The sequence below is a fragment of the Zalophus californianus genome, chromosome 4, assembly GCF_009762305.2.
Source record: "Zalophus californianus isolate mZalCal1 chromosome 4, mZalCal1.pri.v2, whole genome shotgun sequence".
Taxonomy (NCBI): domain Eukaryota; kingdom Metazoa; phylum Chordata; class Mammalia; order Carnivora; family Otariidae; genus Zalophus; species Zalophus californianus.
Window position 1 is genome coordinate 17,896,614 of NC_045598.1, and position 71,791 is coordinate 17,968,404.

General features: G+C 48.4%; 1 protein-coding gene across 1 annotated transcript; it reads right to left on the minus strand.

Moving 5' to 3' along the window:
* Positions 1-6,852: 6,852 nt before the first annotated feature.
* On the minus strand, positions 6,853-46,650 carry LOC113926974 (cytochrome c-like). The gene is made up of 2 exons (XM_035726991.1): positions 46,326-46,650; positions 6,853-6,872 (listed from the first exon to the last, which is right to left on the minus strand). The coding sequence occupies exons 1-2, from the start codon at positions 46,648-46,650 to the stop codon at positions 6,853-6,855; spliced, it is 345 nt and encodes a 114-aa protein (XP_035582884.1).
* Between the last annotated feature and the right edge of the window lie 25,141 nt (positions 46,651-71,791).

A 71,791-nucleotide genomic window follows, 5' to 3' on the forward strand; every position in this document is an offset into this window, starting at 1 on the left:
TTTCAATAATTTATATGTATTGCTTTTCCAACAAGATTCTAAAAGCAATCATTGCTCTCCTTTATTAAATGTTATTTTTTCTCTTTCCACCACTCTCCAAGGAGGTATGGCCTCCTCTTTACAGATGAGGATGCTGCCATTCTGAGGCCCAGAAAGCTGATGCAGGTGCTGGATTCTGGGTTCAGGCCCAGGCCAGACTCCATGACCACAGCAACTCTGGGTAACTGCTTTGTCCACTCTCTGGGTATCAGTGACAGATGGGGTAACCGTTGGTCAGCGTGACCATGCCCACGAACTAGGAGTAGACCCAGAGCAGAGAGAATCCTGGGCTCATCTCTGTGGCAGATGCTGGCTCTCAACTTGTAGCCCAGCAGTTCTTGGTCGAGAGAATGCGTTTTCACAGAACTTGGTAGATCTAAAAGTTGCCTTGAGTTTGGTCCTGGGTGAAAACATTCAGAAATTTCTGGATGGTTCTGAGATTTGCCTCATGACTTCGGCTCAATTGGCACGTCTTAACAGGGTCTCACAGGGACCATATTTGGACCTCAAAGGCAAGGAAGATGAAAGGATCCCTACGTATCTTTGAATCTCCTTTTGAGTCAGAGATTCTGTCTTCATCCAACCCACTGCAGCTCTTTCAGGCCCAGAATCCCACTGAACTGGGAGTACCTTGGCAGTGGGGACAGGGTGGTGGGGAAATGTTTTCATCTGCCACCTGTTCCCCCCACTTGGCTTGTCTGAATCTGGCACCTGTTCTTTTTGACGAAATCTGCCACATGCTTGTTCTCCGCTGTTCCCTCTGATAAGGAAAATCTGTGTCCTAAGATGGCCAGCCGAGCCAGCGGGAGAGTCCCAGTCCTTGCTCCGGGGCTCTTCCAGGTTCTTCTCCCTGCTCCGCTTCCCGCGCGCACCAGTCCGGGCTCTTCTCCCTGCCCCGCTTTGTGCACGTGCCAAAAGTGCCAAGTATGTGGAAGTAGAAGTGTATAAATTGCCCCCTTTGTTTGTGCTCCGTGCTCAGACCTTTGGAGACCACTTTCCTCTGAGCCCAGCAGAGTTAAATAAACCTCCTGTCCTCCAAGATCTCCTAGTGCCCCTTGGTTCTTCCGTTGGGGGAGCCAGTCCAGGTTCTGTAACACCCCCCACCCCAATCTCAGGTTAGGAAATCGTGTGTCTGGTTGCCTTGCTGTATCAACGTGAAAGGACATTTTGAGACCACAAAGGTCAGGCTCGTTGCATCTCTCAAAACCTTCAAAGAAGTCATCTTGGTTGTGGGCCAGAAAATCTCAGCCAGTGACCACAACCTAGCCTCTACACAGGTCCTCAAAGTGCTGCTTCAGTTTCTTTCCACTCTCTCAAATACTGAAAATGAGGCCATTCTGGAATAAAATGAGCATATTTCTATTGAGATCTCTTTATCAAAAACAGCATTTGAAGGGCGCCTGGGTGGCTCAGTTGTTAAGCGTCTGCCTTCGGCTCAGGTCATGGTCCCAGGGTCCTGGGATCAAGCCCCGCATCGGGCTCCCTGCTTGGCAAGAAGCCTGCTTCGCCCGCTCCCTCTGCCTCTGCTTGTGTTCCCTCTCTCGCTGTGTCTCTCTCTGTCAAATAAATAAATAAAATCTTTAAAAAAAACCAGCATTTGATAGCATTAAAATTTATTTGAATCCTTGTTACACAGCAGGTACCACAGTTTAAGTATATTTTAGTATTTGATCCTCACAACAACCCCATGAGGTGGGTGTTAGTACCCTTTGAACGGATGAAACTCTGGGAGGTTCCACTGCTTACCCAAGGTCACACAGCTAATTAGTCACAGGGCTGGAATTTGGACCTTGGTCTGGCTGTCCTCAAAGCCTGTGGGTTTGAACTTCTGCTATTCCTCCTCCAGATGGTTAAGGGCAGACAAAAATAAAATTCCCCAAGCTTGATCACTTTCTGATTTGCAAAGATCACAGCATTAAACTCTCATGAGCGCTGGGATGTCGGCTTCCTCCTTGGATTAGATTATCAGGTAGAAGGGGTGGTGGCAAGGTGGAGGTTGGGAAATGTTTCACAACGGGGCTTGGCAGGTGGGAGGAAGCCCTGCTTGGTAGCTTTTGTGGAGGCATGAATACCTCTGCCATAGTCCATTTCAGTGTGAGGTCACTGAACAGAGTTGTGAAGAAATGCTCCCAATTGGTTCTTCTGGGACTATGTAAGCCGGCTTTTCCTCAGGGTGGAAGAACTCTCACAGAGCTTCTCCACGTTTAGAACAAAGCATATCCCAAACCCTAAGTGGCAATGTGGGGCTTATGGTCCACAGCTGGGGGCTCAAGATCTCTTACACAAAGTCTAAGTTTACAACATGGCCTCCATGTCCGCTTTGAACCTCTCCTCTAGTTCTCCAGACTCCAGCCTCACAGACAGTCCTGCTGGTTTTTTTCTCTCTCCTTTTCTCCCTCCCTCCCTACCCCCCCCTTTTCTCTTTCTCTCTCTCCTTCCCTCCCTCCCTCTCTCTCACATCTCCCAGCCTATGCCCTTCCCAGGTTTTTCTCCCCCCCTTACTCTTCCAGCCAACTCCTAATCCTGCTTCCAGTCTCAGCTCCTATGTCACTTTCTCAGGGTGCTTTCCTTACTTCCTGACTTTGATTTGTTCTCAATCCCCATATATGTCTCCTTTGTAGTACTTAATCACCATTTCATAGAAATCATCTTTGCGCCTTTAATCTCTCTCTTCCTGAATCCTCATCCTCAGAGCCTGGCACGTGATAGGTAAGAGCAACAGACCTTCAGCATCTAGGGCTCAAACAAATTCTGTATGCCCCAGACAACTCAGCCTCACTCCTGGCTCTTAGCTGGCACTCGGTAGCCACTCACTAAATGTTTACTAAGCTGAACTTGACATTGACTCAGACTTAAAAGACCTCAGTATCTCTTCTGAAAGTATGACTTCACAGTCATGCCTCCCTTCATAGGTGAGATTTTATAATCACACCTCTTCCACTGACTCTGAGAATAAAGTGTATAAAACCACATTGATGAGGATTCACAACCTCTCCCTCTCCTGTCTGGGCCAGCAAGGGGTCCAGCAAGACTGAATCAATAAATGCTGAAAGAGGCAGGACAGGAAAAAGTTAAGAACCAACTGGGGCTTGGACATTTGGAGAAGAAAGGAGCAAGTTTCGGGGCCAGCTGCTGAGAATATGAGAGGTATGAAGGGAGAGGTGGAGAAAATGGATTTTGGAACTTTTTGCTCTGTGTTAGGACTGGAATCCCTTGTGGCATTTCCCCCCCCAAAAGAATAAAGATTATAAATGTCTTTAAACTACTGGGATTTTTTTGTTAGTTTGTCTTGATCTCTAACCCCAACGTGGGGCTCAAACTGGGGGCCTGAGATCAAGAGTGAAAAGAAAAGAAATAACACTCAGAACAATAGGGGTCGCCTGGCTGCCTTGTTTTGAGTGTTATTTCTTCTCTTTTCTGTTCTTTTCTTTCCTTCTCTTTCTCTTTCTCTCTCTCTCTTTCCCTCCCTCCCTCCCTCCCTCCCTTCAAGATTTTATCTATTTATTCATGAGAGATGGTGAGAGTGTGGCAGAGGCAGAGGGAGAAGCAGGCTCACCCTGGAACAGGGAGCCAGGTGGAACTCCATCCCAGGACCCCAGGATCAAAATTTGAGCCAAAGGCAGACGCTTAACCCACTGAGCCACCCAGGTGCCCTTGAGTGTTGTTTTTCTTATTATTGTTTTAATGCAATGCTGGAGGAAGACATGCTCCAACACCAGAGGGCCCCTTTCTATATGGTATATTTAAGACTTCTATCAGTGGCAAGGACAGAGACCCCAGAATGACCTAAGCAAAAAAGCAAGTCTACAAGCTCACCAGACTGGGAAATTCAAGGGTGGGTGTGGCTATGGGAGGCTCTAGCAAAAAAAAAAAAAAAAAAAAGATTCTGATTGACCTCGTTTGGATCACATGCCCTCCCTGAACCAATCAGTGTGTTCAGGGAGGATGAGATGCTCTAGTTGGCCAGTCTGGGTAATATGCCCTCCCCTGGGGTGGGAGGGATGAATAGAGCATCCTGATTGACAGCTCTTCTTACCAATTCCACAGGAGGGTGGCTCTCCAAAAGTGGATGCGGCAGAGACAAACAGCTCGTGTCTACTACAGCCGGTTACATACCAGGAGACCTTAGAGATCACCCCTGCCAACTTCCTACCCTGAGAGTCTCTCCTGTCCAACATGCTGGAAAGATGGGCATCTAGGTGCTGCTTGGGATCTTCCACCGATGAGCTCTCACTATCCTTTGGAGCTGCGAATGCTGTTTCTGAACCATTTTAGTCAGGAACATCTCGCTTCAATTGACCTACTCCCTTGTAACATCCCGCAATAACCCAGCTCTTCATTTTGGGGCCTCACGGAATAATACAAAACCCTCCTCTCCATGTGACCCTTCCAGATGTTAAGTTTTCTGGATTCTTCTGACCAGGTGGTGTAGGGGTGACCACCAGTTTCCTGGGGATAAAAGACCAGCTTGGAAATCAGGAGGCTTGAGCTCCAGCCCTCATTCTGCCTTTAATGCAGAGTAGGCCACCCTGGGAGTAATTGTACACTGTTCCCATTTTACAGATGAGGCTACTGTAGCCCCGCAAATTCAAATGTTGAAATCCTAACCAACGCCCCAAAAGATAGTATTCTGGGGTGGAGCCTTTGGGAGGCAATAAGGTCATGAGGGTGGGGCCCACATGAATGGGATTAGTGCCTTTATAAGAAGAGACATAAGGGATTATTTTTTTCTCTGACATGGGATACAAGGAGAAGACATCTGCCATCTCTAAACCAGGAAGAGTGCTCTCAGCTGGAACAGAATCGGCTGACACCTTGATATTGGCCTTCCCAGCTTCCAGAACTGTGAGAAATAAATGTTTAAGCCACCCAGTCTATGGTATTCTACTATAGCAGCCCCCACGAAGACAGATACTGTAGTAAAGGGAGGTTAAGAGACATGCCCAAGGTCACACAGCCAGAAATGGGGAAGGTGGAATTTGCATCCCGGACCACATCATTCCAAAGTTTCTGTTCTTTTCACTTTATGTCCTCGAGCAAGTTACCTCATTTTGATAAGGAAAATCTGTGTCCTAAGATGGCCGACCAAGCCAGTGAGAGAGTCCCAGTCCTCGACCCAGGGCTCTTCCGGGTTCTTCTCCCTGCCCCGCTTCGCGCATGTGCCAAAAGTGCCAGTACGCGGAAGTAGAAGTGTATAAATTGCCCCCTTTGTTTGTGCTCGGCGCTCAGACCTTTGGAGATCACTCTCCTCTGAGCCCACCGGAGTTAAATAAACCTCCTATCCTCCAAGATCTCTGATTGCCGCTTGGTTCTTGAACTGGTCGGGCGACCCAGTTCAGGTTTTATAACATTTGGTTCCCTGACCGGGGAAACCCAACCGCGCTGGCCCGTTGTGGCCACTGGTTTGGGGGCAACGGTGGGGCGGTGACAGAACGAGAGATCATAACGGAGAAGGCGTGCCCTGCTTATCTTCGGCAGTCTCCCACCCCGGTCACCTCACTCTGCTCTGCTGTTCCCGCTGGACTCAAGGAGACTTGGCAGGTGAGGACCTGGTCCCGATGTCAGATTCCGGTAAGCCCTGGGGCCCCAGGACCCAGACAGGCCCACCCCCATTGGGGTGGAAGGGGAGACTGATCACCTCCCAGAGACCCCTTAGAGGTCTCCCAGGTAGGGATTCCCAGGGAGGGAATGTAATAACTTCTGGAGTGTGAATGTGTGAGTGAATGTGCAGTCTGACCTGGCCTGCTCAAGTGGACTGATTCTGTGACTCCACGGGCGGGCACCCTTAAGGTCCCGAGAAGCCTACGGAGTCTGAGTGGGCCCGTCTGCGATTCTGTGGTGAATGGCCTACCGTCTATGGCGGCATCGGAATAGTTTCCGATCGTAAGTCACAATGCGGAGACCACTACGGCTAAGCCTCACCTAAGCTCCTTTGGGACCTGGCTAGATGGGCATCTGATTGGTTTCCTCACCTACAGCTCCTGTCAGACTCGGGGTACCGAGTCTCATGGAAGAAGGCACACATCTGCCAACAACAGGTCCGATACCTTGGTTTCCTCCTCACCCAAGGGAACAGAGAACTAGGGCCGGAGAGAAAGAAAGTCATTGTCTCCCTGCCACAGCCCCAGACAAAAAGGGGTCTACAAGAATTCCTGGGGGCTGCAGGATTCTGCCGCATCCGGATCCCTGGGTTCTCAGCAATAGCAAGACCCCTCTATGATCTGTTAGCGGGACCAGATCGAGAACCCCCTGCCTGGACTGAGGAAGCAGAAGCTGCCTTCACAGAGATAAAGACCGCCCTGGGGCAGGCTCCAGCCCTGGGCCTACCAGATATAGAAAAACCCTTCAATCTCTTTGTACATGAAAAAGAAAAGATAGCACTCGGGGTACTCACCCAGACTGTTGGGCCCTGGCAATGGCCAGTTGCATATCTGTCAAAGAAGCTGGACCCCGTGGCAGTGGGATGGCCACCGTGCCTCAGGGTGCTGGCAGCCACAGTCCTACTCATCAAGGAAGCAGACAAGCTTACCCTGGGGCAAGGACTTAACGTCAAGGTCCCTCATGCAGTTGTGTCCCTCATGAACGCACAGGGACACCACTTCCTTTCCAACTCTCAGCTAGCACAATACCAAGGGCTCCTCTGCGAAAACCCATGGGTCACCCTTGAAACAGTAAGGACATTAAATCCAGCAACATTTCTCCCCACGGAAGAGGGGGAACCAGACCATGACTGCTCCGAGGTGACTGATGAAGTCTACGCGAGCCATCCAGATCTGCAGGATCAAGCCATAAAGAATCCAGAGCTCACACTGTTCAGCAACGGCAGCAGTTACCTACAGGAGGGTGCCCGGAAAGCGGGTTATGCAGTAACCACAACCACTAAAGTCCTAGAAGCTAAGGCATTACCAGCTGGATGGTCAGCTCAGTGGGCTGAATTATATGCCTTAGTCCGAGCCCTCACCCTCGGTGAAGGCAAGCGAGTCAACATCTATACTGACTCTCAGTATGCCTTTGCTAGTGTACATATACATGGGGCCATCTACAAGGAAAGGGGCCTCCTAACCGCAGCTGGAAAAGTTATCAAGAACAAGGAGGAGATACTGAGACTCCTTGAAGCCGTCTGGCTTCCAAAGGAAGTAGCAATCCTGTACTGTAAGGGACACCAGAAAGGAGACGACCCCACAGCACGGGGAAATCGTCTGGCAGATGAGGCAGCTAAGACCACAGTCAGTGAGGACGTGGACAGAGCCGCTTCCCTCACCATGGCCCTAACACCCCGGAAGAAGTCCCTCTGCCCAGTTACACTAAAAATGAAAAGGAATCGGCCATGGCTGAGGGGGCCGCCCCAACTGAAAAGGGATGGTGGATGATGCCAGATGGGCGCATCTTTGTTCCAACAGCAACTGGAGGGCATCTAGTCAAGGAACACCACTGACTCACTCATCTGGGAAAAACTGCATTAGAAGCCCTTCTCAAGAAGCACTACTACAGGGGCACCTGGGTGGCTCAGTCGTTAAGCGTTTGCCTTCAGCTCAGGTCATGATCCCGGGGTCCTGGGATCAAGCCCCGCGTTGGGCTCCCTGCTCCGCGGGAAGCCTGCTTCTCCCTCTCCCACTCGCCCTACTTGTGTTCCCTCTCTCGCTGTCTCTCTCTGTCAAATAGATAAAATCTTAAAAAAAAAAACAAAAAACACTACTACATCAGTCAGCTGCTGGCACTATGCCAAGCAATGAGTGACTGGTGCATAACATGTGCTAAAAATAATACTTGGATGGCACCGCGGTCCCCGCCAGGTGTCCAGAGGGTGGGAGCAACCCTCTTCAAGGATCTAGAGGTAGACTTCACAGATGTGCAGCTGAGCAGAGGGTTCAGATATCTCCTAGTAATAGTATGCACATACTCTGGGTGGGTCGAAGCCTTCCCGACTAGGACAGAGCAAAGCCAGAAGGCAGCTAAAGTCCTCTTGCGGGAGATCGTGTCCCAGTTCGGCCTGCCATTAACAATCCATAGTGACAATGGACCCGCATGTGTAGCAGACATTGTACAGGTCTTGACCAAATCTCTCAACATCACCTGGAGACTGCACACTGCTTACTGGTCCCAAAGTTCAGGGAAAGTAGAGTGAATGAATAGCACCCTCAAGGGAACCTTAGCTAAGTTTTGTCAGGAGACTAACTTCCCATGGCGGGATCTGCTACCCCTAGCTCTCCTGCGTGCTTGCTGCACGCCCGGGACATTAGGTTTCTCCCCATTCGAATTAATATATGGATGGCCTCCCCTGTGCTTGGGAAGCCTTCCAGGAAACTTATATAAGGTTGGAGATAAAGGGATAAAGGAGCAGCTTCAGGCCCTGGGGGCCACCCTACATAAATTACAAAAGTACACCATTGAGAGGGCCCCAATCTCCTTAGGGTCTCAGGTACACTCCTTCCAGACAGGGGACTCAGTTTGGGTCAAAGATTGGAAGAAAGACCCCCTCAAACCACAGTGGACAGGGCCCCACACTGTTGTTCTAACCGCCCCTACTGCCCTCAAGGTCTCAGGTGTCACCCCATGAGTCCACCACTCCAGAGTGAAGAAAGCTCATCATCGGATGAGGAGCCGTGCCAGTGGACAGTCCAGCCAGACTTCACGAACCTGCTCTGGCTTCACCTTTGATGAGACCCCACCGACTGATGGACACCTGCTCACCGTGGTCCCTGGCTCTCATCGGCATGATTTCCCTCACCTTGGGAGTCGGACTCTACACTGTTGCCCCTCCTGACTGGACTTTCTCCCAGAGGCTTGCTATTGTCATTGCTTATTGGGTGTTCCTAGGGTGTATTACTGCACTTACTTGTCCACGGGTTTCATCTGCTGATGGGTTAGCCATCATGGCTCCCTCTACCTAAGGTCATAGACCCCACTTTTACTGGCCTTCTGCTGTCTACGCCCGAGCGCATTTCACCACGGTTTTCCTGGGCCCAGTCAGTCCCGGTCTTCTACTACCTGGTGTGCTGTTCCTCCTCACTGCCTCTAGCTTGCCCAGCCCAGCAAGAGGGGCAAACTCTCGTATCACCCTTACTGGCAAATGGACCTTCCAGCTTATCCCTCTTAATCCCACACCAGCACCCTCATTGACTTCTTCCACCTGGGATGGGCGCACACCAAAGGTTGACCTCCATTTTGATGGATGCCAGCTTCTTGATACCTCCTGGGAACCTCATAGATGGTGTTCTTACCATGGCCCTCACTCAGGTTACCAGCTGGTATATATCTACATCTGTGGGGGCCCTACGCCTCAACAGCCAAACACCTGCCCTCAGTTCTGCTCACAAGCCTGGGGATGTGAGTCCTGGGTGGCAACTTGGCCGGGAATGGAACAATGGTCCAATGGGTGGTAGCACCTCAAACAGCGCAGTGATGTCCAGACTTCCTTGTCACACAGTGCCGCCCCATCTTCTTGCCCTGACAATCACTGTATACTGCTCACTCTCTCAGTCTTAGAACCCAATGCCACATCGTGGGCCACAGGAACCACTCTCCTATTGGGCCAATATCACTCTATAGGGACCAACCCCACGGCCAAGTTTATGGTTAAGTCCATGTTTGCCCCAAGCCTTGCAGTCAACCCTCAGAGTCAGACAGAAAATAACTCACCCTGGTGTATCCCTGGGTCCCCCACACCCACACAGCACGCATCTATAGCACAGCTGTTAGGTATGATTAACGCCTCCCACCAAGTGTTTAACTGCTCAAATCCACCCCTACGGTCTGACTGCTGGATCTGTATGAAGCCCAGTCCTGTCCAATACCTAGGTGTCATCCTCAACCAGTCCACCGTGTCACCACTCACCTCAGCACTGGGGACCTCAGACTATCCCTTTCTGGCTCTGGTCCCACTGTATGGCAACTCCTCCTTTCCCATCACGGGCCACAGTTGCGTCTGTGCGCCTAACAACACTTTTCTGGCTTGTGATCAAGGTGTATACATCTGCATCACCCCACGCGATCAATCATGCACTTACCTGATCTTCCAGTCCTCCCCGGGAGTGATGCCCCACTCATATGGGGACCTCCTAGCCGCCCTCGATGCTCCCCTGTGGCCATCCCTCTTATCATGAGCCTGCCAGCCGCATCAGGTGTTGCCCTCAGCGCCACTGGCGTTGGGATGTCTCTGGTTCAGTACCAGGGGTTAACTCAACAACTCATGGTGGATTTTTCCACCCTCACTCAGTTGGCCCTGGCCCTGCAGCACCAACTCAATTCACTGACCTCAGTGGTCCTCCAAAACAGGCACTTGCTCACGGCTGCACAAGGGGGCCTCTGCCTCTTCTTACAGGAGGAATGTTGTTTCTATGCTAATGAGTTGGGGGTGGTCCAAGAAACTCTGACTCAATTACAGGAACGAGTACATCGCCGGTGGGCAACACTCCAGCGGACAACTTGGTGGGATTCCCTCTCACAATGGTTCCCTTGGTTCGCTCCCCTCGTCGGCCCCCTCCTATTGCTTCTCCTCATAGTAGCATTTGGTCCTTACATTCTTAATGCCCTTACTAGGTTTATCACTGCTCAAATTGCTAAAATCAGACTCCAGTTGCTCCTTACTCACTATCGCCCCTTAGAGAATGAAAAGGATGCCCACTAAACTAGGTGTTTAAAGGGGCATCAAAGTGGGGGACGATAAGGAAAATCTGTCCTAAGATGGCCAACTGAGCCAGCGGGAGAGTCCCAGTCCTTGCCCCGGGGCTCTTCCGGGTTCTTCTCCCTGCTCTGTTCCCGCACGCACCAATCCGGGTTTGGCGCATGCGCCCAAAGTGCCAAGTACGTGGACGTAGAAGTGTATAAATTGACCTCTTCATCTGTGCTCGGTGCTCAGACCTTTGGAGACCGCTCTCCTCTGAGCCCGCCCGCGTTAAATAAACCTCCTGTCCTCCAAGATCTCCGGGTGCCGCTTGGTTCTTCGTCGGGTGATCCAGGCCAGGTTCCGTAACAATTTCTCTGTGCCTCAGTTTCCTCCTTCACAATTTGGGAACTTTAGTGTGTATTAGAATCACCACAGGTCGCTGGGGCTCATCCCCAGTGTCCCTGGATTCAGTGTTTCTATAGGTCGGGATCTGAGGATTTGCATTTTAGCAACTTCCCAGGTGCTGCTGGTCTGGGTCCCACACTTTGAGAACCACCGTGGTTATGGATTCCAGCTCTAACATACCATGATGTGGGGTGGGGGAGGGGAGATTTGACCTTTCCATTTAGCTTGAGCTTAGGTCCCTATTAAATGGTGTGCGTGTGTGCATGGTGTGTGTGTGTGTGCACGCGCGCGTGACGGAGAGAGAGCACGTGAGCCCATGCGCAAGTGAGCAGGCACCAGAAATTGTGCTTCGCAGTAGAGTTAGTTCAAGGAAATTTCAAGAAATAAGTAAAATAAGTGGACATAATGAAGAGTAGATGCCGAGTCAGATTTGAAGGGAAGCAGAAGGAACAGGCTCAGAGTCCTATAGGTTTTGTAATTATAATAATTCCACTTATTGAATACCTACTATATGCTAACTGTTTTTGATACTTTAGCTCATCCAATTCTTACAGCCAGTCTGTAAGGTTAAGTATCAATACTGAAGCTTTGCCAATGAGAAACTGAGGTTCAGGGAGGATAAGAAATGGGGCCGGTGGGAATGTAATAGGAGGAAAGGTTGACAGTGTCTCAAAAAGTTAAACCTCGAGTTACCACACGACTCAGCAATTCCACTGGTAGGCATAGCCCTAAGAGAATGGAAAACATGTCTGCTTAAAAACTGTACATGAATGTTCATAACAGCATTATTCATAATAGCCCCAAAGTGGAAGTAACCCCATTGTCCATCAACTAATGAGAGGATAAACAAAATGTGGTAGGTCCATGCAATGGACTACTATTTAGCAGTAAAAGGCATGAAGGACTGACAGAGGCTACCTCATGAATAAACTCTGAAAGCATTATGCTAAGTGAAAGAAGCCAGACACAAAAAGCCACATACTGTACCATTCCATCGATATGAAATGTCCAGAATGGGCAGATCTACAGAGATAGGAAAGTTGAGTCATGGTTGCCAGGGGCCTGGGGAAGAGGAGTGACTGTTGCTATGGTTTTCTCTTCCTGGTGATGAAAATGTTCTGGGATTAGATGGTGGTGATGGTGGCATGATTTTATGACTATATTAAACATTGCATACTTCAAAAAGGTGAATTCTGTGGTAGGTGAATTCTAGCTCGATTAAAGAGAGGGGGTTGCTAAGGGCACAGACGGAGAGGTGGAGCAGGGATTTGAACCTAGGGGCATATGGGAGCCTGGAAAGAGCCTATGATTATGGGCCTTGGCACAGCCCTTCTTCACCTTGGGCAAGCCCCCTCTTTCTTCCTCGCCGGCCTCAGCTCCCCCCCCCCCCCCCCCCCCCCCGCTGCTCCCTCGGGCCCTGATGGGAGGAGTACATGGGCGAGGCGCTGCTACCCCAGCGGGGCGGGGACCCCAGGGAGGGTTGCGGGGTAGGGGGAGGCAGGGCGGCGGGTTCTCCCTTTCCGGTAAGAACAGCCGGGCTCTTTCCAAACCTGCTTCTGTCTGCTCCTTCCAGGCCTGGGAAGGCCCCTGGGCGCTTGACAGCGTTTCCCAGGTGTGCTGACCGCCGGGCGTGCAGGAACCGCCGGGCACCTGCCAGGACCCAGCCCAGCGCCCCAGGCCAGCCCGCCCGCCTGCTCCTTCTGGGAAAGCGGGGGCGGCCCCGGAGCCGCGCACCTCTGCGCCCCAGTCTCTGCTCCCGCCGGATTCTTCTGTCTCAGTGGGGTCTCAGTTCCTGTCGCCTGTCCTTGCGGGCCTGCTGCAAACCGCAACCTCCTGGGGCCTCCTGCCTCCCTCCCTTTCCTCCTTTGGGTCTTTCTCTTATCACTTTCTTTTTAATAATGAATTTTTGATGACACAAGCAGTAGATGGATACACTTTCCTCTTCACACGTTAAAAGAGCACAGATTCACCGTTCTCCCATCTACCGCCAATCACACCCAAACCATAGGTCACTGCTGTTATCAGTTTGGGGGGGAATTTTCCAAGTGTTTTTCTATGGATCCATGGAAAACAGATGATACTGTGCATCTGTCTGTGTGGTTTTATATCAATTGTTAAATACTCTATCATTCTGCGACTTGCTTCTGGCATTTCTCACTCCACAAAACTCCATGGAGAACTTTCCACATTGTACACATTGTACATGGAGACCTTTTTTTTTCACTGTTCAAACTATTCCAACAAGTCAGATGTGTCATATTTTATTTAACCCTTCTCCAGTTGATAGATATTTAGAATGGTTTTAATTTTTCAAGATGACAAAACACCTCAATGATCACCTCTGCATACACTGAGGTGGGTGTTTTTCTGGGGTAGATAATACTGAGGTGTGGATCTGCAGGGTCATACGATGCATTTAAAAATTTCACAGGTACTGCAAATTGCTCCGCACAGTGGCTAAACCAATCTAACTCCTACCAGTAGCATACATGAACATATCCTTTCCCCAACATCCTTATCAACCTTCCATCTCGTCAAACTTAAAATTTGCTGCCTATAGTGTTTTCTCACTGTTGTGCTAATTTGCATCTCTGTGGGAGTTTCCTGAAAGTACCAGGTTGCTGGTGCGTGGAAAGAACTCAGGAATTGGAGGAAGGTGGTCTGAACACCAGACATACCCTGTCCCCATCTGCTGTGTGACCTTGGGCATATCTAGTCACTTCTCTGGTCCTGGGCACACATACGTGATCTCTCTGCAGCCCGTATTCCTCTTTGCCTGAGAATCTTGGTCGTCAACTCTCTCTTGAGTCCTTCTTTCTGAGATCTGAGTTTTCCTGGTCCCCAGGGAATCTCTTCTGTCCCTTCTATCACCATCCCCTCCCCCACTGGGACTCTGACATGCTTGGGTAAGGCACCATGTCCAGAAGCCCCCCACCGGAATGCACACATGTGCCCACATGTGGACAAATCTTCCGCTTGCCCTTTGATTACTGAATAAGTTTCGAAGGGGGCATTCTGACCAGCTCTCAGTAGGCAACAGGGGCAGGATACCAGGTGGAAAGGGCTTTATTTATGAATTTTTTCCTTTATAAAACTTGACTTTAAGAAAAGTGAAACCTGTTGTGCAGAAAATGTAAGAAATTATAACGAAAAGAAAAATAAAACCTAATCCTAATCCAGAGAGAATCATTGGTGTTGTGTGTCTACCTTTCATAGATGTGTACATAGATAGCATTTTTATATGCATTTTTGTACTAATTTTTCATTTAGCAGTATATAAGGGCACATCATTTAAAACCTTTTTTAAAAATCTTGACTTTTTTTTTTTTTTAATAACTGCTTTCGGAAAAGGTGTACCAATTTGGGTTCCTGTGAGGTGTGGATGAGTAAGCTTTAGAAGGAACAGCATGACCCTCACCCATCTGGACACAAACTCTGGCTTTTAAGAGACAAAGACCTCTGCTGGGAGGGAGCATGGTCAGAGTCCCAGGCACCTCCATCGCCTTCAAAGCCTGTCCCCTACCCGAAAGCTTTCTTAGATAATCAACTGCATTTTCTAAGAGTGAAGCCCAGGGGGCATCACACACAAAAGAAAAGTGATTGACCCACATTTCCCCAGCTACTCCAAGGCAGAGAGAAGACAATCTCTCTTGGGCTCCTTGACCTCCGCCTTACCTGACCTCCTGCATCCTCTGGGTGGGGTGGAGTGTGTGTGTGTCTGTGTGTGTGTGTGTGTGTGTGTGTGTGTGTGTAATTCTCAGATGTGCCCATAGGAAATTCTGGGAGTTAGAGGGGTCAAGGAGCGTACAACATCATGGTAAGAGCCCTGGATTGCAGCTTCCCTGGTGTGCATCTTCAGGCTAATTACATCACTGTCCTGGGCCTCCATGTTTCTCATCTGTCAAATGGGAGTGACAATTCCTTGCCCTTTTTTACTGTGTGTGTGTGTATGTGTGTGTAACTTATGCAAAAGTACTTTGAAAACCAAGAAGTCCTAAGAACTCTGCCTGCAGTGTGGAGACCAAGCACAGAGGGTAAGGATGCATGTTGCAAGACTCGGTAGATGGTTGCTATGTGAGTCCAGGGTAGATAATGGTGGGAGCAGCTGGGGAGGTGATGAGCAGTAGTTGGATTCTGGATACATTTTGATGGTAGAATCAGTGAGATTTGTTGGAAGATTGGATGTGGGGTGTGGGAGGTAAGAGGGTCAAGGATGATACCAAGGCTTGTGGCTGAGCAAACACAGCCCAGGAATGCCTTGTGCCTGGATGGGGAAGATGGCAGCAGGCTGGCTCTGGAGGTGCCAAGCAAGGGTTCGTATTTGGACCTGACAAGTCTGAGATGTGTTTTAGTCACTGAGTGAACAAGTAAAGACAGGTCAGAGGCTTGGGCCTTGATCCCTTTCTCAGGGAACCTAAAGCCAGTAGGTTGGACTAGTTCAGAGACGAAGACATACCTGATGTACACGCTGCCACATCCCGCCAGCACCCCTGCCAGACATCATTAATTCATCGGGGCACTCAGAATCCTCAGCAGAGGTCGGGGCCGCCACTACCAACCGAGTGGAGGTGACAGAAAGATGAAAGACCTCCATCATCCTTGGACTTGACAGGAGGCCCAAGAAGGCAGTTAAAACCACGGGCTTTTGAGTCAGAGGGACCTGGGCTGGGAGGCTAATCTTGCTACAAACTAATCTGAGACCTCAGAAGATATAATGTGTCCTTCCTGCTTCAGGTGGTCCCCATCTGACAAATGGGGTTAATAAGAGTTCCTATCTCATACGGTCACTGGGGAGATTAAATGAGACAACCCAGGAAAATTACTTAGCACAGTGACTGGGACACAGTAAGCTCTTAATAAAAGCAGCAGCAGTAGTAGCTGTTGAACTGTGTTATTCCAGCTAGAACATTCCAGAACGTATCTCCCTTCGGTTTCTCACGTCTAAGACAGAGGTGCTGTAATGCAGGGGCTGTCCAGCAGGAGGCACTGTTGACATTTACATCTCTATTGCTCACAGAGATTCAGGAAGTGGAGAGCAATTTTGCCTGGAGTAATGACCTCCCATGATTGTCCTGGCGGACGCCCAGACCCTTTTTTCCTGGTACAGTAAACCCAGCTCCTGGCTCCCCCCAAACTACAGTGCTCAGCTTCTTTCACTGGGCCTGGTCACATCTTCTCAGACACTGTGGCTGGCCTCCTCCTACAAACTCAAGCCAAGCCACTGAACCCGGTGTTCCAGGCCCCCAGCCTCCCACGGTCCAGCCTCCCAGCTGCTACGGATTTCCCAAAGTGACCAGGCATGTGTCTTCTGGACTTGGCATGTTGTGCCCCTTTGGAATTTGGGTTCCCCTCAGCCCTGGGAAGCCCTTGTCCCAATTCCTCATCTTCAGAACAGGAAGAAGATGGAGGTGGGCTCTACTCACCCACTGGGCACACGGAACAAAAGGAAGGCACATGCTCCATAACACACCCCAGCTCGGGGTCACAGGCAAGCTAAAGGGGAAACCAGAACCTGGGTGTCCCCAGCCTCAGGCGTGGGTGAGTCACTCGCCACCCAGACCGCATTCATTGTCAGACTCAGGCATTCATTTGGCATGTGTTGAGCACCTGTGATTTGCCAGGCGCTGTGCCAGTGCTGGGCCAGACCAAAATGGAGTAAGGCCCTGTGCCGGGCCTCCGGAGGGTGACGCAGTGCTCAGATGGGTGATAACAGTGGCGAGCAAAGGTGCCGTAATGGAAGGAGGGGTGCTGGTCAGGGGGCTAATTTCTGGATACCTGTGGTAACCCTTGAAACCACAGCCTCACTTGAGCAAGTGCGTTTTTTAAAGGGTCCATCTTGGGTCCATCTTTCCCCATGCCCAACGTCCAACATGGACTCCTCCTCAGCCTCCACATCCCTTTCTTGGCTAAATATCACCTCTTCCCTGCCTCCCTCGCACCCCCTAGACACACACACACACACACACATCTCTATGCATGAACACACATGTGCATAGACACACACCTCTATACAGGTGCAAGCGCTCACACACACGCACACACGCTGCTGCTCAGAATGAGATGGCGTCACGTGAAGGCCCTGGACAAGGACCAGTCAGCTGGGAAACAGCCTCTGAACAACCTCCTTTCCTTCCCCACCCTTGCTGCACTCCCTTCCACGGAACCCCGCCCCCACTTCGCTCCCCTTCTTGGTCTGACATCAGAGGCCTAGAGAACATCTGTCCCCAACCTTTATCACTTTCCACTCCCAAGCCCAGTTTTGTACACAGGAGATGCCAAGACTTATCAGTTGATAAACTCTGGCATGCCTTGGCCACCCTCCCTCCGTTCTGTATGAGAAATCTGCGATCTTTGGCATGTATTTGTTCCACAAAGAGCTACCAGTAGGTCATCAGCTGTCACTATGAACAAGCAAGAAAACAAAAATCAGGCTGCTTCTTGGGTGCCCCAAGCCACAGTGACACACATGGTAGGTTTCATGGAAGGCAGCGTGGGGTCAGCCCACTCACCAGCCCGGGACGGCACATGGCCAGTTGGGGTGGGTGGTAGTTATTATACAGGTTGATAAAAATAACCTCATTTTTTTTCTGCACAAAAAAACAATACACATTAGCTGTACAAAAATTAGGAACTAGCCGTTTCAGATACAACAAGAAAAGCAAACGTGTCCCTGTCACCCCACCTCCTAGAAACAGTCAATCCCTGGGAATGCCCTGGGACCGTGCCCACAGATAACACAACTTTCTTTTTGCTTTTATAGAATGAGTTCATACCGTGTGTGTGTGTGTGTGTGTATAACATATATAATTGTATATAAATATGTGTGTGTGTATATATGTATTTAGAACCTGTTTTTTTCTTTTCTTTTTTTTTAAGTTTCTTTATTTTTATTTATTTGACAGAGGGAGAGAGAGAGCAAGAGAGGAAACACAAGCAGCGGGGTGGGAGAGGGAGAAGCAGACTCCCCACTGAGCAGGGAGCCGGATGCAGGGCTCCATCCCAGGACCCTGGGATCATGACCTGAGCCGAAGGCAGACGCTTAACCGACTGAGCCACTCAGGGGTCCCAGAACCTGTTTTTTCTTGAACAATATATTTTGAGTAAAAACAGCTCACGTTTATAGAGACTGTATGTCAGGCACAGCACTCAGCCCTTCGCGTGCAGGGTCTCATTCAGTCAACCCCCTGAGGTAGATGTTTGCTGTCCCCATTTTACAGACGGGAGAGCCAAATAGTCAAGGGCCGTCTCTCGCCTAAGGGGCAGCGAGAGACAGAGTGGAGCCCCGGCCTGGGAGGCAACAGCCCAGCCTCCAGCCCAGCCTCTCCCTGGTTCAGGGCATCAGTTTTCCCAGCTGAGGAATCAGGGGGCTGGGTCAGAACCACCTTCCCCACTGGGGCGGGGGCGGCAGACCCCTTTCCCACCTACAGAGCCACCTCCTCCAGGACCTCGCTTGGTCCACCTTCTGAGGCAGACAGGAATCACTGATGCTCACTGAGCTGCCTGCCGGGCTGTTCTAAATGGTTCATTGGACAAGGTAGGGGTTATTTCCATCCCTCTTTCCAGGCGAGGAAACTGAGGCACAGAGCGCTCAAGTCACTTGCCTGACGTCACTCCATTAGTGAGGGGCAGAGTCACCACGCAAACCCAGACTCACTCCGTGCAGAGCCTGTATCCTGTCGCTCTCCAGTGCTATGTTGCACATCCTGACTCAGGAAACGTGCCTAAGTCAATATTTACCGGGAAGAAAAGTTTCATGGGCTGAAGACATACCATGACATATTCTCTAATATGATTTCTTCTAGTCTATTTTGGGAAATTTCTGGCTGCAGCTACTGCATTGCTTTCAAGGCTCATACTAGCTTGTGACCTGCAGTTTGAAAATCGTAGCTCCTGCCCTTTCTCCTCTGCCCCAGGGAAGCCCTTTGTAATGTGAGCAGAGTCTCTCCATTTGATCCTAGGAAGTGGCCAGCATAGTCACTGTGACCCCACTTCAGAGGGGAGAAAACTGAGGACCAGGTCCTGCTGGGGTCACTGAGAGAGCACTGGGATTTGCGTTCTAGAGACCAGCTAAGGACAGACCCAGGAACAGCCGGCCTTCTGTGAAAGAATCGCCAGTCTACACGGTGCTTTGACTGATCGCCATCCCTTGCAGGCTGTCACATACCTCACAGCATGAAAGTTTAGGTCAAACTTCATGGGCATTGGGGAGTTAGGAGCCCTCTTGTTATAGATAAGGCAGCTAAGGCTCAGAGAGGTCGAGTGACTTGGCCAGGGCCACCCAGCCTGTAAGAAGCCAGGTCTGGTTTGGGTCCGCATTGTGTTCCCAGAACCAAACTCAGGGTCTGCAACATAACAGGTGCTCCGTAAACATGTCCGTCTGGTCGACCCCAAAGCCCTCTCCCTCTGCCATTGCTCTGTGGTTTCCTCATTAGCCCCCTTCCTGGGAAGCATGGTCCTGGGGCTGGGCAGGCTCTAGGGTAGTTTGGGGCTTGCTTGGGTCCTGCCTGGGCAAGGGTCCCTGGGGTGGGTACTCTGCTGAGTTTCGGTTCCAGGTCCCTGCATGCTAGCCAGGCCCTGCCCTGTCAGCTGAGAGGGAGGGAGGGAGGGATCCAGACCGCTCCCCTGGGCTGGGGTGGAGGAGTCTGGCCGGCGCCTGTGCTCATACAGCCTCTCCCACCCCTTGCCACTCCTGGCTCAGGCCTCTGGTGGGGCCCGAGATCTCTGGTCCTACCTCCAGCCTGAGTCGGGTTCTCATTCCTGGGGCTCCCTCCCTTGGCAACAGGCACCAGATTCCTGCATCTCTGCTAGGGAAGTGGTTGGCGGTGAGAGAGCTGAGCCTCAGGTGGAAAAGAACAGACACAGAGCCTTACACTCTCTGTTCTTTTTGGAAGGTGCATTATCTTTGACCCAGAGAAAGGAGGTAGTGACCCTGGAGTCTTAATGCTAACCCTCTCTTTCCTGAGCAGAAAAGGATCTGACCCCCAGCAGGAAGCCCAAAGCTGACTCAGGAGATGGTTCTGGACCTGGGAGGGGAGGAGGGGAAGTACGAAGGGCTAGAAGCCAGGGCAGCGAGCCAACAGCTGGCTTTGACAAGGCACCACATGGTTCAGAGGGTGCCAAGTGTTCCAGGGGTGTGGCATTTTCACCTCCACCCTCCTCCCTGCCCATCTGGGCCCCACCCCTCCTAAAGAGCTGGTTCACCACCCCCTTCCTCCAGGAAGCCTTCCCGGATTGATTCTATCCTACCTTGTCGGGCATCACTTTGCATCCTCTGGGAGGGAAGGAGGTGAGACTGAGACCCAGCTTGGTGTAAACACACAGTCCAGGCATGAGCCGCCACATCACAGGAATGAAGATGCACATTGCAGGGGACCCCACCTGTCTTCCGTCTCATGCTCAGATGTTGGGTCCCTCTTTGGAAATGGCCATTAGCACGAATTTGCTGATGAAACACACACACACACACACACACACACACACACACACACACACACACACACACACACACACACACACACTACTTGATCATCCTATCTTGTATTTTGCCAGGAACTGCAGATGTTTCCAAAGTGAATTCTAGTGGATGCCTATTGATGTTAGCCCACCCACCTGACTCTCCCACAGGAACAAGGGAGTCCCGTGGTCAAATAGATTTGAGACTGTGGGATTATGGAGTGGCAGTTTCCCACGGTTTCCCAAATTTACTTGAACTCACAACTTTTTTTTTTTTTTTTTTACGGTGGAGACTCTCATGGGCCTAGACTGCTACTGAGTACCCTTTGGGAAATGCTAGGACAAAGAATATTTTAGAGAGGGCAGACCCAGCTTAGCAATAACTTATCACAACAACACAATGTACTTCCATGGACTGAGGGCTAACTTTATGTGTTAAGCCTTTCTGTGCTAGGTCTCCGCAAATTCTCAAAACAATTGGTGAGATGATTCTGGAAGAAAGGATATCTAGGTCATTTGGTGGGCTAATTCATGAGAAACTCCCAAGCCAGGGGGTTTACATTACCTGGAGTGATGTTCAAAATAGTTATCGACTGGGGCGCCTGGGTGGCTCAGATGGTTAAGCATCTGCCTTCGGCTCAGGTCATGATCCCGAGGTCCTGGGATCGAGTCCCGCATCGGGCTCCCTGCTCCTTGGGAGCCTGCTTCTCCCTCTGCTTCTCTCTCTCTTTCTCTCTCTCTCCACCCCCTCTGTCTCTCACGAATAAATAAATAAAATCTTTAAAAAAAAAAACCAAATAGTTATTGACTCACATGGCACAGGCATACGCGGGCATACCTTGCTTTAGAGCACTTTGCTTTATTACACTTCATAGATATTGCATTTTTAAAATTTTATTTATTTGTTTTCAAATTGAAGGTTTGTGGCAACCCTGCATCAAGCAAGTCTATTTATCGTTGCTATTTTCCTGAAAACTGTTGCTCACTTCGTGCCCCTGTGTCACATTTTGGTAATTCTCACAATATTTCAAACTTTTTCATCATTATTATATTTGTTATGGGGAACTGTGTTCAGTCATTATACCTCGCTGAAGATCAGATGATGGGTAACATTGTTTAGCAATAAGATATTTTTTTAAAGACATGCACATTGTTGTTATAGATATAATGCTATTGCAGCCTTAATAGACTACAGTATAGTATAACCATAACTTTTATATGCACTTGGGAAACCCCCATATTCACTCGACTTGCTTCATTGTGGTGTTTGGAACAGGACCTGCAGTATCCCCGAGGTTGCCTGTGTTAGAGGTCTAGATGTAGTGAGATCCCCTGGTGAGCTGGGCTTGAGTCCTTTACTCGCTGAACTGTGGGGAGACCTGGAAGACTGGAGGGTAGGAGACAGGATCTCTCAGGTGTTGAGTGGGAGTGGCTAGAGGCTTTTGGGGGGTTTGGGACAGCAGCTGTTTATCAACCAGATTGGAAGTGTCTCGCTATTTTGACAATTTTGTGGATTCACTCGAGCTGAGTGTAGGCCCTGACTGGACCACAGTAAACACTCTTCCCATCTGCGGGGAGAAAACAGGACACTGGCCACTGCCCGGGATCACATTTTGGTTTTATTTGCAAATTGAGAAACAGCCTAAGGTAAAGATCAGAACACGGACTTTGAAATCAGGCGGTTCTGAGTGTGAATCCCAACTGACTGTAACTTGCTGCATATCTTTGGCCAAGGCTTTTGCTCTCTCTAAATCTGTTTCTTCATCTGTGAAATGGGGATAACCAGACAGTTCACCTCATAGGGTTGTTAGGAGGATCAAATGAGAAAAATGCGTGTCAGGCACAGCCCCTGGCCTCTGGTAAGTGCCCCAACAAATGGGAGCCCTCATCAATAAGGGCAGTGGTGTTTATTATCAACAAAACTATGGGCTATTTCAGTCTTGTTTTGAGGGAGACAATACAGGTTTGGAACTTTCTATGCACAAAATCCAGCTTTTTTTCTGGATATTGTCAGACATTAATTAGAACAGTGAAACTGGGTACATACCATGAGAAATATAACCGTGAGCGGCTTCAAATTGACCACGGATGGGTTTTCTGCAACGTGCCACCCAGCGCAGGTGTCTCAGGACTCGTACTGGGACATCCCGGCAGAAGTACATTCAGCCAATCGGAATATAGCAATGCACTCTTCCTGGACAGGACATCCAATTAAAAATCAGCGAAGCCCCGATCTCTACTTACCAACCAATCAGAACTCAATAATTACCTACTCCCTAGCTGTTGTTCAATCAGAACTTGGCAGTATCCAGATCCTCAGCTGTTACCCAATGAGGACTCAGCAATGTCCTGATCCCGTGCGGATTGCTCAGTAAGAACCCGGATCTGTCTCAGGCTGGCCAGGCATGCATACAGAGCTCATGGTTTGATCTCCACCAGAGCTGAGTTATTATGGTGAGTTAAGAGAGCTCTTTAAAAGACTTATAGAAAATAAATTAAAATTAACACTAAAATTATGCTGTTTATAACAAATATTATTTGTTTTATTATCTTGTTTAAAAAAGGTGTTCTTAAATGGCTATGCTTGTTGTGGGAAGGTCTCTGGAAAAGACATGCACAGAATAGTAAATTGGAAGCATGATTTCAAGTGACAGAAACAGGCACTACTCCTCATGGGTGACTTTTGCCGAGGTCCTCACCAGCCAGGAACTGCCCCTGTCGCATCGGTGGCTTGACCTAGTACCTTCTCAGTAAAAATGGCCTTGGTCACTGGTGAATGAGCTGGCTACCCACTGCCCACCAGTCCAGGGGAGGCCTGCGTCTCCAGTCCAGAACAGCACCCCCTCAGAGCCAGTCACCTGGAAGTGGGGTCCGGGCTGCCCCAAGTTATGCTTATGGCTGCCCAGATGAGGCCTGGTTAATTACTGACCAGGGAGCGAAGGTGACTGAATCCTTGGTGTAAACGCCTGCCTCTCAACGGTCCGGGGGTCCTTGCAGCCTGGAGGCCAGTTTCTTGGCCCACCCCACAAAGAGGTGCATTCACCCTTACAGCAAGAGGAGTTGGTTCAATTCTCTAGAGGGTTCAGACCTTGGGATGGAAGTTCTGGGGAGCCCCAGGGTTTCTTCTGTGGGGCTAGGACAAGAAGCAGCGCCTGCCCATCTCAGTCGGCTTGAGGTGTGATCCAGCTGCTGAGGCAGAGGGTTGAGTGCTTGGGCAGTGAACGAGGGGCAACATGGGTGGCCCAACCCTGACTGTGCTTGCAAGGCTCCCTGGACAAGTCACTTTTTCTCTTTGACCTCAGTCACATGAAGGTGGTCGGAGATGTGATTGCCTCAGCCTGCTTCTCAGCCCTGCCCTCACTGTCTGGCCCTGTCCAGTTCCTTCCTCTGCCCCTCCACCAACAGTCTCTCCCTCAACCAGACAGATGTCTGCTCTGACTCCCGAACACAGTATGTGCAAGTTCCTACTCCCATCTCAGCTCCAGCCACTTTTGCTAGAATGTGTGCAGTAGACTGTCAACTGTCTTCCCATATTCACCCTGCTACTCCCCAAATTTCTTCTTACAATAGCCAGAGGTGCCTTTTCAAAATACCACTCTCCTTATGTCACTACCCCAACCTCTCCCCAAAAAACCCCTTTGAGGTCACACTGCCCTTAGGATAGAGACAGAATCCTTCCCATGTCCTACAGGTCTCCGAAGGATCTGGCCTCTGCCTACCTTGCTGGCCCCTTCTGTGCATGTTCTCCCCACAATCTCTGCAGCCCTATCAATTCTCTTCGGGTGCCCTGCATTCTCTGTGTTCTTTCTCACCTCAGGACCTTTGCACGAACTGTATCCTCTACCTGGAATGCCCTTTCCAGCACTCATCCCACCCTTCACCTATTTAACTCCTGCTTATTCTTCTTCACAACCCAAATGGCACTTCCTCGGGGAGGCCCTCCCTGACCCACCCCCAGGCTAGGCTCTCAGAGGAAGCCACCCACCCCCCAGTGCACTCCTCACTACTGGTGAGTGCACTTTTATATGATTATCCTTCTCCTTGGGGGCAAGGGCCGCTCCACATGCCCACCACCAGCGCAACGTCCGCAAACCCCAGCGCAATGTCCGGCTCTCAGACACTCAGTAAAGATTTGTTGGAATTTTTTTTATTTAACACATACTTGTTCATAAAGCGTTGACCTATATAACGTGTTCTTGTTTGACCCTCCCTCCCTGTGACCTTGCAAAGTGAGCAGGGCTTGGAGTGTCATAATCTTTTTACAGCGGAGGAAACTGAAGCTTCGAGGAGAAGTGGCTTTGTCTAAGATGACTGAGCAAGGAAATGGCCAGGGTGTAAGACTCGAACCCAGCTCTCTCACTGACACTTCTCACACCTGATCTCTTTCTTCTGGGACCCCAACCCTTCCTTTACCATTTGCAGAAAATTACATTTTTATTATTTGTTCTTTTGCATCCACTGCTAAATCTTCCATCTGGCCTTTTATGGTTCTGGAAGTAACCATAAAATCCTTGGTGTAAACGCCTGCCTGGTCACAGGCAAGGTTAGAGGTAGACAAGGCCTTGCAGGAGAGGGTCAGGTGCCTCAGTTACACAAGAGAGAACCGGGGTACAGAGCATGCCCCCACAAAGCATACTCATCACCGAGTGAACAAAAGTACCCTGAGCACCGGCCGTGTGTTGACCACTGTTCTTAGTGCTGAGGTCACAGCAGGGAATAAGACAGACTCAGTCCCTGATCGCCAGTTGCCAACATTCTCCCAGAGAAAAATAAGAAATAAATCTGACAATTTCAGAATATGATATGTCTTATAAAGAAAAGAAATTTTAACAGAAAAGGGATAGAGAGTGATTGTCCGTGGTGGTCATGGAGGGCCTCTCTGAGGAGGTGACATTTGAACTGAGACCTGGTTGATGGGAAGGAGGGAGTTGCAGGATGTTCTGGCAGAGGAGAACATTCCAGGAAGAGGAGACAGTTAACGCAGAAGGCCCAGACAGCAGGCCCAAGTGCCCAGTGCCCGGCAAGCAAGGGCGACGGTGGGGGCTGGTGCAGAAGGAGAGGGGAGCAGGGACCAATCACAGGGCATCTTGAGGTCATGTTGAGGAAAGTGACTTTTAGTTCTAATGTGACTGGAAGCCAGCTGGAAGTTCTGAGCAGGAGAGTCCTGCAGTCTGATGCACATTCGCAAAATACCGCTCTGTCCACCACGTGCCGATGGACTATGGCAGGGTGGACGGGACAGCTGATGAGAAGTGGCTGGTCATGCGGACCAGGCTGCAGGGTGGGGAGAAGTGATCAGATGGGCTAAATCTCAACAGCAGACCCGGAGGAGGTGCTGACAAATAGGATGTGGGGCGTGCGGGATATAGAGGAAGCCAGGATGACGCCTGGGTTTTGGATCTGAACGATATTTATTTATTCATTCATTCATTCATTCATTCATTCATTCATTTATAGGAGGTGGGGAGTGCCAGTGCTCACGAGGTTGGAGGAGGAGCAGAGGGAGAGGGAGAGAGAGAGAATCTTAAGCAGGCTCCACGCCCAGAGCGGAGCCCCACATGGGGCTTCCCGTGGGGCTCGATCTCACAACCCTGAGATCATGACCTGAACCAAAATCAAGAGTCTGACGCTTAACTGACTGAGCCACCCAGGTGCCCCAGCTTTGAACAACTTTTATTGGGCTGGGGAGTCTGGGGGTGAACAGGGCTGGGGGGGTGATGATCAGGGTTAAGTATGGGGACATATTAAGTTTGAGATGTCAATGAGACATCCCAATGGCCCAGTGGAGTGGGCAGGTGGATTTAGGAAGCCTGGGGTGGGGGTCATCAGTGTAGAAATGTGACCAGGGAGGTCACCCACCTCCTGGCTCGAGTGCTCTTCTTGCCATTTGTCTCTCTGTCCCGCCCTTTCTTGCTGCCTCGGTGGCTCTCTTCTGGGAGCAGGCGGCAGAGGCGGGCCTCTGGGGTGATGCAGAGCCCTGCCCTCTGCTTTCCCCACCTGCCCTGGCCCCGTTCCCTCGGCAAACAGCCCCAGGCCTCCTAGGCCGCTCTATTTCAGCAAAGCGTTCCAGTTTGGCAAAGCAAATATAGCCGAGGAGAAAGGCAACACCTTGCAAAATAGCACCAGGCCCCCAAAGGAGATTTTCTTGGCCTTGCCTTTAACTTTCTCAGCTGGCCACAAGCCAAGAATGTGTCCTGTATTTTCTTCCTTGGTCCCTCCCCACCGCCCACCCCATCCCTGGTGTCTGCAGTTTCCCAGAGTGTTAATCTCCCATCACGGGAGTGGGAGACCTCAGAAATGGCCCGGGGGTGCACAGCTGGCCTGGGCCATTCTCCTCCCTCCCGCCGAGCCCTGGGCTTCCGGCAGAGGGGTGGGAAAGAGTGTGGGCTCTGGAGCAGAACCACCAGGATGGGAGTCCTAGCTTGGCCGCTGTGTGACCTCAGGCAAGTTATTTCCCTTTCTGTGCCTCAGTCTCCTAGGATGATAACAGTACTGCCGACAGGTCTGTGGTGAGGCTGGAACGAGTTATTAATATGTGTAGGGCTTAGAAGGCTGCTTGGACACAGTAAGTGCTCAATAAGTGTTGCTGAGTATTATGATTTTCCTGGGCTTGGTCAAGATAGAGAACACAGGCCCCTGAGGGGCACCGCCTGCATTCGGGTACCAGTGCCACGACTTGTCACCTAACCCCTGGGTGCCTTGGACTTCTCTCTGGCACAATCGTCCTCACTAGCTTGTCGGGCTCATGGAGGGGCTACAGTGCAGCCCTTACCGGTGCCTGGCACAGGGGCCTGCATGCTGTGTGAATGCTGAATGGGGGGAAAGCAGGGCACCTCCATCCCCGGGCTTCCCACGTGCAGCACAGGCCCCTCACCTGCACGGGCCGGGCTGCAAATCACTCCCTGGCAGACTTCCTGCTGCTGCTGGGAATATGCCACCACGATGGCCTCACTTCTGTGGCTTAGCACATTGCATGATTGAAACACAGCTAGCTCAGGAAGGGGTCCCCATGTGGTCTTCGGTCCTGTGAGGACCTCAGTGTGAAGATGTTTATGAGCTGTTTTCCTGAGAGGGATATGGGAAGGGAAAGCGTGCTCTCCCATCATGCCTCTCCACCGGACTCAGACCCGTGGGCCCTCCTGGTGCCTGTTGCAGGGGTTCTGGCCCCTCGACCCGAGCCTGCCAGCCTGGCCCAATGCACCTCTCAACACACATAACCTGCACGATCCCGAGACCCACCTGGACTTCTTGGGCTTTCTGACGCCAGGGCCTTTGCTCATTCTAGTCCCCTTACCAAAATCAGATCCCTCTTCCCTGTCCCCGTTCACACTGCTCGTCGCCTCTCTCCGGTGGTCTCTGTCAGGGTTTCTGAGCCTCGGCACACCTGACACGGGCGGTCGAATGTTTCTTTGTGGTGGAGATTGTCCTGCACATTGTAGGATGTTTATCAGCATCCCCGGCTTCTACTCACTACCCATCTGTGACAGCCAAAAATGCCTCCAGACATCGCCAGATGTCCCCCAGGGTGCGGTGGAGTTGAGAGCTGCTGGTGTATAGTATAAGCAAGGCGTCTGGGGTTGGCTGGACCTTGGCTTTCCACCCTGGCTCTGCCCCTGCTAACTGTGGGGCTGGCTGGGCCAGAGCTGCAGGGGCCTCGGTGTGCTCGGCTATAGAATGGGCACAAGAAAGCCTGTCCTGCAGATGACATTTTAAGACCATCCCGGGAATAGGTGTCTGAAAAACTGAAGCTAAAATGCCGTTGACAACAATGCCATTTGACTCGGGCTACGTTCCTCCTCCCAGGCTCCTCATTTCAGGGGGTTGTGCCCCTGTCCCTCCACCCACTTCAGGCGGGTCCCAAACTCTGGAGTCATCTTTGATTTTGACAGCCCACATTGCCCATCAGCAAATGCTTTTGCTACCTCCCAAACCACCCCGAAGTAGCCTTTCTCCCCACTTCTACTCTGTACCCCAAATCCCCCTGTGGACACTGTAGCAGCCTCCTCCACCCCTGGCCTCCCCTCCCCCCCCCCCCACCCTCCCGGTCTAATCCGCGGTCAACACAGCAGCCTGGGGGTCTCCTTACAACGAACTCAGTCAAACTTGAGTCAGTCACAGACTCGGAAGCAGGGCCTCTACGGCCTGCCCCCCCCCCCCCACCTTGCCCAGCGGCCACCATCCGCCCTGGCCTCTTCCTCAGATGGAATGGTGATCACCCTGCCACGGGCCTCTGGCATCGGCGCTCGCCTGGTGGGTGTCGCCACACTAGTCACACTTCCACTCCCGTGCGGTCCTGGGGGGCGGGGGGGCTGCCTGACTCCCCCCTACAGCACCCTCCCCCACCCCAGTTACTCTCGGCCCCTTTATCCTACTTTATTCTCTTCGTGGCCTTTATCACAATCAAAACTCTGCTCTTTATTTGTTTACAATCTTGCCTATTCATAGCATTCCCCAACCAGCATGGTCAGCTTCTTGGGAGGGGGGCCCTGTCCTGCCTGCTGTGCATCCTCACGGCCACAGACAGCCATCCAGCAAGTGCTCGGTGAATATGGAACTGCAGCTGTAAGGTGTTGTCCATCTTTAAAACACAGTTCAGGGGCACCCGGGTGGCTCAGTCGTTGGGCATCTGCCTTTGGCTCAGGTCACGATCCCAGGGTCCTGGGATCGAGCCCCGCATCGGGGTCCCTGCTCCACGGGAAGCCTGCTTCTCCCTCTCCCACTCCCCCTGCTCTCGATATGTCTCTCTCTGTCAAATGCATAAATAAAATCATTTAAAAATAAAATAAAATAAAACTCAGTTCAAATGTCATCCAGCCCCCCTCCTTTCCCAAATGGAAGCCTTGTGTCCCTCCTCGGGGCCTCCGAAGCATCTGTATTTCTCTCCCTGGTTGAGTCCCTTGGCCCTGATTTTCCCAGCTCCGCAGTGAGCTCCAGGACAGCAGCGACCCAAGCCCACTTACTTCTGTGCTCTGCACAGAGCTTGGCACAAAGAAGTTTCTGCATAAACACAGAGAGGGACAGTGAGTACCTAAGGAGGGCTGAGAAGGACCCTGTGGTTTGCTGATGGTCTCAGACGCTTGGCAGACAAGTTTCACGTCTCCTGCTATAGCAGATTAGAGATGGCTGTGAATTCTGCGACCTTCCTCTTATGGAGAGGCAGGGTTTAAGTCCCCTTGAACCTGGGTGGGCTCACGTCTGCTCTGACCAACAGAATATAGCAAAAGTGATGCCCTTCCAGGTCCTGGGTTGGGCCTTGAGAGACGGCAGCTTCTACGTGCTGTCATGGGGAGCCTGGAGCTGCTGCAGGGGTGGCCCTCATGACCTGGGCTGGTGAAACCCGGCGTGGGGGCCCCAAAGCCACGTGGAGGGGCGGTGCCGCCCACCTGAGCCCTGCCTCACCGCCGCCCGCACAGAACTGCCAGGAATGTGGGTGAAGCTTCAAAGGAGCCCAGCTGCCTGCTGAGCCATGCAACCTCAGGCATGCCATCTAGAGCTAAATCGTTGCCCCGCCGACCCCTGCCTGGATGCCCAGCCCACAGAAGCATGAGATGCAATGAAATGTTTGTTTTTAATCACCAACTTTGTAATAGGTTATCAGGACACATGTCAGCTCCATGGGAGGCAGCTGCCCGGGCAAGAGTCTGAAGCTGTGACCGGTGGGGAAGGTTCTGTGATCTACGAGCGAGGTCAGGATCGGAGGGAAGATGGGGCATTATCCGGGGCTTCCCTTTCCACTTTCCCGGCGAATTGTGCCGAATGCAGTAGGATGTGATTTTATTTAGTCCCCACAGGTAGGGCTTATCCTCTCCATTCAATAAATGAAGAGACTGAGGAACAGAGTGATTGTAAAGCTTGCCCGAGGTTACTCAGCTCACAGGGGGCAGAGTGGGTTCTGTGGCTCCAAAGTCCACACTTTTCCCACTCAACAAGTCAAGAACACAAAGCTCTCCCCCATCAGAGGTTTTCAAACCTCCCCTCTGTCCTGATGGATTGCTGACCCCTTGCTCTGCCCTCTTTTTTTTTTTTTTTTTTAAGATTTTATTTATTTGACAGAGACACAGCGAGAGAGGGAACACAAGCAGGGGGAGTGGGAGAGGGAGAAGCAGGCTTCCTGCAGGGAACCCGATGCGGGGCTCGATCCCAGGACCCCGGGATCATGACCTGAGCCGAAGGCAGACGCTTAATGCCTAAGCCACCCAGGCGCCCCCTTGCCTTCTGTTTTTTTTGCCAGCCCTCAGTCCTCACGGCCAGGCCTTGACTCCGGGGAGGGAGACAGATGGCACGGGGCCAGCATCCCCAGGGCCCCAGATCTGCTGGGTTTCCCCTCTGTCATGGGAGGCTGGCGCTTAGGTATCTCTCAAGGGTGGAACCAGGCAGGTTTGTAAAGGGCTTAACAAAATGCCCGTTTCACAGCTCCGAGAGCCCAGCAAAGCCAAGCACTCCATGCAAGGTTCTTAGAGAGCAGTCGGACCACACTTTCTTGGGGGAGTCGGAAGCCTTGGGTGGGGAGGGGGCGGAGCGGGGGGCTGCAAGCTCAGGCCCCGCTCTACCCCTTCCTGGAGGTGTGATCTTGAACCAATGACTTAATTTTCTCGTCTGTCAAGTATTAGACCTTCCTTGCATGGTAATTTTGGAAGATAAAAGGATTTAAGTTTAGTGAATTTCTAGAACAATGCCTGGCATACATTGGGGCTTATTAAATATTTCTTTTTTTTTAAGATTTTATTTATTTATTTGACAGAGAGAGAGCGAGAGAGGGAACACAAGCAGGGAGAGTGGGAGAGGGAGAAGCAGGCTTCCTGCGGAGCAGGGAACCCAACACGGGGCTCGATCCCAGGACCCTGGGATCATGACCTGAGCCGAAGGCAGACGCTTAACGCCTGAGCCACCCCGGTGCCCTTATTAAATATTTCTTGATGAATTAACGAAATGTTGGATAAGTCTTTGCGACGTTGAGGTGCATGCTCAGGTCTGGATCCCATGCTGGCTGGCTGGCTCTCAGTACTCACTGTGCTTGGCATGGAGTAGGTGCCTAATATGTATTTGCTGAAAAAAATTCTTCTAAGTCCAACCTAAGGTAGTCATTTTAAGGCGCAATAAAAAATGATATAATACATTCCAAAGCAGACAGAATTTATTCAGGTGACGATAATACTTCTGCTCTTCAGACCCCATATCAGGCAGCCTTATCTGTGAACCAGGAAGTAAGAAAAAAAAAAAGGCCTCTGGACACATGGAACAGGCAATATAAAGTTCACGCACCAATACCTATGACTTTTCTCCTGGAAGTACCCTCTGATCCTCATTTTTAACCTAGTTACTCTTGGTTTACAAACAAATCCAACAAGCATCACATGGTGGTTTCAAAGCCCACGCCAGACCGGAAAGAGCGAGCTGAAGATGGAGAAGTCCCTGCAGATGGAGAAGTGAGGGCTCAGGTGGACGTGATTCCAGTGGGAAATTGGGCTTCACATCCATAAAATAGGAACGATAACAAAATTCAGTACAACCCCATGATAATGTGAATTCTAGTAAACCAAGATGGGCAATGGGCTCCTGGTGCCCCTAGAAGTTATGGCCAGCTAGCTGGGCAGGCTACTCTAACTTTGCAACACACCATCTTACATTTTGTGTGGTTGGAATCTTCGGGCTCCACTTTGTGCTCTGCTTCAAGCTCCGTTGTTATGGCGGGTTTTGGTGAGGCAACAACGTTGCTTACCGAGGACTTCGTGTAAGCCAGGAGTTTCTATGCACTTCCTCTCTTGATCCCCACAACCAGCCCATGAGATCGGTGTTATTATCCCCTTATGAGACAGCAGGGTTTCTCAGCCTTGGAACTGTTGACTTTTGGGGATGGATAATTCCTTCTTGTGTATTGTAGGATGTGAACAGTATCGCTGGCCCCTAACCACTAGAAGCCGGGAACACCCCTGCCCCCCAGTTGTGATGACCAAAAATGTCTCTAGACAAAGCCCAATGCCCCTGCGGCTGAATCACCCCCAGTTGAGAACCTTGGTTAGAGGCCTAGAAACTGAGGCTCAGAGACAGTGAGGGTTGTCCAAGGTCAAACAACTCGGGAGTGCTGAGCATAAGCTCTGAGCTCCCAAGAGGATGCCCACAGAGACTGTTGTGAGGCTCAGATAGGATTATATTCTGGAATAAAGGTCACAACTTGCTATTCTGAAGCCTCTAGTAACCAAGCTGGGCCCCTTGGGGATGACCTTTGTTCTTGGGGACAAATTCCCCTGAACTTTACCCTTGACCTTCCTGACCCTTTCCCCTTCTGCCCTTTCTTGAGGGTTTCTTCCCAGTTTCCTCTCCACAAGGTGGAGGTAGCAAGGAAAGGCGGTATCTGAGACCTTGTACTCCATTTTTGATAGGCTCCTGGTTTCTTCAAAGAGTGATTTCCTAGGAAGAAATAACACTGCCCCTCCTTTCCCCCAGTCTTGGTTGCTAGGGTTATTACCTGAGCTGGTTGCCTTGTCGAGGGCACAAGTCAAGGATGGCAGTTAGGTTGTCTGGAACCCAACAACCCCAGTGAATTTGGTGGGGCATTGTGTTGAGAAGGATTCTGAGCTCGTATCTGGGCTTAGTGGGGAAGCAGATTGTGCTGCATAATGGGCACAAGGAGTAGGGGTGTACTGAGCCATTTCTGTCCCTGCCTTAGGGTTAGAGGGAGCTGATTCTCCCAGGCATGTCCTGGGTCAAGAAGACAGGCTCTAGAAGGCAGGCCTTCGACAAAGGGATGGATCATCTGTATCCCTCTGGGCCTCGTTCCCGGTGATCGGGATGTGCAAGACTCTAGGCATTCTAGGTGGAGCGTTCTCTTGAGGGTGGGGGAGACGGCACCTCTCACGCACAGAGGTAGACAGGGAGCTGGGCATTTGCTGAGCTCACTGGATCCAGCACTGAGGTTGTGTGGCGTGTGACACAGAGAACTTAGCTGTGTGACACCATCTGTGCCTCTTTCCTTTATATCCTGCCTGGCCTTAGTAGCGTCTGGTTTTAAGAGTCTCAGCTACGCTGTGGGGCATGAAGGTTAAAACTCCAAGGCCACACTTGAAGCCGACTACGGAAGGGGGCGCTGTGCTCCTCTCCCCAGGACAGTAGGGATCAGTGGGAGGCCCCCAAAGAGAAGGGGAATCTCAAAGGACAAGATTTGGAACCACCCCACTCTGCTGCCCACCTTGGAGGCTGTGGCTCTGGATGACAGATTCCCTGTAAAACACTGCCCTCCCCAAGACTAGGGGCCAGTTCAGGTCTTGAGTTGGAGGGATCTGGGAAATATCTGAAACCATTTCACCAGTATCCAAAAGGATGGCTGCATACACATGTCACAGCCCGACTGCCGGTGGGTACGGGGGTCACAGGCCCTGGCTTTTCATGGCAGTGGCTTTCAAATAGATCTTTTTAAAAGATTATTTGTTTATTTATTTGAGAGAGAGAGCAAGCGAGAGAGCATGAGCAGGAGGGAGGAGCAGAGGGAGAGGGAGAAGCAGACTCCCCACTGAGCAGGGAGCCGGATGCGGGGCTTGATCTCAGGACCTCAAGATCATGATGTGAGCTGAAGGCAGACAGCCTCTTACCCGACTAAGCCCCCTAGGTGCCCCAATAGTTAGTTCTTTTATTCCAAACTGTGAAGTGATAAATTTTCAAAACAGTGGAAAGCATGAACTTTTCTGGATGTGAATTAATTCATTCAATAGATATTTATCGAGCACACCTGTGTGACCGGTCCAGTATCAGAACAGACAAAAACCCCAGCCCTCATGTAGGTGACACTCTGGTGAGAGAGACAATGAGGAGCAAGAAAGTAAAGCGGAGGACGTGTTCGGTAGTGATAAGTGTTAAGGAGAAAAAATAAAGTGGAGGAGAACAGGTGAAGGGGGAAGTAAAATTTTCAATCAGATTGGCCAGTGGAGATGAGAGGGTGAATGTTGAGTCCAACGCTGAAGGAAATGAGGCTGCCAGCCACAGGTGATCAGGGAAGAGCATTCCAGGCTGAGGAAACAGCAAGTGCAAAGCCCTGAGGTGGGGGCGTGTCAGCCTATTATGACGAACCTCTAGGAGCAGAAGCAGCATGAAATGAGGGGAGAGCGGGTGGGGGGGGGGTACCGGGAGGTGACAGACCCAGGCCGTGTAGGATGTACAAGGCGTGGTAACGAATGTGAATTTTCCTCTCAATACAGAGGCCATGCCAAACAATGTTAATGGTGGTTTTCTCTGGGGAGTAGAATTTTAAATAATTTATCTTTACTTTTTTGTTGTATGTTTGTGTGTTTGCTTGTTAATACAATGTAGACATATTGCTTTTAGAATAAGAAAAAGACCACATATCTTTCTAGCTTTAAAAACGCATGTTTTGGGGCGCCTGGGTGGCTCAGTCATTAAGTGTCTGCCTTCGGTTCAGGTCAGGGTCCCAGGGTCCTGGGATTAAACCCTGCATGGGGCTCCCTGCTCCGCGGGAAGCCTGCTTCTCCCTCTCCCTCTCCCCCTGCTTGTGTTCCCTCTCTCGCTGGGTCTCTCTGTCAAATAAATAAATAAAATCTTAAAAAACAAAACAAAACAAAACAAAAAGTATGTGTTTTTGCTGAGTTTTGCATTCTCCCCGCCCCCTATATTTTAAGGCAATTCTTAAGCACATCACAAAATTGGATTGGATTTGTCTTTTGGAAGATTTTTTTCGTAGAAGTAAAAAGCACCTGAAATCTTTTATGGGATGAAGTGGGTAAAAGAAATCATCATATTGAAAACACAAAGTAGAGTACATTTATAAAGTGGGAAGTAATGTTTTCTTCCACTCCAATGATTGAGGACATTGCCCAGTGGAAGGAACACTGAGCAGGGTGTGGGGTGCTGTCGACAGCGGGGGGCAGAGTGAAGGGCACAGCTGGAAGCTGACTGTCCCCTGCCCAATCTGTCCCTGTGCTAGGTCTCGTAACCACCTGGGCTCAGTTTTCTACTCTATAAAAAGGGAATAATAATTACGCCGGTGTTAGTGCAGGAAACGAGCCGTTCAAGGCATGTTGAACAAGAGAGATTTAACACGGGGAATTACGAGATTACAGAATCACTGGAAGGGAATCAGCTCTAGGCAGGTCCTCTGGGAACCATGAGAAATGATGCACTGAGGAGCTACTACAACTTTGAGGTCAGGCTCAAGACATACCCCTAACTGCTAATCACGGCTCATCAGGAAGGCAGATCCAGAAGCCACCAGCACAACTGCCTCTTGGCACCTGTGTTTAAAGGGCACTCCAAATCTGCTGCAGAAAAATGTCCTATGTCCCTGCTTTTGCTGGCCAGCAGAACGACTAAAAAGGAAAAGGGGGTTCTGCCTCTCCTCCACCTATAAACATCTCACTAGGATATAACTCCTAGCCAGAACCCTAGGTGCAAGGGAGTCTGGGAAATGTAGTTTTTCACTTTCTAACCTTCTCACCAAGATAGTCTGGGTCCTTTGGGAGCAGATGCAGGGACAGAATTAAACATGCAAGGATCTTACTAGGGGAGCTGCCTGAATAGGAGAAAATAGGTAGGGAGCCAGACAAAACTGGAGACTGCAAAGCAGGTCTGATTCCAAGTGAGGGGGAGATGGAGAAAAGGCTGGGTGGGAGCATCTAAGGAAGTTTTGGCAAAGCCAAAGTCGATAAAGGACTCCCTGTCTCCAAGGGCCGAGTCTGTGTTGGCATCCCAGTCTTTCACTGAGCCGTTCCATGGGGATGGATTTCAAAGCTCGGCAATAACCTTGGGGGCGCCTGGGTGGCTCAGACGTTAAGTGTCTGCCTTCGGCTCAGGTCATGATCCCAGGGTCCTGGGATCGAGCCCTGCACTGTGCTCCCTGCTCCGTGGGAAGACTGCTTCTCCCTCTCCCACTCCGCCTGCTTGTGTTCCCTCTCTCCCTCTGTCTCTCTCTGTCAAATAAATAAAATCTTAAAAAAAAAAAAAAAACCTTGGGCAATAACCTTGGGCAATAACAGCCTCCCCCGTTGTAGCAAATTTTCGAGGCATGTTCTCGCACCTGCTTCAGGAGGGTGGGATGGAGGTGGAGTGAATCAATCCCCCGTGGGGTAGCTGACTCACATGTCCCACAGCACCCCGCGAGAGGGCCGAGAATCCTGCCCTCACTCTGTGGGCCTTCAAAACCATGTGGGACAGGCAACCCTCTGTCCTTATCAGCAAGCCCACAATGGCTTGTGTGTCGCTAGGACTTCTTAAGTCTTGGGACCCCTTGACGTTCGTGAGTATTATTGAGGGTTTTTGTAGGTTATATCTGTTGCTAATTTTCACGAGAGAAAGGAAACCTGAGAAATTGTAGAAATAATTCATTCAAAGCAGTTGTCCTCAGCCGGGGGCAATTTTGCCTTCCAGGGGACACTCGGCAATGTCTAGACATTTTTGTTCATCACGACTGGGGGTTAGCGAGCGCTGCTGGTGACAAGCGAGCGGAGGTCAGTGATGGTACCAATACCCTTCATGCACAGGACGGGCCCACAACAGAATTATTCGGGCCGAAATGGCAATAGTGCCGAGGTTGAGAAACCCTGATTTAAAGTAAGGGTAATAAACTCATTAGATGCGGACATTAAAACATATTGTTATAAGAAATAATATTTTGCAGGGGCACCTGGGTGGCTCAGTCGGTGAAGCATCCGACTCTTGGTTTCAGCTCAGGTCATGATCTCTGGGTCGTGAGACTGAGCCCGGAGTCACGTCCTGCGCTCTGCGGAGAGGCTGCTGGAGATTCTCTCTCCCTGCCCCTCCCCCACTCATTCCTCATTCTCTCTCTCTCTCTCTCTCTCTCTCTCTCAAATAATAAATAAAATAAAAGTCTTTAAAAAAAGAGGGGTGCCTGGGTGGCTCAGATGGTTAAGTGTCTGTTTGCGGCTCAGGCCATGATCCTGGAGTCCTGGGATCAAGCCTCACATTGGGCTCCTTGCTCAGCGGGGAGTCTGCTTCTCCCTCTCCCTCTGCCTCTCCCTGCTTGTGCTCTCATTCTCTCTCTCAAATGAATAAATAAAATCCTTAAAAAGAAATTAAAAAATTTTAAAATATTAAAAAAACTTAAAAAAGGAAATCATATTTTCCAAATAAGAAAAAAGCCAGAAGAGTGGCATTGTTTTCCGATTTTTTGCAGACCTCTTCAATGTCTGTTTTCTTGTGGCTGCTACTGCATTCAATCTGTTGCAAGACCACATGTCATGTACCTTCTGGAAAACTCCAGAGGATGAGTTTTGTCAGGGAATAAGAATGAAAGAGACAAAGAACGTCTCAATACTATTAGGAAAATTGTTTTGACCTGTGGACCCCCCAAAGTGTCTCTGGGACCCCCAAGGAATCCACCTTTGGAGAATGGCTGCTGTAGGAAGACCCTCCCAGACTATTTCCAGAAACAACTGTTGTGTTTTAGGTGTGAACACGTCTGGCCCCTGCTGTCCCCTGTAGGAGGGCAGTTGGGGACAGGGGAGGGAGGGATTGGTGAAAAGCCAAATGTGTGCAGTGCCCCGAGCCCAGCCCCCCTTCTCCTCGCTCTCTGGTGTTACTTCTGTCAGCCCCTAGACAATTTCTAAGGACAGATCTCACATTTCACCTCCGCGAGAAAACAACAGGCCAGACAAGTGGGAATAAAAGGAAAGAGGAGAAAGGGGTGGGGGAGGTGGGCTTCCTTGGCTGTTCTGAGAGGGAGGAAGGGGTGCCCCCAGCTGCTTTGGGGTCCCGTGGCCCTGGGTGTGTGCGGACGGCCCATGGCTTGGCCTTGCCCGTGAGCCCGGCCCTGGCAGCAGCAAGCAAGGTGGCCTGCCTGGTCTCTGAGTCACCCACCTGAGTTTCACAGGGTGAGATAGGCTAATTTTTGGCAAGGAGAGAGGGAGCCCCAGGCTTTGAGGCCCAGGAGGGGTGAGCCAGGGTGTTGCCTTTTCTCTCAGAAGGAGCCCTGAATCCAGGTCAGGAAGCCAACCACTCATGAGGCCTGGCTCCCTGGGTCCCCCTCTGGGTGAGCCCATCATTGTCCCCATGCCCCTGAGCGGGTGGAGAGTTCTGTCCGCCATATTATGGCGGCTGAGGAGCCAGGAGCACCAGGGCACTTATGGAGTACCTGCTGTGTGCAGCAGGCTCTGAGCCAATTCCTTTCGGTGACGTTTGCATTTAATCCTGGCCACAACCCGCACTGCGGGGATTGTCATTACCCCCCTTTTATCCACGAGGACGACAGAGCCCAAGGAGAAAATTACTTATCCATGGTCCAGGGAGACTAGAACTGGAACCGGGTCTGGGTTTGTCGGGATCCACAGCCCAGACTCATAACCTTTCTCCTATAAATCGTACTAAGAGGCGGGCGTGTACTAAAGTACCCGATTACGAGGGCACACTCTGAGCCCTGCACCACATGCCCAAGATACAGACAATAAAAACCCACTCCTGCTTTCCTCCCCACTCTTTCTGGGGTGGGAAGGGGCGGGGGCAGGGGAGGGGGGGAGGGCTGGCCAAGGAAACAGGTGATTATACTGGATTGTGCCAAGTTCTGTGATGAGGTAAGCGGGGTGCAAGCGAGCCCCGGAGGCCTCTGACCCAGACTGGGAAGAGGGTAGACAAGGACGGCTTCCTGGAGGAGACGATGCATTAGCTAGAGGCAAGTTGGGGGTCGCCAAACAAAGAGGAGGAAGAGCATCCCAGCTGGAGGAATGGCAACTTAGGGGCATGCACCCAGTGACCCTACTCCCCCTTTTGACTCGTTACCGGGACACTACTTCTAGCTAGGAGTTCTGGGGCTCTGGGATTTCTACCACAAGCCCCCTACCCTGTTTACATTCTATTTCTAGGTGAGAATCAGACTGGGCTCTTATCCGGGGAATAACAGTCCCTGCATGGAAGCCAGGGACAGTAGTGGTGGATGGGGACTCAGGGTGGCTCCAGGCCCGGCAGTGCGGGGGTGGGGGTGAGGTTTGGAAGTGGGGGGTGCGGGAGGTCACGCTGCTCCTGAAAATAGATATTTATATATCGCTGAGTATGGTTTCCATTCTGGGCACAAACCTGGATGCTGGACATAAAGTACTTCTCTGGAATTTTACAGTTGTGAACCTCGGGATGAACCCAAGACCTTACACAATTCCACACCCACATACAAGACCAATCCTGACAAAGGGGTCTCGTGTTTTCCTTTACCAGCCAAAGCCTACAACCGTGTGGCTGTGGGGTGCAGAGGTTACAATTTGCTTGCTTGGCCTACTGTGAAATGATATGCGTCTGGATGACTTTTTCGGGGGTGGGGGGCAGAATGTATACTCTTTCTAATTAATATGTCTTTCTATCACACAACTTCCTTATTGGTACCATCATGACGCCACTTTGCAGAGGAGGTAAAGGGGGCCCTGAGGAGTGAAGGCACCAGCTTGGGGGAAATAGTGGGGCCGGAATTAGAGCTCAGACAGCCTGGCGCCCAAACTCCCGGATTCTCACCCAGCTTCTCTGATGCCAGAAAAATCCATGAATCTGGGAAGGCCCCCTCCTCCCTTCGGCCTGTCTGAGCCTGGCCTAGCCTAACTCCTGATGGCTGGCTCTTTCAAGCCTTTCTCTCCCCCGGGGGGAGCGCAGGGAGGGAGAGAGAGTAAAGTGTCCAGAGTGTGTGTTTAAGGTTTTCCCAAGTGACTCAGGGGCTGGGCCCCAAAAGAAAGTCAGCCCAGCATGCCTGGGCAAGCCCCCTGTCCTGGTTCCCCTCTTTACCCAAACAAGGCTATGAGTGTGGGGCCACTTGGGGCCAAGAGGAGCTGTAAGGGGGCGGGGGGGGGGTGAATTGGTGCCAGTTGAGGGGGTAGAAAAAAAGGTCTTAAAATCGACCACCAGGAGGGAAGAGATTTCTTGCTTCAAAATAACTTCAAAATAGGAACTCCTGATAAATCCAAAGAAGAAAGTGTAAAACCCACGACCCCATCACTCAGGCATAAACACTGTTCATATTTTGGGTGTGGTTCCCTCCAGTGCCTGGTGTATGCACCTGACTATATACATATTTATATTTATAATAATAAATGTATTCATAATAACATTTTATTATTGCCAAAATAGTGTGTCTTCACTGTAGAATATTTAGAGAGTAGAAATGAAGACAAGAAGGTAAAAAATGATCTCAGCTAGGATGACTTTCTAGGTTTTCCTGTTTTCTTGTGAATTATCTTATAATGAATATATTAATACAAATCACATGCCACTTCTGCCTGCTAGAGTCTTCAGCATGGAGGTGGGCTCGCTGAAATCATTTCTCCAAACAGAACTTAAAGATAAAGTCATGGACTTTAGCCTCTTTTACATGGCAGACCCTCTTGAGAATCCGGTAAGAGCTACAGACACACAAAAACAGACACACAAAAATGCACACAGAAACGTCTTCCTAAAATGTCAGGGGGTCCACAGACTCCCTGCAATCCCCCTTTACATAGGAGCCAAGGGCCCCAGGCTCAAACTCCTCCCAGTTCCTGAATTATCAAGTGAAAACGGGCTTCTGATCCCGGAGCCCAGAGGAAAGTCACACCCAGCAACCCCTTCCTCCCCCCCACTCCTGCCCACACTCCCCTTTTTTCACCTGAATATTTTTATCGGGGATGGTTCAGTGTAGTTGACAGTTTAGGAGGGGGTTTCTCCCGGTTTAGTATTTCATTCCTTGGAAGAAAACCTTCATTGTCCTCATTTTGTTTTGCTTCTAAATACTTCAGTTTTTTTTATTTTGATGTGATTTCCAACATACAGGAAAGTAGTATGGCTAATACAAGGAACTACTATATACTCTGTTCTGTTTTGTTACAAAAATAACACATGCCAATGGTAACACGTCAAATGACGCCAAGGTGTGTGGAAAAAAAAGTTAATAGGCTTCCATTTCCCCTCCCAACACACAGAACATAAACCTTCTCTAAGCCCCTGGGAATATACATACGTACATACGTATGTATGTATTTACATGAATATGTTCTTTTTGCTTTAAAAAAATTCCCTTATTTTATACATACAGAATAGTTTCTATGTCTGAGATTTATGTTTTCTGTTAACTGAAACTATATACAGGGGCTCCTAGCGGGCTGTCTGCAGAGCGTGCCACTATTGATCTTGGGGGTGTGGTTTTGAACCCCATGTTGCATGTAGACATTACTTTAAAAAAAATAAAAACGCTAAATACAACTATCCAGGGCTGGCTGGCTGACTTCCACCCAATAGGGAAAATGTTCAGAAAAACATGAGGGAAAAGGAAAATATAAGTAGAAAATCAAGGGGATGGTTGAGCAGCTTTCAAGGAGCATGCGTGAGGATCTCGTGGTGGTCCAGAACACAGCCCTCTACAGTTTGCTTCTTTCATTTAATATTCTGTCTGACATCCTCTAGGTCAACTTCATTCCTGTTAGTACTCCATACTTTTTCATTGTATTGTTGGGCGGTACTTTCTTCAACCCATCCCCTATAAGTGCACATCCAGGTTGTTTCTGCTTTGCGGAAGTGGATAATCATCCTGAGGTAATAGTCATCCTGTGACATCTTTAACTGGGCTGTACCTAGACCATATAAAACTTTTGTGCGAATCAGCGAAAGGTGCCTCCCCAGGCAGACATGGGCTTGTAACAGGGCACTCCCTTGGCTTGGCAAGTAGAGTGTACGCTGGATTCCAGCCCCACATGCCCCACAGCCTGGTGTCCTTGTGCAGTGAACAACCTGCGCATCTATACATGGCAGTCTCACCTTGCACACTCATTTTTCCTCATGTACGAGGGATCTCTGAAAGTTAAGACTGCTCGGACAAAGGGTATGTGTGCATTTTTAACTATAAAAGATTCTGCTAGATTCATGTGTGTGTGAGTGTGTGTGTGTGTGTGTGTGTATGCACATGTGTGTGCTTACAAAATTGGTATCATATTATATTTGCTATAACATATTTATATGAACTGTAACATCTTTCAGTCCTAACATATTTTGACTCCCTTTTCTGTCACTACCAATTCTATGTTTGCACCTTGATTTTTTAAACACCTTTTGAGGTATAACTGACATACAATAAACTATAATTTTTTTGAGTGGGAGGCAACAGAAAAGGCTTTATTAGAAAATTCTCACCCTGGGGCGCCTGGGTGGCTCAGTGGTTTTGGTATCCGACTTTTGGTTCTGGCTCAGGTCGTGATCATGGTCGTGGGATCCAGCCCCAAGTTGGGCTCTGCACCCAGTGTGGAGTCTGCTTGGAGATTTGGGGATTCTTTCTCCTCTCCCGCTGCCCCTTCTCCCACTCATGCACACATTGTCTCTCTCTCTCTCCCTCTAAAATAAATAAACAAATCTTTAAAAAAAGAAAAAAAAAGAAAATTCTCACCCTGGACCGGTGAAGCGTAAATTATACCTATTTAAAATGTATAATTTCTGGGGCTCCTGGGTGGCTCAGTCGTTAAGCGTTTGCCTTCGGCTCAGGTCCTGGGGTCCTGGGATTGAGCCCGCATTAGGCTCCCTGCTCCGCGGAAAGCCTGCTTCCCCCTCTACCACTCCCCCTGCTTGTGTTCCCTCTCTGTCTGTTTGTGTCTCTCTCTGTCAAATAAATAAAATCTTTAAAAAAATAAAATAAAATGTACAATTGCTTACAAATATCGCCCCATTATATTGTATAACTGAAACTAATACAACATTATACGTCAATTATATCTCAATAAAAAATAGATAAACCCATAAATAGGCCAATAAAAAATGTAAAGCTTCGCAAGTTTTGACATATGGATACACTGTTAAAACCATAACCAAAATCAAGACAATGAACATATCCATCACACCCAATAGCCCCTTTGAAATCCCTCCCTCCCACCCCTTCCCGCACACTCTCCAACCCCCAGGCAACCACTGCTTTGCGTTCTTCACTATAGATTAGTTTATCCTCCCTACAATTGTAAAAAAAATGGAATTACACAGTATGTATTCTCTTTTGTCTAACTTCTTTCACTCAGCAAAATTATTTTGTGATTCCTCTATGTTGTTGCATGTATCCATAGCTCGTTCATTTGTATGGCTATAGGATGTACCACAATGAATTGTTTATCCACTCACCTGTTAATGGACATTTGGATTGTTTCACATGTGGGCCTCTGACAAATAATACTGGTGTGACAATTCATGCACAAATCTTAGTATAGATATAAGTTTTCATTTTTCTTGGGGAAAAACCTCAGAGTAGAATGGCTAGATCATATGGCTGGTGTGTGTTCAGCTTTTTAAGGAAATGCCCAACTGTTTTCCAGAGCGATTGTACTATTTTACCTTCCTACCAACAAGAATTCCGTTATCCCACATGCTCATCAACGCGATATAGCTGGTCTTTTTAATTTTTACAATTTTATGCGGGACAATTTTTTCATGCTCACTTTCCATCTGTGCACCTTATTTGTGAAGTATCTGTTCAAATCTTTTGCCCGTTTGTAGATTCGGTTGGCTATTTTCTTATTATTAGGTTTTGAGCATTGATAAATTCTGGACAAAAAGTTCCTTATCAGATGCCTGATTTGCAAACATTGTATTGCTTGCATTTTATTTTTTTATATTTTATAACTCTGTTTTTATTTACTTTGATTATATTTCATTTATTTTTTTAACAATTTAATTTTTTGTTGTTGTTTGCAAACATTTTATTTAATTTTGTGGCTTGTATTTTCATTCTCTTAATGGTGCTTTTTGAAGAGCAAAAGTCTTTAATATTAATGAAATCTAATTGATCAATTTTTCCTTTATGGTTTGGGGTTTTTGTACCTAAGAAATCTTTCACTGATTCAAGATCATACAGGATTTTTCCTAATGTTTTCTTCAAGAAGTCTTATAGTTTTGGGGCACCGGAGTGGGTTGATTAAGCAACTGACTCTTGATTTCGGCTCAGGTTATGATCTCAGGGTCATGAGATCGAGCCCTGCATCGGGCTCTGTGCTCAGCACTGAGTCGGCTTGGGATTCTCTCTCTCTCCCTCTCCCTCTGCCCCTCCCCACCTCAAATAAATAAATAAGTCTTTTTTTTAAAGATTTTATTTATTTATTTGACACAGAGAGAGAGCACGAACAGAGGGAGCAGCAGAGGGAGAGGGAGAAGGAGAAGCAGGCTCCCCGCTGAGCAAGGAGCCTGATGCAGGACTCGATCCCAGGACCCTGGGATCATGACCTGAGCCGAAGGCAGATGCTTAACCAACTGCGTCACCCAGGCACCCTAAATAAATAAATCTTAAAAAAAAAAAGAATTCTTACAGTTTTAAGTTTTACATTTAGGTCTCTGATCCAGTATGAGTTAATTTTTATTTTGATATGGGATTTTGTTTTTAATTATCTAAAACCTTATCACATAATTTACAAATTTGTGCTGATATATCTCCTCCAATCCTTCTTTTATTATTTTTTTAAAGATTTTTATTTATTTATTTGACAGAGAGAGACACAGTGAGAGAGGGAACACAAGCAGGGGGAGTGGGAGAGGGAGAAGCAGGCCTCCCGTCGAGCGGGGAGCCTGATGCGGGGCTCGATCCCAGGACCCTGGGATCATGACCTGAGCTGAAGGCAGTCACTTAACCGACTGAGCCACCCATGTGCCCCTCTCCTCCAATCCTTCTAACGAGTTGGCAGAAGCACCATTACCAATCATACGTATATGGTAATTTTACAGTTGTGTCTTTGAATAGCTGTTTAGAAGACAATCCTGAATTATGACCTAGTCTGACTTAGTAAAAAATTCACAAGCCAAATTTGCTGCCATGTCTTGTCACACTGAATTTTAAAAGCATCTGACCTTATAGATCATCTACAAAATGTGAGAAGTGCTAAATAGTCTTTATTTAATACGATACATAAACCTCACTAAAATGCCATTCATGAGGCAAAAGGCAACATTTTTGATGCAGGGTATGTTAATTAAATTGGTGTAGTTCAGACCACAAAAAGAAAGTGGACATAGCCAGCTAATCTTTAGCCCTTGTGGTTAACAGGCCAATGAACACAACTTGAAACACAGTGAGTGGAGTCTTGCTGTTCTCTACAGCAGTGATATATGAAATATATTATATATATATATAAACATATTAATATAACTAGTTATATAAATCTAATATAAAACCAATCTTCTACAGGTTTAGAGCTGGCATTTACCATCTCTGGGAAAAGCTGAACGTTACGGGGCACCTGGGTGGCTCAGTTGTTAAGCGTCTGCCTTCGGCTCAGGTCATGATCCCAGGGTCCTGGGATCGAGCCCCGCATCGCACTCCCTGCTCAGCGAAGAGCCTGTTCCCCCTCTCCCTCTGCCTGCCGCTCTGTCTACTTGTGCTCTCTCTCTGTCAAATAAATAAATAAAATATTTTTTAAAAAGCTGAACGTTACTAATCAATTCCAATCGTATCTTTAGACGGGAAAAACATGATAGTACTTGCTGAACCAGAATTCCTAGCAAAGTTCAGAAAGTTGATCACATGCATTTAACCACAAGCCAATCTTATTTAAATCAGGACTGTCCAAAAGAAATATTCTATCAGCCAGTCATGATCTGAATTCTAGTGTATGAGATCAATTTAAATACGGTACACATTTAAAAAGTCATGAGACATTTTTGTTTTCTAATAAGTAAGGCTGTGGCCAACTATTACTCCTTAGTAGCTTTTTTTTTTTTAAGATTTTATTTATTTATTTGACAGAGAGAAAGAGAGAACACAAGTAGGGGGAGTGGCAGGCAGAGGGAGAGGGAGAAGCAGCCTCCCCAAAGAGCAGAGAACCAGATGTGGGGCTCGATCCCAGGACCCCGGGATCATGACCTGAGCTGAAGGCAGACACCCAACCAACTGAGCCACCCAGGTGCCCCTCCTTAGTAGCTTTTTTGAGATAAGCTATCAAGTCTGCACTGTCCCCTGTCTTCTTAATGCCAGCCAAGATCATTTTTATTCCAGGGATGTACTTCTTGGGATTCTCCAAATACTCCATCAGTGTCTCCTCTCCCCAGGTGATACCTTTGTTCTTGTTAACATCCATGTAAGAAAATTCAGGTGCCGGACCTGTCTTTTGCCCAAACAGACCACGGCGATTTGGCCCAGTCTTGTGCTCACCTCCCTTTGTCAGGGTCTGGCACTGGGCACACTTCTGAACAAAAACCTTCTTGCCCTTCTCAACATCACTCATTTTTAAATTGCTCTTTCATCAGGTGCGAAACGAAGATGCCCACTCACAAGCCAGATGTCTGCTCTCTCCAATAGTCCTGTGGCAGCTCCCAAAGACCTGCAAATAGAAGGGCAGAGGAGCCCCTGTACTGGGCCAAGGTGAGGCTGAGCAGAAGTGAGAAGGGACCAAAGAGGAAGAGCAACCAAGACAAGAGGCCGCGAGGCTGCCCGCCTGCCCCAGTTTCCACAAAGAAGGATAAAACCTTAGCCTGACCCCTTGGACCCTCCAAAGGATCTTCAAAAGGTGAGGAAAAATTACATGCTCAGATACACTCTCATTCACAAATGGCTTCTCACAGAATTCTTGAGATTCACAGAACACTTACAATGTGAAGACCAGAGGGTATGGTGTGGGGATCCCCTGTTGCCTGTTTTCTGAGAATGATGGAGAATGCGTTTGAAGGTGTTGGTCCAGGCCATCATGAAACTATAGCTTCAGGCTTAGGAGAGATCTCAGAGGCTGTTGTCCACTCTTTCTCACTCCCTTCCCTCTTCCCCATTCCAAGGAGGCAAGACAACCCTACAGGTAAACACAGGCTTCAGCGCCCACCGTGGGTTGGGATCCGGCCTCTTCTGGCAGCTTTGCAGATAAATCATGTGCTCTCTTACTCACCTCTGGGCCTTTGCACACGCTGATCTGTCTGCCTAAGCCCTCTCTCTCAACCTTTCGTCAGATCAATGCCTCCTCCTTTCTTGGGACTTAGCTTAGACATCACTTCCTCTGGGGAGCCTTTTTTGACCACTGCCTACCCCATTTTGCCCTGAGTTAAAGATTTTCAAAACATTTTCAGTTTCGTCCAACACATACATGTCATGCTGTGTTCAAAGGATCTGTTTTTTTGTCTGTCTCCCCCACTACCTGGGAGCTCCTCAAGTGCAGAGATGATGGCTTCTTTGTTATGTAGTTTTAGACAAGTGATTTAACTTCTCCAAACTTCAGTTTCTTTACCGGGTTGCTTAGATTAAATCAGATAACCAAACAAAATTTATATAAAGTCCTTCATTTAGTACTGCGCACACAGTGGGTGCCCAAGAGATCCCTTAGTTCATAGTGACAATGAGCAACTGCATTTGTCAAGACTTGTTACAATCAATAAACTCTAGAAATTTCAGAGGTTTGAAACAATAAAAGTTATTCTACTTCTGGGAATATACCCAAAAGAATCAAAAGCAGGAAATCTAACAGATATTTGTATACCAGTGTTTATAGCAGTGTTTTTCACAATATCCAAAAAGTTAGAAACAACCCAAATGTCCACTGACAGATGAATGGATAAACATGTGGTGTATGCATATAATGGGATATTATTCAGCCTAAAAAGGAAGGAAATTCTGACACCTGCTACTTGAACGAACCTTGAAAACATTTGCTAAGTGAAATAACCCAGATACAAAAACAAATACTGTAGGATTCCATTTATATGAAGTACCTAGAGTAGTCAAATTCATAGAGACAGAAAGTAGAATGGTGGTGGCCAGGGACTGGGGGAGTGGGAATAGCCAGCTATTATTTAAGGGGGACAGAGTTCTAGTTTTGCAAGATGAAGAGTTCTGGGGATGGATGGTGGTTGCAAAACAACATGAATGTATTTAATGCCACTAAATTGTACACTTAAACATAGTGAAGGGGCCCTAGGTGGCTGTTGGTTGATCGTCCAACTCTTGCTTTTGGCTCAGGTCATGATCTCAGGGTCATGAGATCAAGCCCCACATCAGGCTCCACACTCAGCAGGGAGTCTGCTTGAAATTCTCTCTCTTCCTCTCCCTCTGCCCCTCCCCCCACTCACATGCTCACTCTCGCTCTCCCAAAATAAATAAGTAAATCTTTAAAAAATAGTTAAACTATAAGTTATATGTTATGCTTAATAATAAGAAAAGAATGTTAAAAAAAATATGAGGGGGGAAATCGGAGGGGGAGACGAATCGTGAGAGAATATGGACTCCAAGGAACAAACTGAGGGTTTTAGAGGGGAGGGGGGTGGGGGGATGGGTTAGCCCAGTGATGGGTATTAAGGAGGGCACGTACTGCATGGAGCACTGGGTGTTATGTGCAAACAATGAATCATGGAACACTACATCAAAAACTAATGATGTACTGTATGATGACCAACATAACATAACATAATAAAAAAATTAAATAAAGAAACGTTTTCTCTTCATTCCAGTTACAGTCAATGAGCTGCTCCTATATGGGGATTCTCCTCTATGCAGTGGTTTGGGGATCTAGGCTCCTTCCACCTTGTGCCTCTGTCATCTTCCGCATGTGGGTCCCAGTGCTACCCTAGAACAGAGGTTGCAAACTCTACCTGTGAACCAAATCCAGCTAGCAGTCTGTTTTTATATAGCCTTAAACCCAGGAATGGATTTCCATTTCCAAAGCATTGTGTAGAAGAGGAGGAGGTGGGGGGAGGAGGAAGAGGAGAAGAGGGGCAAGGGGGAAGGAGAAAGAAGAGTATGCGACAGAGATTGTATATGTCTTGTAAAGTCTAAAATACTTGTTATCTGGCCCTTTACCAAAAAAGTTTGCCGACTTTGCCTTAGAAACATTTCCTATTCCAGACAGCTAAGTGGTCCACATCACTTTCGCCCATATTCTATTGGCTAGAACTGTCACATGGCCATACCTGACTGCAAGGGAGTCTGGGAAATGTAGTCCAGCTGTGTGTTCAGAAAGAAAAGGAAATGACCTTGGTGGTCATCCCACAATGATGATGATAGTGATGATGGTGATGAAGAGCACTGGGGATATCTCTCCAACTGTTCCATTCTTCCCCCAGGGCAGCAATAATATAGTCAGGGAAGTTTACCTCGGCCCAGTTTAGTTCAGGACATTCCTGGTGATCCCATGTCCAGTGACTGGTTCAGAAATCCAGGCTTAAGCCAAGCAGGGAAGAGCATTCCTCTGGCAACAGTTATTGCTTCAGGGATGGGGAGGTGATCCAAGTTGTCCCAGACAGACTTAAAGGAAGGACTTTTGTTTGATGGCAGGTAAGACCTCTCTCTTCCTCTAGCTGTGGCCAGAGGAAGCACGACATCCAGAAGGCAGCCATCCTTCACTAGCTACAAGAGGAGCCTTAGGTAGGGTCAGCTTTGTACACCACAGAGCAGAGAGACAAACAGGACCCTGAAGACACTGTGGGGCTGCTACAGAACCAGCCCAACGTTCAGTTATGAGGCCTATAAAAATCCCTCCTGGTTTAAGCCACTTGGAGGCATGGTTTCTGTTGCTTTCAGCCCAAAGCACCCTAACTGATCTGCTGGCTTCTAGAACAACCCTGCCAAACAGCCTGCCAAGCTCTCCTAGAGGCCCCCATCCTGGAGTTCTCCCCTGTGGATTGCTGCTGAGGTCTTCCATATGTGAAGCCTGAGTTTACCTTGTGGCAACTTCCACCTGTTGTCCTAGAGCATCAGAATCAAAGGAAGCCTGCTTCCTCCATTTTGGGAAGAATACTTTTGATTTCAGTATTCACGGAGCTTCACTTGTGAAATTTCCCCTATGATCTGTACTTTAATGTACTGGACATTTTTCTTTAAGTTGGATGTTAAACAATTCACTTTAAAACTGTGTTGTTGGGGCTTCTGGGTAAGTTGTTAAGCATCTGCCCTCGACTCAGGTTGTGGTCCTGGGGTCCTGGGATCTAGTCCCGCGTTGGGCTCCCCACTTGGCAGGAGGCCTCCTTCTCCCTCTCCCAGTCCCCCTGCTTATGTTCCCTCTCTCACTGTCTCTCTCTGTGTCAAATAAATAAATAAAATCTTTAAAAAAATAAATAAAAATGTGTTGTTATTCATAGCAATAGTATCCATGAACTCTTGGGTGTGGATTGCTATTTACGATTTTTTCTTCCTGAAACACCATAAAATAAATGCATATGTATGCAATTATTAAATAGAAAATACAACTCTGCATGCTGACTAAAACCATTTCTTGAATCCCACTTTGGGAAACTCATTTCTCATGGATCCGAGTGGATATGTTTTATGTCTCCAATAGGACTGGGACCCCTTGAGGGCAGGGGGCATGATTTCCACAATTCACTTATACTTCAGAACAATTCTCCCCACTTACAGATGCAGAAACTGAGGACTCAGAAAGATGAAGGGACTTGTCTAAGGCCACATGGAGAGATCCAGGGCTGACTCTGCACTTTGAAAGAGAATGGTTCTTAGAGAGAGCCCTTAGGGACCTTAGTCAATGCCTCTTCCATTCCTTCCTTAGGAAACTGAGGCCCAGACAGGAGAACTGACTTGCCCAAGGTGCCAGGGAACCAAGCCTAGAAGTGCTAGTCCATGGCTGTGTCCGTTGTGCCACACTGCTCTTTTCAGACCCTCTGGTTGATCCAGAAGACAGCTGTAATCACGTTATCTGATTTGTCATCTGAAGATCTCAAAGCACCAACTCACTAACGCTGTAGCTCAGGGTGACTGGGATGGTCACAAGGCCTTGTCTCTGTGTGGCTGGCCAATCCCCGCAGTTCAGCTGTCCGGTTTGCTAAAGACAACTGGAGTAATAAGTACCCCATGGCCTTTTGGAAGCACCATGATGATCTTTCTGGTGTGGACATAGGATATAGACTGGGATAGTGGTGTGATGTTAAATGTTTAACAACCAGCTGTCCAAGGAGAACCAAAAAAGCTCTGATGTGTAGCATTTTCTGACTTTTATGTTGTAAAGACTCCCTCTGTGCTTGGTTTCAAGCTACCAATCTGACATCACAGAATGCAGAGTTAGGAAGAGATGCCCACACTGGCTCTTGAGAGCTGGTACGAGCTGGCTTGAACACACCACTGGATCAGACTAATCGGTGCCTTATTTTTGAGCACGATGGTCAAGCACACTCACTGCAAGGCTGGCCGAGATGGGTCTGGGTGGGTACCGGGGCAGGGCTGCCTTTTCCTCAGCCCTTGCACGTCTCCTGATGCCCAGCCTAAGGCAGCTAAAGAGAGACTGGGAAGTCTGTTGTATGTTGGCCACCGTCAACTCCCCCTTCAAGAACCCTTTACCTGTCAGGGTTTCTATATATGAATTCAGCAAATCTTCACAAACACCCTTTGAGGTAGTTGGTATAATCCACCACCATTTTATAGATGAGGAAAACCAAGGCACAGAGAGAATAAATAACCTGCTCAGGGCCATATGGTTAGTGAATGGTAGAGCCAGAATTTGAACTCAGGCAGTGTGGTTCCAGAGTCCACGCCCAGAATGACCATTGCACACCATCCACGTGAGCAAGCCCTCCTGGGGAACTCTAGAGAAACCATAAAAAGGCATTAGAGAAACTCAGCTGGGGTTACTCCAGTATGCAAAAACAAGCTGTATGCAAAAATCAGCTGGGGTTACTCCAGTATGCAAAAACAAGACAGTTTTGTTGTTCCTAACACACATTATTCAGTGCCTATTGTGTGCACACATTGCACCAAGTGGTGGAATAAAATGGAAGGGAAAACGGGTGTGGTCCCTGCTTTCCTGGAGCCCACAGTCCAGTGGTGGTGCCAGACATCTATTCAGGCATCACAGGAATCGACATAAAATCACAAAATTACCACAGCAGCAGGGCGCAGTTCACTCTAAGAGCATGTGAAGCAAGGTTTTGATCTGGTTCTAGATCAAGGAGGTAAGGGATGCCGTCCTTGAAGAACAGATATTGAGCAGAGATCTGAAGGATAAGCAGGAATTATCCAGGCAAGGAGGCTTATCTGAGAAAGCACTCCAGGAAGAGGGAACAGGAAGTGCAAAGATCCTTTAGTGGGAAGAAGCCAGGCTTGTGAGGAGAAAGGGGACCATGGTCAGTCTTTAAGAACAATGGAAATTCTTTAAAATTTAAGTGTGTGGGAGGGGTGTACATAGGAGACCCAGTCCAATTTACCTGACCTCAAAAATGCACTGAATCCTGACAAAGACCCTATGAGGCAAGAGGCAAGTTCTGCTCTCCCCACTCTATCAATGACAAGACGGGTGAAATAAAAGTTACAGGAACACTGATGATCTGGGACTTCGGAGAGTCTCCAGGTGCAGCCCTCCTCCTGAGTGTACCTCTTCACCTCTTCTCCTCCCAGGCCCTCTTGAAATCTGATGAAGGTTAGTGGTCACCACCAGAAAACGGTACCCTCTCACCTGTGAAAATTCTGCACAGAGTTTTGGGGGATTTGTGAACCTCTTAAAACTCTTCCAGATCCCAGGTGAAGAACCACTGACTGGCTGATTTTAAAAGAGAATTCAAACTCCAGGGGGCCAGGGAAAGCAATGAGAAACCCCAAAAGATGAATTATCAAATGGGGAAATTTCAGCCAACAACCTAGATCTGGTCAGAGGTTGAAATCTTATTGGGACAATTTCCTGTTGGGAAGTGGGCTCCCGAGTGCCTAGGCCCAAATGAATGAGCTGTGTCATCTGTCTATACCCTGCTCAAATATTCACAGAGCACCTAGTCTGCACCTGGCCTTGTGCTCAATTCTGGGAACACAGGGATGAATCAGAAACAGAGCTGGTCCCTGAGGAGTACACAGGACAATGGCAAAGATGATTACTTTGGGGTTAGTATTAAGATAAAGGCAATCACAATATGCAGAGCAAGGCCCAACAACCCTTTCCTTGCTGGGCCTGTAAAATATATCTCTTATTGGGGCACCTGGGTGGCTCAGTGCATTCAGCATATGACTCTTGATCTCAGCTCAGGTCTTATTCTGAGTGTGGAGCCTACTTTAAATAAACACCTAAAATAAAGCTCTTACTGATGAGAATATGGTGACAACCAACAACCAACAACCAGAAGGGGAGTGCCAACCAATGATGAAACTTGACCCTAAGCTGGGAAAGGTCTAGAGTCACGCTAGAGGCCTCCCCTGTTCTTAAGATCCTGGGGGAGGATGTGGGGAAGAAAGAGTTAAGAAACATGGAGAATTAAAGGATTGGAAACAATTGCATGTCCCTCAGTGCTGACCCCCTCTTAATGAGAGGCCATAGAGGGCAGGGGTCAGTCTCTCTCTTCCTCAACCAGTGAAGGGGTGCACCTCATCCAGGGAAAGCTCAGCTCCAGATCACGGCCTGCAAGAAGGTCAGGGCACATTCAGCAACAACATCATAAACCTGGCAGATGTCAGACCAAGAAGGGAAACTGGCTTCAGGGACTCCCCTGAGCCTTTTCTGCATCACCCAGGACCACCAGTGAGCAGGTAGGTATGAGGCTGAGAAAATCCAGTCTGTCTGCTTCATCATCTCTCCTTATCATGCGAACATTGTAAGCCATTGGGGAAGGGGATGGTGTCTGGGAAAGCGAAGGGTCCACAGTTCCAGTCCTGACGTTGTGGCTTCTTTAGTTTGTGCCGTGTGGATTTGTGAGCATGGGATTATCCATTTGACAATTAGTAATAACCCTCCTCATTCAAACCTTATTACCCCGGGTGGCAGGTGGGGGAAGGTCACAGAGTTAGAAACGAAAAACCGGGAATTTGAGACCAAGTGGACTGACTCTAAGACCTGTGTTTCTAACCATCACACTCCCCTGCCTCCTGCTGAGAGAGAGAGAGAGAGCACTTGTCCCCAACACTCAGTGATGGCCAGCGTGGCATTATCCTAAGGAGCCATCTGCTCCTTCCCTCTTGCTCCAGAGTTCCAGTGCTACTCCATGAGGCCTTCCCAGAGCACCCTGTCTTCCTCTCTTTTGAGGCATAGATCCTTTCCACTTTGTATTATATTTCTGCAAATGTCTCTTTCTCTCTCCGAGGAAGCAGACATTCTTTGTAGACATGGGCCTCATCTGCATCATGATTATCGATGTTCTTCCTGGTGCTTAAGCCATGGCATCCATCAATAAAATACTATCTAGGCTTCTAATTCATGAGCAAAGGAAGTAATTTCCCCATCTTGGTCCTGGGGTGGGTACACAGGTGCTGTTCCAGGGCCATGGACAACACCACCCTGGCCAATGCCTCATAAATATGGACATGAAGGACGGACTCGAATCCATCTGTGGATCAAACGACACTGAGTGGTGGCACGTTAAGTCAGGGATATGTGCCAGCTCAACCTGTGAACTCTCACAGTGCAGAAAGTTGTCGGCAGTGGCACCCTGCTGGCTGTGACTGGGGACAGACCCATTCGCTGGGCCACCCTGCCGCCCCACCTCAGCGGATTGAGGCCGTGGGCATGAAGTTCTGCCCAATAGGAGAGCTCAGTGTTGGACGGTAAACCAATCAGAGCCTCCCACGGGGGCGTAGGCCTCGCGGTGCACCCTGGGACCGGAAATTCACCCTGGGGCGGGGGCGGTGGTCCAGAAGCGTGGTGCCTCTGGGCCTCCGTCCGTGTCTCTGGAGGAGGGGGTGGTGCCATGGGAGGCACCTGGCAGGCCGTGGGGAGGCTGCTAGCATACCCCAGATTCTTTGTTAGTCTGGTCGACAATCTCAGGTGTGCCCGTGTGCGGCCTCATCCGTGGAGATTTGCTATTCCTCTTCCCCGGCCTGGCTTCCTTTCCTGTGGTCTTACACAAGCCCCACCTGCTTCAGGAAGCTTCCTGTCACCGCCTTCTCTTCCTTATAAGAAGCAGTGCTCTGAGAAGTTGAGTGACTTGCATGCAGCTAGGATGGAACCGTTAGCATTCTGTCTTTGATAAGCTGCATAGCCAGTTCTTAACCGCGAGGCTGTTAGTGCTTCCCCTGAGTGGTCCTGAAACCCACCCTGTCTTGCACAATGTGGGAGCAGTTGGTATCAGCCCTCATCACTTAGCTTCCTCCTACCTCCATATCACGGCTCGGAGTGGTAAAGTGGCTACCTCAGAATCACAACGGACATTGAGTATCAGAGCCCAGTTTTGAACCCAGCTCTGTATGATGCCAAGGTCTTTTTTGTTGTTGTTTATTTATTGATGTTTTAGTAATCTCTACACCCAATATGGGGCTTGAACTCAGACCGTGAGACCAAGAGTTTCATGCTTCTCGGACTGAGCCAGCTAGGCTCCCCTGATTCCAAGATCTTAATAATTAGAGTTCAAAGTAAAAGTTTAGAGTCTTGTGTTGTTGGATATTTGGTGGGTGCCTGCCTTGGCTCCTCACAAACCTGGAAGTGTAGGAAGAGCTTGGTGCTATGTGCTGAGGGGTTAGCATAGCGCTGAGTACACAGTAGGTCATAAATATGTGCTGGCTTGGTGAAAGCATTTTCTCTTGACTTGGCTTCGCTGCCTAGTGTCATGATTAGGTCACCCAGGAGACACCACTACTGTTGTACAAATCCATCACTTCCTCAAAAGGAGTGATGAACAATGAATGATTGGTCAATATATTGCATCATTGGCAGACATGTGGCGAATTTCCCATCCTTCAAGGCTGGCTGCATGGCGTCCCCCATGGGGGAGAGCACAGACTGAGGTCAGGCTGGCACAGGCAGCTAAGTAGGAATAAACCAGTGGGACTGCATCAAACTAAAGACCTTCTGCCCATCAAAAGAAACAATCAACAAATGAGAAGGCGACCTGGGAGAAAATATTTGCAAACCGTATCGCTGATAGTTGGCTAATATAAAAAATACATAAAGAACTCATACATACAAAACAAACCCAGATTTCAAATGGGCAAAGAACCTAGGTACACATTATACAAAGAAGTCATACAAATGGCCAAAAGGTAAACAAAAAAGGTGCTCAACATCACTAATCATTGGAGAAAGGCTAATCAGAACTGCAATGAATTTTGGTTAGGATGGCTGTTATCAAAAGGACAAAATTAAGTTTTGTGAGTATGTAGAGAAAAAGGAAAGTTTGTACACTGTTTTGGTGGGAATGTAAATAGCTACAGCCATTATGAAAAACAGTATGGAGTTTCCTCAAAAAATTAGAAGTGGATGGGGCGCGTGGATGGCTCAGTTGGTTAAGTGTCTGACTCTTGGTGTCAGCTCAGGTCATGATCTCCTGGGTTGTGGGATCGAGCCCCATGTTGGGCTCCTTGCTCAGTGGTGAGTATACTTGAAAGATTCTCTCCCGCTACCCTTCCTCCTGCTCTTGCTCTCCCTTTCTCTAAAAATAAATAAATAAATAAATAAATCTTTAAAAAAAAATTAGAAGTGGAGGTGGACTTGGGTGGCTCAGTCAGTTGAACATTAGGCTCTTGGTTTTGGCTCAGGTCATGATCTCAGGGTCATGAGATCAAGCAGGGCTTGAGCCCTGCTTCCGGCTCTGTGCTCAGGGGGTAATCTGCTTGTCCATCTTCCTCCCTTTTTGCCCCTCCCCTCATGCTTGCTCTCTCTCAAATAAATAAATAAATAAATAAATAAATAAATAAATAAAATCTTTTAAAAAATTAGAAGTGGAACTACCATACGATACAGCGATGCCTCTTCTGGTTATATATCCAAAGGAGATGAAATCGGTACCGTGAAGGGTTATATGCACTTCCATGTTCCTTGCAGCATGATTTACGATAGCCAAGGTATAAAAATAACCTAAGTGTGGGTTGACAGACAAAGGGATAAAGTGCTTGTTATATATACATGTATGAATATTAATCAACCTTAAAAAAGAAGGAGATCTGCCATTTATGACAACATGAATGAACATGAAGAACTTGATGCTAAGTGAAATAAGCCAAACACATAAAGAAAAATACTGCATGATCTCACTTATATGTGGAATCTAAAGAAGTTGAATTCATAGAAGCAGAGATAGAACAGTAGTTGTGGGCGGGGGAGATGAGGGAAATTGGAGAGTTGCAGTTAGGTAAAACAAGTAAGTTCTAGAGATCTAATATACAGCAAGGTGATTATGATTAACAATACTGTATTGTATACTGGAAATTTGCTGAGAATAGATCTCAGGTGCTCTCACCACACTCACCAAAAATACTATGTGAGGAGTTGGATATGCTAATTAGCTTGACTGTGGTAATGATTTCACTGTATATGTAAAAACATCATGTTGTACTACTTGTATATACACAATTCTTATTTAAAAAATAAAATTGGACCCAAAACAATCAGACCAAGTTTCAGATCTTGGGTCTGTAATTTTCTATCTCTAAGGCCATGTCTGGGTTCAGTTTCCTCCTCGGTATGTAAGAATTATCAACCTGACATGTGCATAACACATTGACACATTAGTTTTCAAATGCTTTTTGTTTGTTTGTTTCCTGATACATAGCCACTAGGAAAATTGATCCAAAAGAGAGATTCATTCCTAGGTCTCCTGACTCAGGATCTAATCCTTTTCCTCCAAATAAATCAATCTCTCCTGTTCTCTTTCTCTCTCTCAATCTCCCCCAACCCCCGCCTGTCTCTCTGTCTCTGTCTCTCTGTCTCTGTCTCTGTCTCTGTCTCTCTCTCTCTCTCTCACACACACACACACACACACACACACACACACACGGACACACACACACACACGGACACACACACATTATCTCATTTAGTAAGCCAGACCTGGGTTCAAATCCTGCCTCTGCAACTTTTTTTGTTGCTTGATCTTGGACAAGGATTAAATGAAATAACTGTATGTTATATGCAGTCATTATTATAGTACAGCACTGTACTTTTCTGCCTCCGCTACTGAATATGAAATCCTCAAAGGCAAAGCTTTTTGATACTCATCCTATTTACCTCTCCCCACCCCCAGTAGCACCGGCACTGGCCACATGCAGGTATAGTTACTAAGTAACTAGTGTATGCCAGGCACTGTGCCAAAGCCCATGAGTGATCACCTCTCTGCTTCTCACAGAAATTCTGTGAGCGGGTCACATTGCCCCATTTTACAGCTGACAGATGTGACAACTGCGACTCAGAAGGGTGAAGTGATTCAGTGAATGTTACCCAATGAGGAAGAAGCAGCACCAGCTTCCAACCCAGATCTGTCTGATTCTGGAGCCCATGTAGGCTGACCCTTGCACCACCCAGCCCCGCTGAGAAGGTGTTCAGTAACCATGTTGAATGTGTAGTGAGTTGTGTGGTGAAGTCAATCAGCAGCTAATGTGGCATGTGACCTGTCGCCTGTGCTTATTTATGTCCAGTAGTATCTGAGAGAGACCTTTCTCTAGTTAGACTCTCTTTCCTTAGAGCCCTGCAGTCAGGCAGCCTTCACGGGGCCAAGACCCACATCCACTAGCTTGACCCGGGCCCCCAGTGGCGACAGGGGCTTGGCACTGTGCTGAGCGCGTGACATTGTCAGCGGATGGATAGATAGATTGGGTGACACAGAGAACCCATGAGACACAGCCCTCATTGTGAAACCACTCTTGGTTCCAGAGCAGGGAAAATTCCTTCCTGCCCACCTCCAGAGGGATGGGCCGCCTGAGGGCCAACCACCCTCATAGGAGTAGAGGAGGTTGTGGGACAGATGCAGGTGTGGTAGGTGGTCATGAAATTTTCCAGTCCCTTCCCCCCCCCAACTCCCATGTTCACCACCAGCCCACCTTATACTATGTGTTGGAGTTCCCAGCACACTTTCCTGTACGGGAGCCTCTTGAGCCTCTCAGCCGTGCCTTCAGGTAGGTGTGGACGGAAGGCAGCTTGGCCTGCTGACACAACCTAGGCAGTAAAGTCATCAGACTTGGTTCAGATCCCAGCTCCACCACTTACTAACCTATGACTGCAGGAAATGTACTAAACCTCTCTGAATCTGGGCTTCTTTTGTCTATAAATGTGGAGAAGAGTAGCCCCTTCATCATAGGTTGTTGTGGGAATGCGATGACTTATGTCAGATTTGGAAGAACTCAGAAACTGAATTTTTTTAAAAAATGACAGATTCCCTACATAATTATTCTGTAGTCTGTTGCCTATTGGATACCTGACTTGGCTCTTAAGTGGCAGAGCTGGGACTCACACTCAGGGGACAGTATAAGATATTCCAGCCAACCCTAGTAGGACTGCGGAAGGACTCGGGCTGTCCTTCACTTCCCTGTGTCCTCATGGTGCTTCTCGGGGATAGGAGGGGGCGCCCCGCCGGGCAGTAGCTGCACTCAGAGTCAGCAGCGTGGGGGTGCGGACGGATGGAAGAATATAAGGGGATTCTGTGATGAGCCTTCTATCCTTCCCAGTCCCCCAACTAAGATCTCCTCCCTGCCAGTCCTCTGCCTAGTGCTGTAACTTTCCAGCCTCTTGGTGATTTCCCAAGATGAATGCACCACACCTCAAATAAGCTGTTTGCCTAAATGATAGGATGCTCTTGGTTCGCCCAATGAATGACTATTTATGAAGTCTCTACAAGGTAGACAACCCTGTAATCAGGGCTGGAGGGCGGACGTGCTGGACTAAAAGTTCTGGGCCTGAAGGAGCTTCCGATACAGCAGAGGACCCAGGAAGCAGTGCTGGATGGATGTATTTCTGTCCCCTGCTCCTACTTCCTGGTTCACGCACACCACGGCTCTTCTTAAATCCATGTCAGTCTCTCTGTCTAGCTCTGCACGCGGTGGGTGGGGTTTGGCTTCTTTCAGTCCCCAAGGGCTGTCTGGCTGGGTGGGTTTAGAGAGCCAAGAGCAGACAGCTATTTAACATTCTCTGCAAGAGGGACGAATGAATCACAGTTGTCTTGGGCGGCGAGTGCCAACTGGCTCTATCTCTAATCAGTACCCGGAGTGGGAGACGCTTGGAGGACACAGCAGCCTCTGTGTCCCTGCCCTCAGGCCCTACCTGGAAGGCAGCTGGCTTTCTGGGAGGCCAAAATGTCTGGCAGAAGTCCTTTCTTGAGCCTAGGGTCGCCTTTGCCCCAGGTTATCAGCTCTATCGGATGTGACGAATTTGAGAATGTGCTACCTCCCAGGCTTCCTGGGCCCACTTTCTTTTTCTGTTCCCCTTAAAAAGAAATGCATCTTATTTTGTTATTAGAAAGGTAATTAATGCATGTCTAAAAATTTGGAAAAAGGGAAATGTGCAAAGAATTTTTAAAACCATATTTAGACCCACCAGCCAAAGACAAGCACAAATTTTGGTATATTTTATTTAAGTCCTTTTTAAAACATCTTTTTAAATTTTATTTATTTTTTTCCTGAAGTATAGTTGATACACCATGTTACATTGGTTTCGGGGGTACAGCATAGTGACTTGACAAGTCTATACATCATGCTGTGTTCACAAGTATAATTCCCACCTGTCACCATACAGCACTGTTATAGTCCCTTTGACTATGTCCTCTTTGCTGGGTATGGAGTTTCAGCTGTGCAAGATGGAAAAGTCTAGAGATCTGTTGTACAACAATGGGCAGACAGTTAATAATACTGTGCTGTACACTTAAAAATTGTTAAGAGGGTAAGTTTATGTTATGTGGTTTTGTTTTTTTGTTTTGTTTGCCACAATAAAAAAATACTTTGTTTTTATGTGGCTATTCTGCTGCGCATGCCGTTTGGTATCCTGCCTTATTCACTTAACAATGTAAACTATTAAACTAAATCTAAATTCTTTATTACCATTAGTTTTAGTGGCTAATAATATTGGCTAGGTAAAGATACCATAATTTAACCTTCCCCTTTGGGACATTTAAGTTGTTACTTACTAAATAGACAAAGATGGAGTTGAGTTTCTCACATATAAAGATTTTCCTTATTTAGATTCCCTGGGCTAGCCTCCCTGAAGAGAAGGTGCAGGATCAAAGGATGTAAACATACCAGGGCTTTTGATAGACATTGCTAAATTATTTTCCAGAAGGGCTGTATTAATTTCCACTCCTACTAGCAATGAATGAGCGTGCCTGTTTCACCACACCCTCGGCAATACTGAGCATTATCGTCTTCTCAAATCTGGGCTGATTTGGTAGGTGAATATTTGCATCTTGTTTTAATTTTTATTCCTTTGATGGCTAATAAGAAGGAACATCCTTCTGTGTGTTTGTGAATTGTCCATTCCTATGCCTAGCCATTTCTCTCCTTCATCCCTTTGGCTTTTGGAGTCTTCTGGGTTTGTCTTAAGAAATTGTGTAAGAGGGCGCCTGGGTGGCTCAGATGGTTAAGCGTCTGCCTTCGGCTTAGGTCATGATCCCAGAGTGCTGGGATCGAGTCCCACATCGGGCTCCCTGCTCCTTGGGAGCCTGCTTCTCCCTCTGCTTCTCTGTCTCTCATGAATGGATAAATAAAATCTTTAAAAAAAAAAAAAAAAGAAATTGTGTAAGATCTCCCGGGACTGCACTTTTGATACATCCTGAAACTCACATCCCAGCCTGGGATTGTGTGGACCCCATCCCCTTCCCCAGCCCTGGGCTGCCCTGGCGTGGACTCTTCCCCCTCCTACACATTCTTCAAGGCCCCGTTAAGACTCCACTTTCAAAAGCTTACCCTGCTAACTCCAATCTCTCTCTCCCTTTCCACCGCATTTGGCATAACCGGGTATTTCACGAGGTGGTTATGTTTATGTTTTTAGCATCATTCGGAGTGGGTCTCTCCTGCCTCACTGCATCTGGCCTCCCCAGGGAGCGTGGGTCTCCCCTGCACCAGCATGGGAGGCACACGGAAGATGTGCAAATAAATGCACTTTGAATGGACTTGGCGGAGGCCCGCCAGCTCTGAAACTCCCCTGTGGCCTCTGCCACAGCAGACCCGTGCTCCCACTTGGGGGCTGGGGGAAGCAAGGTGGTTTGGTGACAGGTGGGCTTGAGCTCGAATCCCAGCTTCTCCACTGGCTTACTGAGTTACTTGCCCTGGTTGGGTCTCTGTGTTCTCAGCTGGCAAATGGGATAGTGGTTCTTATCTGTGGTGTGAAGATTAAATGAGATCATTTGAACCAAGGGATGTAAACACTGCTTGGTACAAAATACACACACACACACACACACACACACACACACACACACACACACACACAAGGAGATATTATTACCTCTTCACCATCAATTCGTATCTCTCCCGTCCTTCAGAAACTTGATTTTTCTAAGATGTCATCTGAATTAGTTTCCTGTTGCCACTGTGACAAATTACCCCAAACTTAGCATGTTAAGACAACACAAATGAATTCTCTTACAGTTCTGGTGGTCAGAAGTCCAAGATGGGTTTCACCGGGTCTGAATCAAGACGTCAGCAGGGCCGAGCTCCCTCCCAGGCTCGAGGAGAGACTCTGTTTCCTTCTGTTTTTCTGCTTCTAGAGGCTGCTGCTTTCCTGACTCGTGGACTTGTCCTCCACTGCAGCCTCTGCTCTGTCCTCACATCTCCCTCGTGCATCTCCGACCTTCCGGCCTGTCCTGCATGAACCCTTGTGAACACACGGGGCCCACCCAAATCATCGCCCCGTCTCGAGACCCTTAACTTCATTGCATCTGCAAATCCCTTTTACCATGTCCGGCGATATAGTCACAAGTTCTGAGGGTTAGAAGTGGACATTTTGGAGGGCAATTATTCAGCCTACCATATCGTCCATGCCCACTTGATTCGGCCTTCTCCACTGCTGTGCACTTGGCCGTTTTGCGTTCCTCCAAGAAGGGACTAGAAGGGAAAATGAATGATTACTGAGCGAGCCCTGTAGTAGGTGCCCCGATTCACCTGGGAATCTATATCTATATATAGATCTGGGTATAGATATAGATCCCCATGCATAAGGAAATCGAGGCTCAGAGAGGCTTAGTGCTTGCCCGAGGTCACACAGTAGACACCAGGCAGAGCCTGAGTTAGAGCCCACCAGGGCCTCCTGACTCCAGAGCCCAGGCTCCTTTCACCACCTGATGTTGCCTTTTACTTGAGGTCATTCTATATTAATTTAAATTCAGGTCAAGAGGCTCCTGGGTGGCTCAGTTGGTTAAGCGTCTGCTTTTGGCTCAGGTCATGATCTTGGGGTCCTGGGATGGAGCTCTGCGTTAGGCTCCTTGCTCAGCGGGGGGGCCCTGCTTCTCCCTCTCTCTCTGCCCCTCCCTTCTGCTCATGCTCTCTCTCTCTCTCAAATAAATAAATAAAATCTTTTAAAAATAAATAAATAAATTCAGTTCAATAAACAAGTCTCGAGTGCCTATCTTGAGCTAGACACCATATAATAAATAACATGGTTTCTGTAATTTTATGGAAAAGTGGTTATCTGACCTTAGGCAAGTCATTTGATCTTTTACAATGTTAGTTTCCTTCTATGCAAAAGGAGGAGGGGGCCACAGAAAAAATGAGAGCTATGAGCAAGCACTTTACAGGGGAGGAAACCCAAGGGGGCAAGAAATGTATGCAAAGATACTTCATTAATAATCAAGGAAATGCAAATTAAAACAACAATGACAATGTCTGCAGTTCTCTTTGCCTCTCCAAGCAGAGTTGAACCTTTGAGATGGTGCGGGCTCCAGGCTTTCATCTTTTGGCTGGCCCTTCGTACCGTGAGCCCGATGTGTGTTCCACAAACCCCACTGATGGTTTCAAATCTGTCATGCCCAGATGATCTCAGAAAATGCCTGAGAGTTGGTATTGCATATCCATTTAAATTGATACCTTCAACATGTACGGAGGGGCAGAGGGATAAAGTGTGGGTAAGGAAATAGAGTCATTCCTGGCCAATCCTGCCTGTTTCCAAACGAAACCTTGTTCTGAAGACAGGGACCCTGTCTAACAGAACTTCCTTCTTGTCTGTTTCCTCCTTCATCTGCACGAGGACAGGGACCTCATTTGTCTCGTTCACTATATTCACTAGATCACTTGGTACTTAGTAAGTGGTCAAGAAATATGTGTCAGATTGAGTGAATGAACTGCCGCACTCTGGGTTTGGCTTTCTTATCTGGAAAGTGATAGAGCTGAACTTGGTGATTGGTTGATTGATTCATTCGTTCATTCCAAAACATTTTGATTAAGCCCTTCTATGCCAGTCCCTTGCTAAGTGTCAGATGTTTGCTGTTGAACAAACAGGTGACAGTTCCTGACATCTAACCATGGAAGCAGACGTTCACAGTTAACTTTAACGGTACAGTTGTGGTAAGTGTCCTAAAGGAAAAAAATACAGAGTTCTATGAGGGCATTTAATAGGGGGAGGCTTAATTTAGAAAATCCAACCACCTTGTTAGAATTGTTGATCCTCAGACATACCTATTTGTCTGAGGGTCAGGCAGACAGTGCCCATGGTCAAGAGCTCCAGATCAGCTGAAGCCGTTCATATTCCCAGAGGCCAGTGGTCCCCTGGACCCCATTCAGGATTCTTTCCCCTTGGGTCTGCAGCCCCTCCAGCTCTGCCATCGTCAGGCCAAGATTTGTTCCTGTTTGAGTACCTTCAACAGCTCTCCACTTTTTTCTTTTTTTTTTTTTAGAGGGAGAGAGAGAGAAGGAGTCCATGTGCAGGTCAGGGGCTGGAGAGGGAGGGGCAGAAGGCAAGGGAGAGAGAGAATCTTAAGCCAGCTCCACGCCCAGCACGGAGCCTGACTCAGGGCTCGATCTCACCACCCTGAGATCACGACCTGAGCTGAAATCAAGAGTCAGATGCTCAGCCGACTGAGCCACCCAGGCGCCCCTACAGCTCTCCACTTATAGGATGGACTCCAAACTCCTCGGAATTAAGGTCCTTTGTGATCTGACCCTAACCGAATCTGCCTCAGACTTTGTGTCCCAACACTGCCGGGCGGACCCCAGCGTTGCCGCTCACTACGTGTGGCCCGGGGCCTGACCCTGCTCCTCTCAGGCCCTCCTCATGGGCACCTGTGACAAGATGGGTTTGGACTCAAATGATCTTCAAGTTTTATAAATGGTATCATTCCAAGATTACTCTCCAAATACACTGTTCCTTTTCCTGCTCACACTTTGGCCCAAACTGTGCTCTCCGGCTGGGATGCCTGCAATTACCACCCGCAATTCCTATGTGATGGTGTTCTAGATTGGGGCTCAAACCCCACTCTCATCAAGAAATCCAGAGAGGGGCGCCTGGGTGGCTCCGATGGTTAAGCGTCTGCCTTCGGCTCAGGTCATGATCCCGGGGTCCTGGGATCGAGTCCCGTGTCAGGCTCCCTGCTCCTTGGGAGCCTGCTTCTCCCTCTGCCTCTCTCTTTCTCTTTCATGAATAAATAAATAAAATCTTTAAAAAAAAAAAAAGAAAGAAATCCAGAGAAATTCTGTTTCTGGAATAATATGCTTGGACCTTAATAAGAGTACTCATTACCTTCTACCATGGGCAGCTGTGTATAGACACAGTCTGAGTGTCGCCTCCGAAGTACGGGAAACCAGGGTTCAAATCTCTGAAATGGGGGAGGATCAAACCTTTCTCCCAGTCTTGTACAGACGACATGTGGAAATAAACAAGGATTTCACAGCATCTGGCAAACTAAGGGCTAAACACATGGTCATTCTCCCCCACTACACGCTAAGTCCCTTTATGACAGAACTCCATCTGAAGGGAAATGAAATAACCAATAATTGCACGCCTACTACATGCCTCCTACATAGCATCACGCCATGCACACAGAGTTCCTTAATCCTCACAACAACTGGGGGCGCTTGGGTGGTGCAGTCGGTTGAGCGTCCGACTCTTGGTTTCAGCTCAGGTCATGATCTCAGGGTTCTGGGATCGAGCCCCACGTTGGGCTCCATGCTCAGCATAGAGTCTGCTTGAGATTCTCTCTCTCTGCCCCTCCCCCCACTCATGCACTCTCTCTCCCTAAAATAAAAATAAATAAATCTTTTTTTAATGGATGAAGTAGGTATTACCATTATCCCCATTTTACAGAGGAGGGGATTGAGGCTCAGAGAAGTGAAGTGACTTAGCCAAGCTCATGCAATAATAATGGGCAGAGCTGGATCTGAGCCCAGACTGTGTGCCTTCAGAGGCCACACTGACTCTGAGTAATTCAGCCACAGTTCAGCACAGCTTAGTAGGTCCCCTAGAAACTACTCCCAAAGTGTATGGCTGTTGTCAGTTTATTTCTGTTTCCCTTATGAGACTGTAAGTTCCGGACAGCAGTGTCTGCGTCTTACTCCTCTGTGTAGCTCTGATATTCCTCAAGTGTGCCTTGAAAATGGACATTTGCTGGATGGATGAGCAGGTGAATGGACAGATGAGCGAATAGATGGACTGACAGATGGACAGGCAGATGAACCAACGAGTGGATAAACAGAATAGTCCCCAGATGAAGGGTTTGCTCCCCCAATTCCTCTTTAATAGTTCTCTGTCCCCTTCCCCAGGGACAGCCAGGCTCAGAGTAGAAGACTGTGGGAGACCAGTGGGGAAGAAAATAGACCCCACGTGACCACCAAGCCTCTCCCAAAGTGTCATCATGGTGGATACAACAGATTCCAGCCTCAATAGTCATGCCAGCCTCTCGGATGCCACCATGGTGAGACAGACTTCCCAGGTACCCATTAAGCATGGGACCAGAGCCTGATTCATGCTTCAGGCTTTCCTCCTTCTTTCCCTCCACGGGCATCCACTGCCCCACCCCAATTCTTGACCATAATAAGGAGAGAGGCCACGGATCAGATTCTGTTACCAGAGCTGCCAAACCCCCTGGAGAGGGAGAGGCCCCGAGGCTGGCTTTGGACCAGAGCGTGGGTCAAAAGCCACTGCCTCATTCTCTAAATAGGAGCAAAGGCCCGAGATGCATAATCACCACACTGCGCTGATAGCATCTCTGCCTCCCCACGATGGGTATCCTGGGAAGAAGGGAGGGAAGGAGGGCGGTGTGAATATCTCCAGCCCACGCTCACCAGGGCGGGATAAAGGAGATGGTGCACTCAGAGCACTTCACAAGGACCGGGCCCATACTAAGCGCTTGATAATTCATGTGACCAATTATCGCTAAAGATAACGAACTGCTGATGAGGTAGCACTGCACTCTGGCTACATCTAGAAAGGATTTGAAAACCCCTGGTTTTAAACCCACCTCCACAGCACACCCCGAAGCGGTGAAAATAAAGATAAAAAAGAAAGACTGGGTTTGGTGCCAGGAAATGTATCAAGTAGAGCTCCCGGCAGCTATTAAAACCACACTTGAAGGGAGCCTGGGTGGCTCAGTTGGTTAAGCGTCTGTCTTTAGCTCATGTCATGATCCCAGAGGCCTGGCATCCAGTCCCTGCTTCTGGCTCCTTGCTCAGCGGGGAGTCTGCTTTTCCCCCTCCCTCCCCTCCTCCCCTCCTCCTGCTCAAGCTCTCTCGTGTGTGTGCTCTCAAATTAAAAAAAAACAAAACAAAACTCATGCATGGAAACAAAAAAAAAAAAAACAAAGAAAATCCCCCCAAAAACCACGTGGCATGCGCATACTCATTATTAATTTTCTAGGCATCCCAGGGCCTTTGCACTTGCTGTTCCCTCTACCTGGATCCAGTCCAAGGTTTGCCCATTCTCATCACTCAGGCCTCAGTTCAAATGTTACTTCCTCAAAGAAAGCTTTTATGACCCCCCTTTCAAATGTTGCCCCCAATATATTGTATTGTTTTTTTCATAGCACTGTCAGAAATGAACATTTTATTTTTATTTTTGTGATTTATGGCTTGATAACTCCAGTGAGGGGGAGACCTTGTCTCTTTTGCTCATTTCTATATTTTCAGAGCCTAGAGAAAGTGCCTAGAAAATATTTATGGATATCATAAATATTTTGCTGAAAGAATGAGGTTATTATTACTGTTCTGTTAGCATATTAAAATGTCTGCGGTAGGCTAAGGCAAAAGGGTGGTTTCAAACTAGTAGGTCATGATTCTCCCTCTTTAAACTCTTGTTTCCAGATGCGCACACACATGCATGCACATACTCATTATACGCTCTCGAATGTATGCATACACATTTACACAGGATACATCAAAATATTTTTTTCAAGTTTATTTACTTTTAAGTGTTCTCTACACCCAACATGGGGCTCAAACTCACAAACCTAAGATCAAGAGTCGCACACTCTTCCGACTGATCCAACCAGGCATCCCATGAGATACATCAAAATGTTGAGATTTTTGTTTACAGTCAAGATGCACTTATTTTAAAATCAGAAATAATCTATAAAACGATTTCTAGTCTGAAAAAAAAACAATGTTAAAAACCTTTCCTTTAACAAGAAAGCAATGTTGGTGGGACATAGGAGTGCGGGTTTGGGGGATGGACTGCGTAGGGTTTAAACCCTGACTCGAGCACTTTTAGCTGTGTAATGGGTTACATAAGTGCTCTGAACCTCAGTTTCCCCATCTAGCAAATGGGAGAATTCATGCCTATTGGGGCTGTGGAGATGAATGAGATCATCAGCATGAACATGCCGGTCCAAATGCCCGGCTCTATTGAGAAGGCATGTGCTAAAGTCCGGTTCTTCTCCAAGGCTCAGTCCAGCCGTCATTTCTTTATTTGGCTTCCTCTTCCATAAAACAGGGATTAATCATAATACCTCCTCCATCGGGTTGTTCGAGCAACTGACGACAATAATGTATACAGCACAGTGCTCAGCATGGTACCTGATATGTCCTCAGTACTTAGTAAATGTTAGGGATCATGGTCATGATCACTGTGGTGCTAACATAAGGGTAGGTAAGAGTAGGGGCTCTCCAGGGTCACCCCATCTGGATTCCAGAGCAAGTTACTTCATTTTTGTAAACTTTAATCTCCTCATCTGAGAAATGGGATAATAATAGTACCAAATGCGCGAGGTACGTCATGCCTTGGCACACTGCCTTGCAGTGAAGCCCTTAGTGCTCTCCTCCCCAACGCAACCTTACCCAGTACCTACTTGGTCCTCAGCACCCGTCCCTCTGGGACAGGAGCTGGGCTGATTCTCTGTCTGAGGGTGTCTGGCAGCCCACACTGCACAGTAGAATGACCGATGGTCCCCAGGAAAGTGAACCGGGCCCTGGCTGAATGCTGACTGGGCAGGAGGACGAGCATCTGGCTTGAAGCTCAGGAGCGAGTGCATCTTGATGATCCCGGGCTTGGCAGACAGCGTCAGAAAGCTGGGGCCCCCCTTCAGGGCAGGGCCTGGCCTGCGGCCCAGAGGAAGCCCTTGGTTTTGCCGGCGCCCTGAGCACACACCGCCCTGTGCCCGAACAGAGCTTCCTTTGTGCGGTGACAGGGTGGCACGTGACTCACCGAAGGGCAGCCACCACCTTCGCAGCTGCAGTGACTGCCGGGCTGAGCCAGCTGCTGCCCAGGGGGATCCCAGGGCCTCACAGCTCTGGACATCTCGTCCTCACGATGCCAGCGCGCTGGCCCAAAAGCCTGGGGCGAGACGAGCTGGAGCCACAGTGGGGTCGGGAAGCCCCCAGCCCCTGAGGTCTCCGAGCTAACGGGCCTCACGGCTGTCCGCTCCCCTCAGCAGCTCGGCCGGGTCGGGATTATTAGCTCCGCTGTGTAGGTCGGGAAACTGGCTCAGAGAAGTTGAAGTTGAGGGACCCAAAGTACCCAGCCAAGCCCCAGGCCCTTCCCGCTGCCCAGCGTGAGCTCCCGGCGGTGTGGACGGAAGGGGAAGGGTAACAGCGTTTCGGTTCCCGGAACATTTAGTGAGCATTTACTCTGTGATGGGCGCCAGGCCAGGCAAGGTGCGTGCATTGTCCCCCTCGATCCCAACCTCACTGTCTTTGAGGTGGTTATATTATTATGCCTCTTAACCGATGAGAAGACAGAGACCCGTGAAGGTTATCTGTCCCAGAGCACACAGCTAGTAAGTGGCAGAATCAGAATTTGGACGCAAATCTGTCCCGCAAACCAGGAGTTTTCCTTTCCATTTTATATGCTCCTCTATTCCATTTTATATGCGGCGTAGACCCCGGGAGAATGAGTTTCAGAGTCATGGATGGTGGCTGTACTGATTGAGGTTGGGGAGAGAGGGGTCCTGGAGAAGAGGGGAGGAGTTAAGGTCAAAGGAAGTAGGGTAAATAGGGGAATTATTACCATATGTTGATTAAAGTCTTTTTTTAAAGATTTTATTTATTATTTAAGAGAGAGAGAGAGACAGCGTGAGCTGGGGAAGGAGCAGGAGAGGGAGAAGCAGACACTCCCCTGAACGCAGAGCCTGACATGAGGCTCGATTCCAGGACCCTGAGGTGAGCTGAAACCAAGAGTCCAATGCTTAACCAACTGAGCCACACAGGCGTTCCCCCACTGCAAGTCTTTTTTAAAATTCGTTTTGTTCAAGTATATTATATATATATATATTCAGAAGAGAGTAACAGACATTACAGAAAAGTGAACCAATCATGAATTTCCAGAAATTGAACACTCCAATCAGCACCTAAATGAGGAAGCAGAACCTTTCCAGCAAACCCCCTCATGCCCTCTGCCCTGACCGCTAACCTAACTTCTAATCTCATCAATGGATCGCATCTGTTTGGTTTTGAATGAAATCACACATCGCGTATTCTCTCGTTATCTGGCTTCTTTCATGCAATATTGTGCTTGTGTGTAGCAAGTGTGTTTTTCAACATTTTATTTGGAACATTTTCAAACATACAGCAATGCTGAAAGAATTTTACAGTGAACTCCCACAGATCTACCACCCAGATCCTCCTATGAACATTTACACTTGCTTTTCTCTCATCTAAAGCCATCTCTCTATCCATTCATGACTATGTCTATTTTGTGCATCTCAAAGTAAATTGCTGACATCAGTGCACTTCCCCTAAATACTTCAGCATGTGTGTTATTAAAGAGTTTAATATTTGTTCACGATTTTTGTCCTTTGGGTGTAAAATATAGATATGATGAAATGTACAAATCTTAAGTGCGCGGTTATTAAGTTTTGATAAATGCATACACATGTGTCACCCCAAGCCCTGTCTAGATATAGAACATTCCCATCACCCCAGAAACTTCCCTCATGTCACTTCCCAGTTAGTACTCCCTCTCCCCACACCCCTAGGCAACTACTGTTCTGATATTTTCCTTTTTTTCCCTCTTTTCTTTTTTTTTATTTAAAGATTTTATTTATTTATTTGAGAGAGAGAGAGAGAGAGCACAAGCAGGGGGAGGGGCAGAGGGCGAAGCAGACTCCCTGCTGAGCAGGGAGCCGATGTGGGACTAGATTCCAGAACCCTGGGATCATGACCCGAGCCAAAGGCAGACGCCCAACTGCCTGAACCACCCAGGTGCCCCGTTCTGATATTTTTCTGTGATATATTAGTTTTGCCTGTTCTAGAACTTCATTAAATGGAATCATACAATATATACCCTTTGTGTAAGGCTACTTTCACTCAGTGTAATGTTTTTGAGATTTATCCATGTTGTTATTCATATCAGTAATTCATTCTTTTTATCGGGTAATGTTCTATCGTAAGAATATACCACAGTTTATTTATCCATT

What these genes read in the sequence shown, in the direction of transcription:
- LOC113926974 (XM_035726991.1), bottom strand. Translation starts at nt 46,650, where the DNA reads ATGAGTGATGTTGAGAAGGGCAAGAAGGTTTTTGTTCAGAAGTGTGCC. An exon ending in TACTAAGGAGGGGCACCTGG is followed by an intron (nt 6,873 to 46,325) that starts GTGGCTCAGTTG and finishes ACCCTCCTGTAG; the next exon opens with GTAACTGCTGCCGTTGCTGA.